Source organism: Indicator indicator, chromosome 24, assembly GCF_027791375.1.
Source record: "Indicator indicator isolate 239-I01 chromosome 24, UM_Iind_1.1, whole genome shotgun sequence".
Lineage (NCBI taxonomy): Eukaryota > Metazoa > Chordata > Aves > Piciformes > Indicatoridae > Indicator > Indicator indicator.
In genome coordinates, this window is record NC_072033.1 from 15758324 (window position 1) to 15825703 (window position 67380).

Sequence of the window (67380 nt, forward strand, 5' to 3'; positions counted from 1 at the left end):
GAATCCAGGTACTCAGACACCTGCTGAAATTCACAGGGGTTTAGCACCACAGCTGCTTTAGCACAGCACTGGGGTGTGGAACACCTGGGTCCCTTGGTGGTGCAGGTAGCAGCGGCCCAGTTTATCCATTAGACACCGCCAGCCAGGTTTATAATGCTCCTCTCCTGAAGGCCCAGAGGTTCCCAGAGGCAGAGGAAGGTCTCTTTGGTGAGCAGCTGATGGGATACTTACAGAAGTAGGGGTGTTCCATGGCTTCTCTGGCTGTGAGTCGTGACTGGTGGTCGTATCTCAGCAGCTTGTCTAAGAAATCCAGAGCCTCTGGACTCACCAGGTGCTGGTTCTCGCTGTGAACGAAGCGCTCCCATCGCTTACGGGAGTGTCTGCAGACAAAGACACCCAGGTCAGGCTGCCCACCTGGGGACACAGCAGGGCCAAAAGCCACTTTTTTTTTTTTTTTTTTGGTTGGTTGTTTTTTTTTTTTTTCCGTTAAATAAATTTTTAAGGGCAGGAACTGTGCCACAGCAGGGCTGAGCTGGGTCAGACCCCAAGTAGCAATATGTGATGTCTCCACACGGCGGCACGGATGCCACAGCCTGAGGACTTGGGTTTAGAGTGGATTTACAAGGCCTGAAATGCTAGCTGCTGCTCCTCTCCTATGCCCCCAACAGTCAGCTCCTGGGTGTTTGGGTAGAGCCACACAAAATAACTCCACGAGGAGAAAAACGTTCAAATGCCACCTTAAGCAGCACTTCATTTTCTCCATTGTAGTGCTGAGAAACAAGGGTTGGGTTCCCCTCGCCCCCCCACCTCAGAATATCGGAGTGAGTATTTGTCCTTCATGCTTTACGCTCCAGCAGTTCTTTTACTGCCTAGATGACATTTAAATGACCTTTTCTCAAGACCATTTACAGGTAAAGGACCGTGGGAAGCACTGGCAAAAGGGATCAAAGGCAGAGAGTGACAGTTCTCAAGAATCCTGGCTCTGATTTCTCACATCAACAAGTTTTTGTTTACTTCAAGGACAAAGCAGTAGCTGTTCTGGTCCACCAAGACAAGGAACAAGTGACAGGACAAGAGAAAATGGCCTCAAGCTGCCCCAGGGGAGGTTTAAGTTGGACATGAAGAACAATTTCTTCCCCTTGAGGGCTGTCAAGGCCTGACCCAGACTGCCCAGGGCAGTGGTGGAGTCCCCATCCCTGGGGAGGCGTTTCATTCGTGGGGATGTGGTGCTGAAGGACATGGTTTGGTGGTGCCCTGGCACTGCTGGGTTTGAGGGTTGGACTTGGATGATCTTAAAGGTCTCTTTTAACCAAAAGAATTCTAAGAGCTTCTGAGCTGCTCTGGCCTTTGGCTCACCTGCCCAAGATGTCATTGAAACGTGGATCCAGCTCAATGTTGTATTTGTCGATGTAGTCATAGAGATCTTCTGTCCCCAGCACCTTGGCTATCCTCACCAGCTGGGAGCAAACAGAAACCCAAGTCACTACTGTGGGGGGATAAAACAATGCCAGAACCAGCTTGAAGATACAGCACCTTGAGAGCTTGACCTTGATCTCAGTGGTCTGACCCAGCAGCCACAGGGTCATCCCATGGCTCTGACTTCCCTGGCCACATACAATCCCAGGCACCACAAACATGCCTCTGCTCAGGCAGAAGTTAATAACCCAAGAGACCCTAAAGTCACTAAAACTTGAGACCTTGCAGCACTAATTCCCTTGGTAGCACAAAAACAAAACCAGCTGAAGGGGAGGCAAGAAAAACTGTTCAGACAAGCAGAAACTCTGGGACTTGCACATGAAGGGTGAAGCATCACCCTGGCGGGCTCCAGAATGAAGGTCTGAGAACAGAAGGTCACTGTTCTTGAAGGAAGGACTACACCTTAGTTCAGATGCAGAGCACACGTTAAAGGATCCAAATTTGGCCTACAGACCAAAAGATTTCAGTCTCTCTATAAAACTGCACCAATTTCACAACCTCTCCACAGAGGGAAGGGAGGTTGGATGGTGGCAGGGGGTCTGCACTCAGCTCTATGTACCAAAACACACCAGAACTTCACAGAACTTCCAGATACCTACTGAGGAGCTCCAAAGTCCACACTACTCTAAATCTGCTTCAATGTATTGGGTCAGGTAATCTTACAAACTTGAGAAAAGGGAGGTGGCATCGAAGTGAGCATGAGAAATGCTTCCAATCTTCTTGGAATCACTCAACAAGAAGTGCAAGCAGGAAAGCTTCACTGTGCCAAGAGAAGAGAAGGTTGTACATGACCAGCTCTCACCTGATCATAGTTGTCATGGCCATGGAAAAATGGCTCCTTTCGGAATATCATACTAGCCAACATGCAACCCAAGCTCCACATATCCAGACTGTAATCATACATCTGTACAAAACCAGAAGGACAATTCAATTGCTAAGGAATTAAGCACAGCAGACTCCCAATACTGACAGGGTGTCCCCCACCCCGAGCTCCCTCCCTCCCTCTCCAGTGCTACAGACTGAAATATCTTTGGCACCATACTGCTGTTCAGCTCAATGTTCCAGTTACCCAAACTGGGATACAGTAATCAGCAGGCCAGCAGTTGTCCTCTTTCCATCCCTGTCCTGCTCTTTTCACTGCAGACTTCAGTGTTCTATCACTGAGGAACTTGTGCTGAGAAGAGGAAGCACCACAACAAGCCACAAAGAGCCAGTGGACCCCACAAGGTTCGTTGTCAGGTGAGGAAGTGCCTCCAGTCAGAACCAGCACCATCTGAATGGCACCAGTACCACTATTTCCAGCCCAAAGCATCTCCCTAACTGTCAGCAGATAGGGAATGTTTCTATAGCTTCAGTCAGAACTTGGTGGAGCCCCTCAAGGGCTTTGTTTCATTCCTCTATCTTACTGCAAATAAAATGCAGCCTTGACATAAAAACATTCAATGTTTGTATTCCATGATCCATCTTTAGAGTTCTGTGGCTCTTCCCTCAGCTCTTAAGGCTGCTCATTAAATGATTTTAATTCAGCAGCTTTACAGTCACTGCTCTTTGTGATGCACTTTGGAGTGGATTGTCTTTAGCTTCAGGCCTCTGGATACCTGAATTTCAGGCCTCTGGTTACCTGAATTTCTGGTTTGCTCCCTCAAAATGATAGAGAATTTCCCTACAAAAGGCAATGAGGAATGCTGGTAGTTCTTACCTGATAATCTACAAGGAGTTCAGGTCCTTTGAAATATCTGGAAGCCACTCTGACATTGTACTCTTGGCCAGGGTGATAGAATTCAGCCAGACCCCAGTCTATTAGTCTAAGCTAGAAATGGTAGAACACAAAGAAAACAAAAAAACAAACAACAAAACAAAGGCTCAAGTGGTGCTCCAGCTCTCCACTGCTGCAAATTTATATCCAAATCTTCTCTTTTCAATTAATTATTAATTATATATATTATATATTTTTATGTATTATATAATATACAGAAATAGGTATAATATATAGTATATATTAATTAATTATTAATTAAGTTGATTAGAGCACCAGTTTAATCTTCTCCCCAAGATCACATCCTCAACCAGTCTAAATAAGCCACCTCTCCTTACCAACCCCATTTATGGCTCACATTAACCCCCTACAAACTGAAGGGAAGCAGCCTGGAGAATTGCATTTCACACGGAGGTTGCAATCCCCTTGAGGCTGTCTGCTAGCACCACTACACAGGAGAACCCAGAATGGGCTTGCAGCTTGCCAAGAGCAAAGCAGGACCTCTCCTGCCCTCCCACTTGCACCCCCTGGTACCTTTCTGTGCTCGTGGTCGATCATGACATTGTGAGGTTTGACATCTCTGTGCATGATTCCCATGCTATGGCAGTAGTCTAGGGCCTGGAGGTGACAAAGAAACACTGCAGTCACAAGAAACTTTCCAGGAGGATTTCCACACCCTCCAACTTTAATTAGATGGCAAAACCTCACTCTGCCTGGTGTTATATCCCCAACTAGACTCACAGACCACAGGAAAACCCCTTCTAGAGCCTCTTCTCAGAGGGAGGTCCCAGCAACAGAGTGTTTTGACTTCACACCTCGTGAGCTTCCTCAGCAAAATGGAATTTCAGAGTCCGTAGGAGCACCAGCCACTACTGATCAAACAAACCTCTCCTTCCCCTGAGGAGCAAATATCTGTTTCAGCAGAATGGCCAAACCCCTTCTGATTTGTTAGGTTAGGGCACAAAAGTCAGCCAGGAAGCTTTGACGATTTTCTGCCTTCTGTTAAGATCCTAAATCAAAAGTATCTCAGTGTGCCCAAAGGCTCAATAATAAAAGGACATGAATTTGCTGCAGAAACAAAGCTGAACAACTGACATTGACTGGATGGGTATTTTTCTGCCCAGCTCCTCCATAGGTATTCCCCCTTTTCCCTTCTCACCGACATGACAATATCTCAATGGGATTAACTGTACAAATCCTAGAAATAACTCCCCAGAAAAAAGCAGCAAAACACCAACTTACCTTCAAAATCTCATACATGTAGAATCGAATATCATAGTCTGTTAATGTCTGGTATAATTGCTGTGGAACACAAACAGGTATCAGTGATCAACAGCCAAGCAAAATATCCCATCCCTGTCGATACAGAGCAGCCCAGACCTGTCCTTTGCTGCTCTGAATCTCTCCAGACCCTTCTGAAGGAACAGGAAGCTTCCCTTTGCTGCTCTGAATCTCTCCGGACCCTTCTGAAGGAACAGGAAGCTTCCCTTTGCTGCTCTGGCTCTCTCCAAACCCTTCTGAAGGAACAGGAAGCTTCCCTTTGCTGCTCTGAATCTCTCCAGACCCTTCTGAAGGAACAGAAAGCTTCCCTTTGCTGCTCTGGCTCTCTCCAAACCCTTCTGAAGAAACAGGATGCTTCCCAAGTTCCTCTGATCCCACAGGCTGTTCCCCTCCTCTTACAAATTCCACACATTGTCTGTTTATCATGGAATAAAAGAATGGTTTGGGTTGCAAAGGACCTCAAAGATCAGCTAGTTTCAACCCCATGACAGGGACACCTTCCACTAGACCAGGTTGCTCAAGGCCCTGTCCACCCTGGCTTTGAACACTTCCAGCCTGGGAGTCTCCTCAGCTTCCCTGGGCAACCTGTTCCAGTACCTACCCACCCTCACTGTAAAGAATTCCTTCCTAATCTCCAGTCTAAATCTCCCCTCTTCCAGCTTCAATCCATTCCCCCTCATCCTATCACTACAAGCCCTTGTATAAAGCTCCTCCCCAGCTTTCTTGTAGGCCCCCAGCTCTGCTCAGAACTCTCTGGTTCCTGTCACCAACTCACTCATGTTGCCCTCAGCCATCAGAACACCTGCAGACTGGGTCTCAAAAAGACCAAGGGTGCTCTGCAACATGCAACAGCTACTCCAGATGGCACACAGCCATTCTTCTCCTAAGGCAGGTCAATAGGGAAGGGACAAAGAAATATTTAAATCCCTTTACTCAGGAGTATGGAAAGCCATGGAAACAGCTGTCTGCATTTAGAGTTGTTCCAACCGAGAGTTGTACACTGAGCATGAAAGCAAAACGTCTCCAGAAGTAAAAAACTGATGAGCCACAAGGTAAGAGGTTGATTTGCTCTGAAGGTTACAATCTGGATTCTCATCTTGTAACTTTGGTGGCAAAATGGCACTAAAGGTCTAATGCTAAACTTCTGTCTTGAGTGTATTCACCTTTAAAGACAGTTCCCATGTTATCACAGAATGCTTTGGGTTGGAAGGGACCTCCAACCCCCCTGCACTCAGCAGGGACACCCTCCACCAGAGCAGCTTGCTCACAGCCTTTGTCAAGCCTGACATTGAATATCTCCAGGCACGGGGCCTCAACTCCCTCCCTGGGCAACCTTTTGCATTGTTCCAGCAGTCTCCTGGTGCAGAACTTGTTCCTCACATCCAATCTCAATCTGCTCTGCTCTCATTTCAAACCACTGCCCCTGGTCCTGTCACTCCAGGTTGGAAGGGAATGATTCAATAACCTGCCTGCCTCCCACATCCCTGCCTTTGTCCAGAAAAAGCACACATTACAAGTGGCTTTCTAATTTAAAACCTCACAAGTTCCCCACCCCACAGTGTACCTTAAAGTCTGTGTTGTTTACATGTTCAAAAACCAAAGCAGGTGTCCGAGACTGGAAGAGAGAGAAAATTGTTCAGCTGAGTTCAGTTGAATCTGTTTGCAGTCAAGATAATGATTTACATTTAATGATTCTGAACCCCCAACTCCTCCATCCCCTCTGCCTCAGCCAGGCCTGTGACTCCCCTCAGCTTCAGAGGAAGCTGCAGCCCCTGGCAGCACTGTTGGCAGTATGAATTAACTTGTCTCAGCTCTCTGCTATCTCACCCTCGCAGGACGTGGGCACTGAAGGGCCCCCGCTAAAAGACGTTAATCAGATTAAGAGCTGATCTGATTAACCAATTCAAAAGGAGGATTTAAGAGCAGGGGAAACTAAAAAGCCAGATCAGAGCTGCAGATAAATACAGCAACTTCACCCATTACAGCCCAGTGTAGCCTTGAAGTTCCTTCCACACTCACCACAGGATCTTTTACTATATCTGCCAGAGTGATGATGTTGGGGCCGCCTCGCAAGTTCTCTAAGATCTTGATCTCACGCTTGATTTTCTTCTTTTTAACAGGCTGAGGAAGGAAGAAAACCAAAGAGTGAAACAGAACACCCCATCAAAGTGAAGATAACAAATAACTCAACACCCAGTGGGCCAAAGGTAGGGGACTGAGAGTCAGCTAAGCACATTGGAGCCTTTAACAACTACATCTTCTCGTTACTCAGCTGCATCATTCCAGTAAGGGCTCAAACATAGAATCCCAGAATGGTTTGGGTTGGAAAGGACCTCCCAAAGGTCATCCAGTCCACCCCCCCTGCACTCAGCAGGGACATCTTCCACTAGAACAGCTTGCTCAGAGCCTCACCTTGAATATCTCCAGGCATGGGGCCTCAACTCCCTCCCTGGGCAACCTTTTGCATTGTTCCAGCAGTCTCCTGGTGCAGAAGTTGTTCCTCACATCCAATCTCAATCTGCTCTGCTCTCATTTCAAACCATTGCCCCTGCTCCTGTCCCTGCAGGCTTTTGCAAACAGTCCCTCTGCAGCCTTTTTGTTAGCCCCCTGCAGGTACTGGCAGGCTGCTCTGAGGTCTGCCTGGAGCCTTCTCTTCTCCAGGCTGAATGAAGGTGTTTCACCAGTCAAGGCTGTGCAATAACCAGCATCTAGGAGACCCTCACTCAGTCTAGCAGTGTGCAATGGAATATGCCAAGCACAAATGGAAACACTGAGGTTATCAGTCCCTATATTTAACCAGTGGCTTTAAGGGACAATGATCCCAGGAGCTGACAGGCCTGGATGCACATGACAGCAGGCCAGGGCACTGGTGGCTGGAGAAGGTGAGAATTCTCCAGCTAGCTGCTGGGAGTGTGGCTTAGCTCCAAGTCACATCAGGACTCCTCCAAGACAGAGGCCAATCCCTCACAGCCAGAGATCTGACTCAACAACCAAGTGCAGGACTCCATCAGGAGGCTCAAAATAATGAACAAAGCCAGGCAACACTCCAAAGCCAGGCTTTAAGAATCTGTGTCAGAACAGAAGGCTTTCTTAAGACAAATGTTGCCCTTTTTGGCCTCCTGATCACATCAGATGTCATCTCTTGCCCAATCCCCATCTCACCTTGAGAATTTTAACAACTACTTTTTCATTATTTGTGATGTTGATGGCTTCAAACACTTCACTGTATTTTCCTCGGCCTAATTTTCGCACTAGCTGGTAGTCATCTTGGTTTCTGTGGAGAGAAATAAAAAAGGAGTTCCAAAGTCAGTCATTGCCAGCAGGGTTGACAAACTGCTCCCTCAGACTAAATCCCTGCCTCACCTTCCACACAAAGGGGATTAACTGGGGTCTTACACCTCCTAAATGTGAGGATTGAGAATTAGGAGAAATTCGGAGCTTCTCTGTGCCCGTGTTAGATTCAATACAGGTTTGTTTTCCTCTGCAGCAAGCAGCAGAAGATGAATTTCAGCCTTGAGCTATCCCTTGCACTGCCCTGGGCAAAATTAGAAGCTGCATTTTAACTTGTGTAATGCTGTTAAAAAAAAAAAAAATCAACAAAGCCAGAAAAAAAAAACAATGAAGTGCCAGCCTGCTTAAAACCAGAGCAGGCACAGAGCAGACTCAGCAGAGTGTGGCCATGTCCAGATGGAGACAGGTGACAAGTGGTGTCCCTCAGGGGTCTGTACTGGGACCAGTGCTGTTCACTACCTTCTTCAAGAATATTGACAGTGAGACTGAGGATCCCAAGCTGAGTGCTGTGGTTGATAAGTCTGAAGAATAGGATGGGAGCTTTCCAGAGGGACCTGGACAGGCTGCAGAGGTGGCTGAGGAGAATCTTATGGGGTTCAATAAGGCAAAGCGTAATGCCTTGCACCTAGGTTGGGACAATCCTAGAGTTCAATCCAGGCTGGAGGATGCTGAGACTGAGGGAAGCCCTGCAGCGAAGGACTTGGGAGTACTGCTAGATGAGAAGCAGGACATGAGCCAACAATGGGCACTTGCAGTCCAGAAGGCCAAGGGCAGCCTGGGTGCAGCAAAAGCAGCATGGCCAGAAATGGAGAGAGGGGTTCCTGCCCCTCTGCTCTGCTGAGACCTCACCTGCAGGGCTGTGTCCAGCTCTGGAGCTCTCAACACAAGATAGACATGGACCTGATGGAGAGGGTCCAGGAGGCCACAAAAATGCTCAGGAAGATGGAGCAGCTCTGCCATGAGGACAGGCTGAGGGAGCTGGGGGTGTTCAGCCTGGAGAAGAGAAGGCTCCAGGCACACCTCAGAGCAGCCTGACAGTAGCTGAAGGGCTACAAGAAGGCTGCAGAGGGACTGTGTGCAAAGGCCTGCAGGGACAGGAGCAGGGGCAAGGGTTTGAAATGAGAGCAGAGCAGATCGAGATTGGATGTGAGGAACAAGTTGTGCAGCAGGAGGCTGCTGGAATACTGCCACAGGTTGTCCAGGGAGGGAGTTGAGGCCCCATCCCTGGAGATATTCAGGGTGAGGCTGGATAGGGCTCTGAGCAAGCTGCTCTGGTGGAGGATGTCACTGCTGACTGCAGCAGGGGTGGACTGGATGACCTTTGGAGGTCCCTTCCAACCCAAACCATTCTAGGATTCTATGATTTCAGAACCCAGGAGGTGCCACAAAGCTGAAAGCAGAACTTAGCCTGGGCCCTGCTCCATAACAACAGGGAGACAGAGATGAAGCTGGGGCTGCTGCTGTCCGATTCTCGGACGGTTTAGTCATGAGCTCAATTTAGCCACCTCCTTGCCTCAAAAAGCAGCAGATGAGTCTTTTTCAGGCACTGGCAGAGGCACAAAATAGCATGGACCTATTTAAATCTGCCCAGTCTCTTCACTTATCCAAGTCAGAAGCAACTTCAGATGTCTCCTCCTTTCTTTTCAGCCCCAGACTTTCTGCCCTCTCAAAGGACAATTTTCCTGACTCCCTGGAAAAAATTCCTCACAACAAACTCTAAGGGAGTTGCTAATAATGGTCTTAAACATCTGACAAGAAAGGTTTTTCCAAGGAAAAGTTGTGATCTTAACTCTTGCCATGCATGCCAGACACCTGCCAAAGGGCAGGGAAAAGCCTTACCCACCACAGCTGCCTCAATTGCTCCCATGCCAATCCTACAGGGCTCAATTCCAGTCCAGGGGAATAGAACCATAGAACTGTTGAGGTTGGAAGAGGTCTTTGAGATCATCAAGTCCAAGTGCTCACCTAGAGCTCACAATCCCACCATTGCTGCTAAGCAGTGCCACTAAACCATATCCCTCAGCACCACATCTCTGCCTCTTTTTAAATACCTCCAGGGGTGGGGACTCCACCACGTCCCTGAGTAGCCCAGGACAGTGCCTGAGAACTCCTTCTGGGTAGAAACTTTTCCCAATATCCAACCTAAACCTCCACCGGTGCAAATTGAGGCTGTTTCCTCTTGCCCTGTCACTTGTTCCTTAGCAGAGATGATCAACCCCCACCTGGCTCCAGCCTCCTTTCAGGGAGCTGCAGAGACCCAGAAGGTCTCCCTTCAGCCTCCTTTTCTCCAGGCTGAACACCCCCTCAGCTCCCTCAGCTGCTCCTCCTCAGCCCTGTCTCCAGACCCTTCCCCAGCTTTGTTGCCCTTCTCTGTACCCACTCCATCACCCCAACGTCCTTCTTGAAGTGAGGAATGCAAAACTGAACCTGAGGGGTGGCCTCACCAGGACCAAGCACAGGGAGATAATCACATCCCTAGAATCACAGAACTGTCTGGTTTGGAAAGTCCTTTAAGATCATAGAGCCTAACCATTGATCTAGCACCTCATGGCCTAATATTAAACCCTGTCTCCAGGTGCCACGGCCACAGGTTTCTTGAAGACCTCCAGCGATGGTGACTCCACCACCCCCCTGCGCAACCTATTCCAATCCCTGACCACTCTTGCAGGACAGAAATTTCTCCTAACATCCAACTTGCCCCTCCCCTGGGCCACTTTCAGGCCACTTCCTCTCCTCCTATCACCTGAGACTAGAGAGAAGCATCTCTCAAACTAGACAAGAGCAAGCTTCACACCTGGCAGCCACACTATGGCTGACCCAAGCCAGGATGCTGGTGGCCTTTTTGGCCAGCAGAGCACACAGAGAGCAGGCCAGAGACTCACCCCCACTCCACCACGTGTGACTCATAGTCCCAGTACTCGCGGGGTCTGTGTGTGTTCACGTCCGTGTAGACCCTGGCCCGGCTCGGCACGGGTCCAGACATGTCCGACAGCTTGGGGGGCAGCAAGGAGATGGCTCAAGTCCTGGAACCACCAAGCTGGACAGAGGAACAGAGGCCTCAGATTCTTCCACCTGCAGAGATAAAAAAAAAACAAAAACAAAAACGAGAGGTTAAAGCCCAATAAATATCTTGAGAAACTGTAAAAGTATCAGAGTTAATGACTAAAAGCTGCTCAGGAGGAGGGGCTGGAGCCCAGCCATGGGCCTGGGATCATTTGCCAGAGCTTGGAAATGGTTTCTCTGCTCTTCCTCACACAGGACAGGTCCACTTGGCCCTGCAAGCAAAAGTAACACCAACTCCCCCCCACCCCAGCCTTGCAGCTCTCAGAGTGTAGTTTCCAACTGATGGTTGCAAAAATAGCTTTCCAAAAGGGAAGAAAGGCAGCCTCCAGCCAGACTCCTTCCTTTCAGCTCCAGAGGGAATGCAGCAGCCATGGGCAGGGAGCTCTCTATCCTCCAGAAGTCTTCACAGAATGCCAGGTTGGAAGGGACCCCAAGGATCATCTGGTCCAACCTCTCTAGGTGATACTGGAGTTTAGCAGCCAAAACCCTTGTCCCGCTCCAGGCTGCCCAACCATCATCTCTTGCAATGCAACAGAATCATCACCACGGATTGCATCAGGTTGGAAGGGACCCTCAAGGGTCACCCTATCCAGCCCTCCTGCAGCCAAGCAGGGACACCTCCAACTAGAACAGGCTGTCCAGGGCCACATCAAGTCTGATCTTGAATGTCTCCAGGGATGGAGCCTCAACCACATCTCTGGGCAACCTGTTCCAGTGTCTCACCACCCTCACTATGCAGAACTTCCTCCTGATGTCCAACCTAAACCTCCCCTGCTCCAGTTTACAACCATTGCCCCTTGTCCTATCCCCACAGCCCTTCTCAACAGTTCCTCCCCAGCCTGCCTGCAGGATCCCTTCAGATATTGAAATGCTGCTGTAAGGTCTCTCTGGAGACTTCTCTTCTCCAGCCTGAAAAATCCGAGCTCCCTCAGCCAGTCCTCACAGCAGAGGTGCTCCAGCCCTCTGAGCATCTTTGTGTGGCCTTCTCTGAACCCTCCCCATCAGGTCCATGTCCTCCTTGTGTTGAGGGCTCCAGAGCTGGACACAGCACTGCAGGTGAGGTCTCAGCAGAGTAGAGGGGCAGAATCCACTCTCTCCATCTCTGGCCACACTGCTTTTGCTGCAGCCCAGGCTGCCCTTGGTCTTTTCATTGCTGGCTCATGTCCAGCTTCTCATCCAGCAGCACCCCCAATCAATCACCAAGACCTAGAAAGCTGCTCAGAGCACTTAGCTTAGGCTACCTCACACCAGAAGAAAATTCCAGAAGTAAATCTCTGCTCTATCAGCAGCACCCTATGGTTTAATGGAACCTGCTGCAAGGACCCCAAGGAGAACCTGGGTCTGAAGGTGGTGAAGGGCATAGGAGACACAGGGATGATGTCCTTCACACAGCTCAGTCCACACAGAAGCCTACATGAGGTCCTCAGCATGGTTTAAGCCTCCTCAGGTGGTGCAGCCCTTGACAGCATGGTTGGTTGTGACCTACTGACACACAAGCCATGCTGCTGGCAGCTCCAGGTAGTCAGGGCTGTGATAATCCAGCCCAAGGTTAATAAGGGACAAAACACCACTCCAAAGTCCACAAGAGAGGTGTGAGGCCACAGCCCAACAAAGGACAGCCAGGGCCCTTTGGGTGGCAGCTAATGGGAGAGTATCAAGCAGGACTGTAAAATAGCCTGTTCCTGGCCAAAACATCAATCCTCTACCAAAACCCTCACAGAAGATTAGGCAGCAATCACAGAAGACCTCAAACTATTTATGTGGCCTGATTCAGACACTTGGAAACTCAATGAATAGTCTAAAACTGTTCTGAGGCACCACCAGAGCTGCAAGTTCACCAGGACACACTCAGCACAGTGAAATTCAGGAGATTTCCAACTTGAATCCCTGTGTTTTTGTCTCTCCTGTATCTCCATCTGCATCTGACAGGACACACACTGGGTAATTTTTCTACCCAGTCCCAGAATCCCAGCATGGTTGGGGTTGGAAGGGTCCTCAGGAGCTCATCCAGTCCCAACCCCCTGCTCCAGCAGGGCACCCACAGCAGCTTGCCCAGGAGCACAATGCCCAGGGGGCGTTGGAAGCTCTCCAGAGAAGGAGACTCCACAACCTCTCTGGGCAGCCTGCTCCTGGGCTCTGAACCCTCACACCAAACAAGTTTCTCTCCTGTTCAGATGGAACCTCCTAGGTTCCAGTTTGTGCCCATTACAGAATCATTTAGGTTACAAAAGAGCTTTCAGATCATTGAGCCCTCCAGAGAGGATCCTGTAGAAGCTTTGAGCAGAGAGGAGAAGCTTTAGGGCAGGGTAAGTTTGGGTATGGATCTACCTTTGTTTGCTCTAAAAGCAAATGATCTGTGCAGACTCTCTCCTCTTCCTGTCCAAACAGCAGCCCATAATACCCACCTTCGGAAGCAGGCATTGTGTGCTGTTCTTAGAAGCTACAGCCAATGGTTTCCTGAAAAAAGGCCTTCTGTGAGCAGCCTGTCACAGCTCCAGCTCCTGCGAGGCCAGAGCTACGTGACAGAAAATCCTCCCTGTGAACCTGGACCAGTCTTAGGCTCCTGGCATTGATTTTGCTTTTCACTTGTTTGCTTTTGTTTTTCCTGCTGCAGCTGATCTTGTTGAGCTGATTGAGGTGGAGTGGCCCTGAGTTCTACTTAAAAATCCAAAATGCTAAATCATCTTGGAGACCTTGGTCCAGTTCATTCCTGCACAAGGAATATTTTGTAAGGAGCCTCTCTGTAAGGAAAAAAGACTGAGAGCCCTGGGGCTGAGAGCCTGGAGAAGAGGAACCACAAGAGGGGATCTGAGCAATGCTCAGCAAGAGCTAAAGGAGCTGTGGGGGACAAGAGGCTGGGGCCAGGCTCTGCTCAGTGATGCCCAGGGACAGGCCAAGGGGCAATGGGCACAAAGTGGAAGCCAGGAGGATCCATGAGGAGAAACTTGTTTGGTGTGAGGGTGCAGAGGCCTGGAGCAGGCTGCCCAGAGAGGTTGTGGAGTCTCCTTCTTTGAGGAGCTTCCAACCCCCCCTGGGCATTGTGCTCCTGGGCAAGCTGCTGTGGGTGCCCTGCTGGAGCAGGGGGTTGGACTGGGTGAGCTCCAGAGCTCCCTTCCAACCCCATCATGCTGGGGTTCTGCACAGCACCCAGACCCAGATAGTACAAGGACTTCCCACATCCTTTGTCCTTCCAGATGTGCCTAGTTAAAGCAAGCAGCAACACAACACAGCTCAGAAATCCATGCAAATGAGTTCCTGAGAAACACCTACTCAGCCTCGAGTAAAATTCACCTCATTTTTCAGTCAAGGATAACAGATCCTTGGATCTTTTTTCCCTTCCCCTCCTTTTGAATGGGGATGTTTTTGGCACAGAGCTTCTCTTGGGTACATGGTTACTCAGAACCTTCAAGCTAAGGAGTTGCACCAGTATGGCACAGTGCACTCCCAGCAAGCTGGAAGCCAAGAGCTTCCCAGCATACTGGTGTCCCAAGGAACCTGCCAGCACTCTCAAAATGATGACCTTTGTGGGTGAGGTTTGGAGTACAAATAATCATAGAATGGTTTAGGATGTCAGCAACAAGTTCTGCACTGTGAGGGTGGTGGAACACTGGAACTGAGAGCCCTGGGGCTATTGAGCCTGGAGAAGAGCAGACCTAGAGGAGATCTGATCAATGCTCATCAAGAGCTAAAGGAGCTGTGGAGGGCAAGAAGATGAGGCCAGGCTCTTGTCAGTGGTGCCCAGGGACAGGACAAGGGGCAGTGGGCACAAAGTGGAATCCATGGGGTTCCATTTGAACAGGAGGAGTAACTTGTTTGGTGTGAGGGTGCAGAGCCCTGGAGCAGGCTGCCCAGAGAGGTTGTGGAGTCTCCTTCTCTGGAGAGCTTCCAATCCCCCCCTGGCCATTGTGCTCCTGGGCAAGCTGCTGTGGGGGCCCTGCTGGAGTAGGGGTTGGACTGGATGAGCTCTAGGGGTCCCTTCCAACCCTACCATGCTAGGATTCAGGGATATAGAGCAACCTCTAAGTTCTGCTGTAAAAAGAAATGGAAGCAGCTTTGAGCAATTCCAAACAAGACACAACCAACCACCAGGAAAAGCAGTTGACAGGTTTAGTTTAACTGGAAAACACATCTTGGAGTAATTCTCTACCAGCAACACCCTACAACTGAGCCTGGGCCTTCATCACCTTCAAATCCTCCTTGCAGCTCCTGCCAAGGAAGAATTCATCCCTTGTACTGCGGGGCCACAATCCACAGGGAATTCACAGGCCTGACCACAGGGCAGTTTTACTGTAACTGGAATTTGTAACCTCCACTCTCAGGGAAAACTTCCCTCTCCCTCCTCAGGCAGGCAGAATGTGGCATCTGGCATGGCTGACACCCTGCAGGTTGCCCTGGCAGTGTCACTGGTGCCCACATGGTCTCCTAGCAGCTCTGTCACAGTTAGTTTTCATTTTTGTTCAGCCCTGTAACAGCTAAATTTTAACTGAGCTTACACAGATCCTCTCCAGGTCTCCAGCAGTTCAGCCTAGCTGGACAACTGACCTCTGCAGAACTCCAGAGTTGGCCACAGCAGGTGGGATCTTCTCCAGCAGCTCCTCACTCCACCTCCTAAGGGATTTGACACCCAAGTCAACTCTGAAAGCTCTTCCCTTCCCACTTCTCCCCCACAATCATGGACTCTCCCTCATATTTTCTGAGCTCAGCCAGTCCTCAGCACACAGAGCAAAGGAAAAGCTTTGTCCAACACAACATTTCCAAGACTCCTCTTGGATGAGGCTGTGTAGCTGCAAGTGGGCAGTGACACCACACAGTCAGCAGCCAAGTGCAGGCTCTGCTGCTCTCCCTCACTTGTGACTTCTCCTGCCACCACTCCCAGGCTCCCACAGACCATGGTGGACATCCTCACTGCCAGTGCTGGAGCCCCAATGACACCATCAAATAAAAATAGCTGCCAACATAACCAGGACTTGCCAGACTAACTCAACACCAACCCAGGACCTGATGACAGCACTCTGCTGGCATCTCCTCTCTTCCTCAACAGTCCAGGCCGAGCAGGCAGCACAGGGAAGGTGGTGGAGATTTTTTTTTGGAGGCACATCTCTTTAGGTTTGACCCAAAGCCAAAGCAAGAGCACTTGCAAGACTTCATCAGGAAACAATTCTTTTTCTTCTAAGAGAATTAACAAACTGAAGCTCTGAGCACTGGAGCTGGGGATGATATTTTCCAAGGAATCCATTACTAAACCTGTCCTTTCTGAGATCCCGGGGCCACCAAGTGACCTCCTGAAGGCTTACAAAGGAGAACACTTCAGCACCACACCAGGAACTTCACAGCCAACTGTTGGCATCCTCTGGAAAGTTCCACCTTCCTAATTACTGCTAAGTGGCACAGTTGTTTTCCTCATTAATCAGCAGGCACTGACAGGCCAAACCTTCAGCTGATTTGACTCTTACAGTTCAAGTACAGAGATTTAGGTAGAAGTCAAGACAACTGAACACCTGGAACAGTTGTTATTGATCTGATCATGCAATTCCTAGAAGTAGGAACAGTTGGGAGAGCTGAAGGATAAATCAGCAGACACAACATCTAACTATTTCTTCAGGGAAACTCCATCATCAGCCATTCCCAACCAGCAGGCAACACTCTGGCAACCATCTTCACCACTCAGGTGGCACCAAGAAGGCTCAGCAAGAGGCACCCAGTGCAAACCCCAGCCAGGAAGTACAATTCTAACAGAACTCTCTAAAAACTCAACTGTTAACTGTACCTGACTGTTACCCCTTGTCCTGTCACTGGGCACCACTGAACAAAGCCTGGTCCTATCCTCCTGCCATCCACCCTTGAAGTATTGATCAGCATTGATGAGATCCCCCCTCAGGCTGCTCTTCTCCAGACAAAAAAAGCCCAAATTCTCTCAGCCTTTCCTCATCATAGAGATGTTCCCTCAGAATCTGCTGAATGCTGAACCCACCCTCACCACACCAAACAAATCCACACCACTGCTGGCCACACACAAGGATGAGTTTGTCCCATCTCCATCCAATCGTTGCAATCACCCAGCAGAGCCTCTGTGCAGCACCAAGATGCAGATGTTGGACCTCTGCCTGGATGCCAGATGTTCTACACCACCAAAACTTGTAATTCCTCATTTGTAAACTCAGTTGGAATGAGTCTGGATGCTGAATGGTGTCCTCAGGGAGCAAAAAGCCTCCTTCTCCTTTGGGAATGCTCAGTCTGCATAAGGCTGGGATTTAACCCTGGTAACAGAGAGACATCTGTGACAGAACCTGTAGGAGAAAGAATGTTGCAGGAGCTCTTGGCTTTTACACACTGGGAATTCATCTGTGGTGCATGGCCATGCTCATCCCTTCTCAGAAGACTAAACCCAAAGATTTACTGACAATTCAAGCAACTCCTGAGCTGAGGAAGGTGTGCTGAGGAGCTGCCTTCTCTGAGGGCTGTGGGAGAGGCACCATTTCACCTCCCTGGACACACAGGAGGACCTCAGGGACACTTCTTCATAACATGGTGAGACCTCTCCCACTCAGCAAAATCAAGTTCCAGCATGTAAATCTGTGCTAACACTGCAGAACATGCTGGACTCTCCCTACACTTAGCTTAATTAAAAAAAAAAAGGCAAGTAATTTACCCTTTGGCTGCTGCAGGAGCAAGAGCTGAGGCCCATTCCTCTGCAAAACAGGGCAGAAAACCTTCATGCCATGAACACTGAAATACACAACTGTCCAACCGGCAATCTGCAGCCAAACTCCACCTCGGCCCCAAATGATTTTCTTTATCCAGCTCACACATTTTATTTGCCATCCCCTTCAAGTAAATTGGATGGTTTGGGTTGGAAGGGACCTCCAAAGGTCACCCAGTCCAACCCCCTGCACTCAGCAGGGACATCTTCCACCAGAGCAGCTTGCTCAGAGCCCTATCCAGCCTCCCCTTGAGTATCTCCAGGCATGGGGTCTCAGCTCCCTCCCTGGGCAACCTGTGGCAGTGTTCCAGCAGCCTCCTGCTGCACAACTTGTTCCTCACATCCAATCTCAATCTGCTCTGCTCTCATTTCAAACCATTGCCCCTGCTCCTGTCCCTGCAGGCCTTTGCACACAGTCCCTCTGCAGCCTTCTTGTAGCCCTTCAGCTACTGTCAGGCTGCTCTGAGGTGTGCCTGGAGCCTTCTCTTCTGCAGGCTGAACACCCCCAGCTCCCTCAGCCTGTCCTCATGGCAGAGCTGCTTCCAAACCCCTGAGCATTTTCCTGGCCTCCTCTGGACCCTCTCCATCAGGTCCATGTCTATCTTGTGTTGAGAGCTCCAGAGCTGGACACAGCACTGCAGTTGAGGTCTCAAGTGGAGCAGAGCAAGAGAAGATCTCCCTGAACCCCTGATCCTATGCCTACAGCCACTATCCGTTTTCTTATCAACCTTTGGATGATGGCTTTGGCACCTTGAAGGCAAATGGAGTCCAAAAACCAGCTTGTAAAACCACTCAGCTCTCAGACACAGCACTAATGCCTACTCAGGAAGCTGCAGCCTCCTCTTGAGAGTGGTGGTTTTTTGTTTTATTTGTTTTTTAGGTCCAAAGAATTCCTTTGCTCCAATAAGGTTATGTAAATTCCAGCAAAGACAGATCTTGGAAGCTCCTGGAAGGAAATATCCAAGCTCAGAAAAAGGATCCAAGAGTTTTCTTGCAATCAAAAGCAGGTATTGGAGCCTGACTGAGTCACAGCAGTCCTTCTGATCCTAAAATCTTTGGGGTTTATCCTCCCAGGACAAGAAAATCTAAGATGGCATCAACCTCATCCAGAGAGTTTATAAAGCAGCTACCTTCACATTATCCATTCCATAATGGAGGAACAGTGGAGGTGACAGGTCTGGTAACCCAGAAATACAGCCCTGCCTCTTCAGAAGTGTGACATGAAATTAATCACACCACCACAATGTCACCCATTTGCTTCTCCTCTCTTCCTTTCCCTGATTCCTCAGAGGCCGTGAGGGAAAGATAAAAAGAGAAAATTAGTTCTGTAAGGAGAAAATGCAGAGAAAGAATCTGAGTGGAAGGTGTAAGGACAGCCATCATTTAATGCCAGTGGGGAGAGTGACAGCCCTGTCCCTTTTGTCCCAGCACAGCTTCTTTCTCCACAGCTCCACAACCACGTTTTGGCATCATGTCTTCCCAATGTTCCAACCTCAAATCCATTCCATGTCTATGTACCTAACCTGAACTACTTGCCAATGGCCCAAAATCTCAAACACTGAGGTATTCCCATGCCTCACCTTTAGGAATTTGTAGTGACAGGATGAGGAGCAATGTATTGAAGCTCAAGGCGGGCAGATTGAGACTGTAGATTAGGAAGAAATTCTTTCCAGTGAGGGTGGGGAGACACTGGAACAGGTTGCCCAGGGAGGCTGTAGGTGCTCCCTCCCTGGAAGTATTCAAGGCCAGGCTGGATGAGGCCTTGAGCAACCTGGGCTGGTGGGAGATGGGGCTGGAACTGGATGATCTTTAAGGTCTCTTCCAACCCAACCCATTCTGCAAATCTCTGAATCTCACCAGTTTTTTCCTCAGTAATCCCCACTCACTGCTCTGCATCTTCATCCTCACCTTTCAGCCAGCTGTTGTCAGGCAAACGAGCACCACTTACTGCCCTGGCACCCAACTGAACTCTGCTTCATGTCAGGAAACGTTCCATGATCCGTTACCACTTGGACTCAACGACCTTAAAGACATATTCCAACCTAAATGATTCTATGATCCCATTTCCTCCACACTGCCTAGAACCTACTGCCAGTTTTACCATCCCCCTCTCAAAGAGCCATCTTCTCAACAGAATCCATTTCTCCTCTATCCATCAACTCTGCCAACGCCAGAGAACCAGCTGTGGATTTCCCACTTGGAAGCCTCTGCTTTCTCCAGAGGTATCTGAAGAGATGGGCTTCCAACCCAAGCCATGGGAGGATCTTCTGAGGGAGAAGAGCAGACTGCCCTGTAGACAAGACTGGACACACTTCTGCTCATGGAAGCCTCATCCCATTCCAGCTTTGTTCTTCCCTTTCCAGACACAATCTGTGTTTCCACAGAGGACATACCACTGGTGGTACATTCCACCCAGGCAGGGCTTTGTGCTGCAAGAACTGAAACCTAACTTTAGTCCTAGCTGTATTCCTAATTAAGGAGCTGATCAAGCTTCGCGCTTTCCCCAAATGCAGTCTAGAGTCTTCCCAAGCTCACTCTCCCCTTTCTTAACAGAAGCTTCACCTCTTTCTCCATCACACCAACATAAAAATGCAGAGGATGAGTGGTTTCTCTCCACCCAGAATCATCTGTGGTGGCAGAATCACATCCAACATCCAAGCTGGCAACTCAGCTCTGTTTAAGCCTCAATATTTTGAGCAACTCTTACGTTCTTGGAAAGATAGATCGTTCCAAGAGCAAATCACATTAACTGCTGCAACCCAAGCATGTTGCTGTCTCCATGTGCTGCTCCCTAAGAACACAGTGTTGCACCCAGACACCTCTGATGGGTCTCATCCTCAGAAACAGAACCAGCAGCTCTTCCCAAGCTGGTCAGAGCTTGCCTAAGCCAGGCTCATGGAGCACATGGCAGAGTCACCTCCAAAGAGACACACACAGAGCCCAATTTCACAGCCTGGTATCAAGGATCAGTGCAAGAGCAGCTCCCTAAGATCCCAACCGAGCAACAGGTTACGATCACGAACCCTGTTCCATCCCAGATCCCTCTCATGGGTACCAAGGTTCAGCATGGCCACAAAGGCCCCAAACTGAACTCCACAGGCTCAGGATGCAGACATTTAGCTTGCAGAAGACACACACATGTCCTTAGGTGTCCCTGCATAGATCAACCACTGCTGTCAGCAGAAAATATACCGATGGCTGAGTGTTCATCATCCAAACTTTATTGGTTGTACCCAGAGCTCTCAGTAAGAAAGAATAAAGTCATCTAACAAACAACACATACTGGGTTTCATAATCTTATCAGCCCTTTCCTTTACAATGCACATTCACCAACAGCCACACAGCCGAGTGCCCCAAGGCACAATTAACTCACTTACAGCAGGAGCGAGACTGATCATCGCTTCTTTTGGAAGACGAGAGCGACTGGTAGTAAAATCTCTGAAAACCACCTTCTCCACCCAGAAGGGCCCAGAACAGAGGCCCTGCGCGGCTGGGGGTGGGCGCAAGAAGAAACAGGCCTCTCCTTGCCCCTCCACACGCCTCGCAGCCCCCCGTTTTTCTGAGCAGGACGAAGTAAGAGGCAAGACGGAGCCTTTTAAGTAAATAACACCTACACGGCCTCAACGTGCGAACTCGGGGAACCAGGGGAGGGGGAGGGGAAGGCTACCCTTCCGTGGGGCCCTGCCCTTCCTGCGTGGCCGGGGGGCAGCGGGCGGCCCTAGGCCTGGTCCCAGGCCAGCCCGAGGGCAGGCGAGGCGGCCCCTCGGCCGCGCCCTGCCCCGCTTCTCTCCGCGGGGGCACGAAGACCCCCTCCATGGGCAGAACAAGGTGGGTCTTGCCCACCCCGCCGCGCCAGACTCGCCCGTTCCCCCTCACCGCCGTCTTTTCCCCCACAGCGTCACCAAACGGGCCCCCCGTCGCGACCCAGCTCTCCTGGGGGGCGGCCCCGGCTCCTCAACCCACACCGTGCCCGGAGCGGAGGGGATGGGGGGGCACAGGAGACACGGTAGCGCCTCCCTCCCGTCTCCTCTTCATCCCACCCTCGCCCTGGGGCTCCATGAGGGGCACCGGAGCCGCCGCGGTCCGCCGGTACCTGCCGCGGCCGCCCGCTCGCCGCCCGCCCGCCGGCCGCACACAGACAATATGGCGGAGGCACAAGGCTCGGCCGCCAGCCGCAGGGACCAGAGCGAGGCGCGCCGGAAGCGGAAACCCCGCCGCACGAGAGCGCACAGGCACAGGGACAGGGAGGCGCCGCAGGGGCTTATGGGGGATGTAGGCGATGGCGGGAATGGGGCGGTTCAGCCCGGTCCTGGGCCTTGTCCCTGCTCTGCGCTCCGGTGCCGGGCAGCTTGGGCTGCCCCAGGAGGTGAGATGGTGGGACTCAGCCTAGCGCGGCCCGCCCGTGTCGGTCTGCTTTTCCCCAGGGCTCCTGCGGGAGGAGACTTGGCCGTGCATGGAGGCTGCTCCACTCCCGGGCCTCCTACGTGAGACTGCCGCTGCCGGCCGCCCCTCGGCGGGGCTGTGCGTCGGGCCTGCCGCCAGGTGGCAACTGTGGCCCGCGGACCCCAGGCGGGTCCAAGGCCCTTCCCAGGCCTGCGCCCGGTCCTGTGAACCTGCAACTGCGTGGGTAGCGGGACCGGGTCAGAGATCATCTGCCTGTCCTTAGCACTGGTGAGGCCACACCTCCATGCCTGGGGTCAGGTTTGGGGCCCTCGCTCCAAGGGCATTGAGGGCTGAAGTAGGTTTAGAGAAGGGCAGCGAAGCTGGAGAAGAATCTGGAGAACAGGTCTGGTGGAGCAGCTGAAGGACCTGGGGTTGTTTAGTTTGGAGAAAGGGAGGCTGAGGGGAGCCCTTCTGGCTCTTTGCAACTCCCTGAAAGAAGGTTGGAGCAAGGTGGGGGTTGGTCTCTTCTCCCAAGGAACAAACGATAGGACAAAAGAAAATGGCCTCAAGTTGTCCCAGAGAGGGTTTAGATTGGACATGAGGAATGATTTTTTTCCTCCAGAGGGTTGTCATGACATGGCCCAGCTGCTCAGGGCAGTGGTGGAGTCCCCATCCCTGGAGGGGTTTCAAAGCTGTGGAGATGTGGTGCTGAGGGCCATTGTTTAGTGGTGACCTAGCAGTGCTGGGTTAATGGTTGGACTCCATGATTGTAAAGGTCTCCCAGCCACAATAATTCTGTGATCCTGTGATTCTCTTTCCCAGGCTGTGCAGGTGAAGAGGCTGCAGTAAAGTGGATGAAGAGATAATTCCTCAGGACTTGCAGAAGTACTGGATCTGAAGCTGGTCTAAGCCCTTACCTTTCCAGGGCCCCCTGACTTTCACTCGTGGTCTTTCATGTTTTTAGCCCCAGTGTCCTGTCACACAGCCTGGGAGACACAACTTGAGGCTGTTTCCTCTTGTCCTGTCACTTGTTCCTTGGGAGAAGAGCCAAACCCCCACCTGGCTCCAGTCTCCTTTCAGGAAGTTGCAGAGACCCAGAAGGTCTCCCTTCAGCCTCTCTTTCTCCAGGCTGAACACCCCCAGCTCCCTCAGGTGGTGCTCCCCAGCCCTGTTCTCCAGACCCTTCCCCAGCTTTGTTGCCCTTCTCTGGACTTGCTCCATCACCTCAATGCCCTTCTTGGAGTGAGGGCCCCAAAACTGACCCCAGAAATGGAGGTGTGGCGTCACCAGTGTGCAGGGGGACAACCCCAGGATTCAAGCCAGCCTCATCAGTGCCGAGTTCAGGGGCAAGATCACTCCTAGGTGTGTGGCACAAGCAGCAGGAGCCTAACCCTTCCCCAAGGCTCCCCTTACCCTCATGGACAACTGAAGGTGGCCACACTTCACCTCACTTCCCCCCCCTGCTCCCCAGCATGGGAGTCACCCCCAGGGGAGGCTGCTGGCCCCAATCCCACAGCCCCTCAGCCCGGGTCACTCCCATTAGGTAAAGGAGCAGCTCTTCTTGGCGGGGGTATCTCCCTCTTGTGCTTTCCTTGTATTGTACGGGCCTGGGTCATCGAGGAAATCTTCCAGGTCCTTCTGCTGCCGAGTGCTGGCGGGGGAAGCCCGGCCCCCTTCCCCCCATTGTCAGCGGCCCGGCCGTATCCTCGCTGCGAGCCCCGGCCCCTAAAAATAGCTCTTTGTCAGGCGATTGTTCCGACACCTTCTCGGCGGCATTGACGTGGGCCGGAGCGGGACAGCGCTGGGGTAGGTGGAGGGGAAGGGCTGGAGGTCCCCCCTGGGACCACTCCCGAGTATTCGCCGCTGATAACGGCTCCCGCTGGGGGGAAATGGGCTCCCGGTGAGCGGCTGCGTGCCGAAAGCCTTCCCGTGCCTGCTGCTGCTGCTGCCTCCCGCGGGCCACCTCTGCCCCACCTGCCCCAGCCCTTCGAAGTCCAGCTCTGCCCCACACCCCAGTCTTGGGGTCCATAAATTGGGGGACACCTCTGCTCAGAGCACATGGAGCCCTCCTGAGCCCCCTCAGTTCAAACCCCACAGGGTGGGGTTCAGCTCTGCACCTCCTAACCAGCACCCCGAGGTTTCCTGTGTGCCCCCTGCCCTGCTCACCTCAGTGGGGCCAGGGCAGGCAGGGTCTGCCCAGCGGGGAGCAGGTTTGTGGGCAAGTGGGAGGGGCCATGTCCCCTCCCTCCACCCCCGCTTTTGGACTCAGAGGGACCCCTCACACCACACAGCCCCAAAGACACCCTGAGAGACCCCCCTCACTTGTCACCCCCTGCCACCCCTGTCAGCTGGAAGTGACTGTCCCCCCAGGGTCCTCTCCTGCCCGGCCACCCCAGCTGCAGAAACAGGATTTTATTTCCCATGAGCAGGTCTGGATTAAAATAAACTCCTGGCCCAGATCCCTCCTCTGGTGTCACAGGAGATGCTGTGTTTGTGTGACTGCTGCCCATGGCCCCACTGAATACCCCAGCCTCAACCCTTTGGACCATGTCCCCACCATGAGGCCATGCCTGTCCCCTGCCAGGCCCTTGGGGCCTTCTGCCTATCCCCTCCGCTGGCTCCTGGGGCTGCTGACCCCTCTCAGCAGGCTGGGCTAAGCCCCCTGAAGCTGCTGGCAGTGGGGCAGGGCACGGGGCCAGCCTTTCTCTGATTACCCCCAGTGCTTTTTCCTTTTTCTTCCTTAATTTACTGAGTGCTAAATCCAAATATTACAACTTCCCCTCCGTGCCGCTGGTTACGCAGGCGGCTCCTGGCCGGGCATTGTCTTATTGTTTGCAGAGGGAAGCTCCAGTGGGAGATTAACCTGGGCTTCACCCCGTGCTGCGCCCTCACACCCTGTCCCTGCCTGGGGCCTGTGTCCCCTGGGATCGTCCCCACCACGGGGTCCTGCTGGGTGGGCAGCTCTGAGGGGTCTGGGCAGCCCTCGGGTGACAGCAGTGTGCTGGTGCCCCTCTGTGCCCGTGGGGTGTGTGAGACCTTGTGGCACTTGGGTTGTGAGTCCCTTGGGGATGGGATAAGGTGGGAATGGGATACTGCTGGCCCCAGCAGAGTGGTGAGGGGCTGGTGGGTGTTCTGGAGGGATCTCCAGAAGATCCTTTGCGCTGTTTATTCACCAGGGACTTTGGCAGGATGTTGTGGGTCAGTTCCCAGTCTGTCTCTGTCAGCATGGGGAGGCAGGGATTGCTCAGCACCTCGACCTGGGGGCCGCCACACTGAGCCCTGGTCTGCCCATCCCATCCCATCCCATCCCATCCCATCCCATCCCATCCCATCCCATCCATCAATCATCATGGTTTGTGGCCTATCCATCCTATCCCCATCCTGGGTTGCCAATCCCTCCCAGGTCCTTCCCTCCATCCTGTCCTGCCCCCTTATCCTCTATCCCCTTGTCTCCTGTCCCCACCTGCTGCCATCTAGCCCTTGCAGGTGTCTTCACAGCCTTTGTCCCCCTTTGCTCCAATGCAAAACATGTTGGGGTCTATCCTGAACTCCTGCTCTGGGAAGAGTCTGGGGAGGGCTGGGCAGCACCCGAAGGTGGTGCCAAAGGAGAAGACATGAGGAGGGCTGAATCCTGGGGATGAAACCTGCCTTCACGGTCCACATCACTGCCTGGCTCTGCTTGCTTGGCTGGCTCAGGATCAAGTGCAGGTTCAGATTTGGGCTCAGGCTCAGGATCAAGTTAAGTTCCTATTTGAGCTCAGGCTCAAGAGCAAGTTTAGGTTCAGATTAAGGCTGAAGCGCAGGCTCAAGTTTCGGTTCAGACTTGGGCTCAGGCTCAAGTTTAGGCTCAGACTTGGGCTCAGGCTCAGACACAGCTTGACCCCCCCCTTACCCCATCACAGACCCATGGGTTGGGAGGGCAGCGCTGCCCAGTGACGAAGGCTCTGCCTGACCCCTCTGCCCTCCACCCTCCCATGCCGCTGTACCCACCCTGACCCTCCCCAAGTCCCCACAAGGCCAAAGGTCCCTTTCCCCCCAGCCACAGTGCACTATGACCCTGGGGGCTGTGGGGTCCTGACCTCCCACCAGCGGAGACTGAGCCCTGCCCTTGCCTCTGGCAGCCTCTGCCCAGCCAGACCTGACTTTGTCCGCCCAGCGCCACAGCTCTCAGCCGCGGGTGCAGCTCTGCTGCATTCCAGCCTGGCTGGCCCAGCAAGGTTAAACTGAAATATTTGGGAGGGGAATGGAGAAAGGAAAGGGGATAAATTTAAAAAAAAAAAGAAAAAGAAGAAGAAAAGAAAAAATCTATAAAAAGAAAGTTTAAAAACACAAGTTAGAGAAAAAAATCAAAATCAAATAGCAGGCGCAGAGTGCAGCTGTGGTTCTGGTTCCAGTTCCCAGGTGATGTCAGACCTGGAGCCTCTCCAGCCATGGCCCCTCAGAGACGGTCTTGGTGGGTTCAGCACTGAGTGTTTTTCCTTCCTGAGACTCGGGGACACCTTCCTGTCTCAGAGCAAGCGGCCAAGAGCCTTTCCAAGGGTGTCCGAGCGCAGGAAGGGGAGAGGATGGGAGGGCAGCACAAGAGGCGGTGGGGCAGGGCTTGCTGTGGGGCCATGGCAGCACCCATGGGTGGTGGGGGTTGTGGCGGATCCCAGGGTTGTCCCATAGGAGGGCAAAGGGGCACTCGGCTCCCACCATCCCAGCAGGCTCCGGCACCTCTGAGTCACCGTTTTCCTCTCTTGGTGCTGGGAGGGGATGGAATGTACTGGGGCTTTGCAGGCTTGGCACTGGCACATGCTGGGACCCATAGGCTTGGCACTGGGACGTGCTGGGATCCAGTGCTGAGGCAGGCTGGGGACTGCAGTCCCAGCACTGGAACATGCTGGAATCCATAACTCCAGCACTGGAACAGACTGGGTGCACAGCTCCTGCACTAGGACATGCTGGGACCCATGTCCCCAGCACTGGGATGTGCTGGATTCCACAGTCCCAGCACTGGGATATACTGGGATCCATGACCTTCACATTGGAGTTTGCTGGGGCCCTAGTCCCTTGCACTGGAACATACTGGGTGCACAGCTCTGTGCTGGAACCTGCTGGGACTCTTGATATGCGAGCTTGCTGGAACTCCAGTCGCTGGCATGGAGGTACTGGGACTCTCATACCAAGCCCTGGGATGCACTGGAATCCACATCCCAGCAGCTGGGACACACTGTGACCAGTGCACTCAGCTCTGTGTCCCACTGTGCCCCCGGGGCTGGGACCACCAAGCCTTACTGGCCCCTCTGGGGGCTCCAAGGACACCACTTCAAGGTGTCGGTCCCCTTTCATGTGCTGGGTGTCTCCCCCTTGCTGCCCCTGCCCCCCAATAAACCCGGGGCAGGGCTCTGCGTCCTGGGCTGGCTGCAGAATCTCACGGCTGTTTCGGGGGGTCTGGGACACATTAGCCACGCTGAGAACAAACCTCCCCCTGCCGGGTCCCTGCCTGGGAGCAGCTCTCACAGCTGTGCTGAGCTGTCAGCTCCATAAATCAACCCCGGAGGGAGGGAGGGAGAGGGGGGCAGGCTTGCCTCGGCTGACCGGGGGGGGCTGAAAGGTGCTGGGAAGGTCCCACCTTCACCCTATCCCCAAGGCAGGCTGCTGTGGGACCTCCCCAGTGCTCCCCCTACTCCCTGCTGGTTCCAGCATCCTGGGGAGATGGGGCAGGTCTGGTCCCACAGCCCCTGAGAGGATCACCCCGGCAGCCCCTGGCCACAGCTGCCTCTGCTCCAGCCCCTGGGAGCAGTGGTGACTATCACAGCACCTTTCCCAGGCTTGCTGCTCCCCAATGCCCAGCTCAGCCCATTCTGGCCCCCCAGAGCAGGGTCCCGTCGGGAGGACCCAGCCTGGGAACCCCCTGTGTCCCTGCCTGACCCCATGCAGGTGCTGCTGGCTGCAGCCCCACCATGCAAGGGGCTCGTTGGCCAGCATGGTGATGTCAACAGTCCCCATGGTGGTGGCCATTGCAGCAGTAGGGCCTGTCATGGTGTTGGTGGCAATCATGGCGCTGGTGGCAGTCACAAGTGTGGTGGCATCTGGGTTCATGATGGCAGTCGCAGTGATGGCAGCAGTCGTGGTGGTGGTGGCAGTCACAATGCATCAGGCAGAGGGGAAGACACAAAAGCAGTGACACCAATCCCAACTCACCACCCAGGCACCTGTGGTGGTGCCTTCCCCATCCCATGGCACAGACCACATTAGTGCCAAAGCTGTTGGCAGGGCCCTGGGGACACAGGGACACTGTGTGTCCAAGGATCTTGTCCATGGGGAGAGCCAGGACGATCCCACTGGCTCCAGCAGCACAGAACAACGATGTGCTCAGGGTTGGGGGTCTGGGGCCGTCTCGCTGAGCCCACGTGCCCCCCACCTTGCCCCATGCCAGGGTGCCAGGCTCGGGCCATCACAAAAATAAGGTTTATTGTCCAAGCGGCCACACGTGCACACCCGGCGCCCGCGGGGCCACCACACCGTCCCCCCCGGGAGGCCTCGCTGCCGGCCGCACACCGACACCTGCCAGTCCAGCACCCAGGGCGCGGGGACCCTCCTCCCCGGTCCTGCCCGTGTGGGTGGCCTTGGCCCATGGGGAGCGTCCTCCCGCCCCACCGACGGCTCCGGGGCCGGTGTGGGTTCAGTGCCAGCCCGCGGTACTGGGCTCGGCCGCCGCCACCTCGTGCGGGCAGCTCCCTCCCTCCCCGCTGCGGGCTGTGGGGGGTGGCAAGCGCGGCGCCGCCTGCTGCTGGCCGCTGTCTCAGGTGGGTGCTGCTGGACCCCGGCTCATCTCCGTGACACTCGCAGCGGGGTCACTCCCCGAACCTTCAGGCAGTTGCCCCCGAGGTCCCTCCGGCCGCCCTGTGGAAAGAGGAGGGGAGAGATGTAGAGTGCTGGGTGGCACTGGGGGGTACTGGGCTCTCACCACCAGTTCCCACCACTGCTGGGGTTCCACCCTTATGCCAGCTCTGCATGAAGGAGTTGCTCCTAAATGGCTGGTGGCACGGATGGGCTGTCTGTCCATCTGCTGCCTGGCATGGACAGACAGAAAGAGTTGTGCCCATCAAGTGGCTGCATGGGCAGCTCTGGGGTGGCTGCTGCAAGAGGGCTGCTCATGACACTGTCACCCTGCAGGGATGTGGCCACCAAGGCTTCTCAGTGCCTCCATGGTCAGGCCTGTGGGTGAAGCTGGTGCCACCATGATCTCTGGACAGACCCACAGCCCCCAGACAGACCCATGGCCCTGCTGGAGATGAAGAGGTTAAACCCAACCTCCCAGCACAACTTTAGTCCAGTACAACCCAGCACAGCCCAGCATGGCCCACGTCTAGCCCAGGACAGCCCAGTGTAACTCAGCAGAGCCTAGGACAGCCCATTTCCAGCCTAGCACAGCCCAGCATGGTCCAGTACAGCCCATTTCCAGCCCAGCCCAACCCAATCTATTTCCAACTCAGTACAGCCCAGTACAGCTCAGCCCCAGGGTCGGGAAGTGCAGAGACAGCTCTCATCCCAGCTCTTGCCTTTATGCCAGTCATCCTGGGTGCCACAGGAGCTCCCAGCTCTGTGCCACCTCCTGGCTCCAGCCCTGGGGAGCAGCCCAGGGGCACAGCTCAGCCCTGGCTGGGGGGGTCCCTGCAGAGTCCAGCCAGCCATGGGGGGCCAGGAGCAATTAAAAAATGGAGCAGCAGAAACCAAAAGAACCCTGAGGTCTAGAGTGTGCCCCATGGCCACGCTGCTCAGGGTCACTTGGGGGGTCTCATAGGGGCTCCTGGGTGATGTTGGACCACAATCCCACAAGACCCCCACCTAGCCCATGTGTGACCAGACAGGTCATGGGAAGCTGCCAGCCACTTACCCTGAAACCTGCACAACCCACCCTGGAGCAGGGGCAGTCTGGACCCCACACTGGGCAGCAGGATGGGCGCACTATGGGCAAGGTGCCCTCCAGCCTTCAGGGTGCTGGGGTGGAGGAGTCAGCCAGGCAGACAGGGCAGGTCAAGTCCCTGGATGGGACCCTCTGTGTGGGGCCAGGGACGCCTGCCTGCTCCCCCTTTGCAGCGTGTCTGCAGTGCCTTGCCTGTCTCCATCATGCCAAGGTGCTGCTTTGGACAGTGCCTGGGCTGGAGGGTTGGGGACGGGTCAGGGACCGGGATGGGGCTAAACACCGGGATGAGGTCAGCCTTCAATCTCAGGATTCCGCCCCCGGGCCGGCTAAGTGCCCCCAGCACTGGGGTGATTGTTTAACCCCCCGAGACCTCCCCGGCCCGGGCGGACGTGGGGGAGCAGCCCGGCCCTCTGACGCCAGCGGGAGCTGTGGGCGTGCGGCTACCAGCAGGATTTGGCCGGGAACGACCAAAACTTCCAGTGGGGGCTAGAGCCGGAGCCTGTGGTTCTCACCGAGATGTGCCGAGCCTCCTGCCCTGCTCAGCAGGGACAGGGGCTGCTGTCCCACATCCCACGGGAATGCACCGAGCCTCCTGCCCTGCTCAGCCCAGACAGAGGCTGATATCCCCCATGCCATGGCGGCATTCTGAGCCTCTTGGCCCGCACGTCCCAGTCATGGGCTGCTGTCCCCCATCCTATGGGGACATTCTGAGCCTTCTGCCCCACTCAGCCCAGGACACCCCATCCCACCACCCCTGCTCACCCCTTTCCGCTGGTTGCTGAGGCAGAAGGTGCAGATGCTGCGGGGCTGTTTGCTGTCCAGTTCCCCCTTGGCTCCGTAGATGGCACTGAAGCAGGGCTGCCCGTCCTCGCAGCCCTCGCCCAGCAGCAGCACGTTGGCCAAGTGGGAGATGTAGCTGGAGGCCAGGCGGAGGGTCTCGATCTTGGACAGCTTGCGGTCCACGGGCTCGGTGGGGATGAGGGTGCGCAGGGCGGTGAAGGCTGTGTTGACGCTCTGGGTCCGGTCCCGCTCCCGAGCGTTGGCCGCCTGCCGCTGCTTCACCATCACCATGGGCCCCGGTTTGCGCGGCAGCTTGCGGCGAGTCTCGGCCCCCTCGCAGCAGCCGAACGACTGGTCCGACGTCTCGCTCTCGCTCCGGTTCTCCTCGTCCTCCGAGAGGATGCTGAGGTCAGGGTAGAGGACGCGGGCGGCCACGGGACGTAGCATGGTGAAGGCCATGGTTTGGTGCCCCACCAGTGCCCCCCGCCCTGCTGGGGGGACCCCCAGGGCTGCGGGGAGTCTTTCCCCCCCACCCCCCGCAACCAACGGCCGGCTCCGGACGCCTTCCCGCGGCTGCTCCGCTGCGGAGCGGGGCTGGGATGAGTGTCTGTGGGGGATATCGGGATTTATACAGCCGGGGAGGGGCTGGCGCTGGAGCCCACCCCCAGCCAGCCCCCCGAGCTACCGGCCAGAGTCCAGAGTCCTCGCCCCAGCCTAAGGGAGCCAGAGCTGGCTCCGGCCACTGGCCTGGCCCTTCTCCGGCATGCCGGCCTGGCTGCAGGCACCTTGCACCCGGGGCTGGGCTCCAGCTCATGCCCGTGGTAGTGGTACCAGACCCTGGCAGTGCCACAGCGCCAGTGCCACCACATGGTGAGAACTCCAAACCTCTGCCTGTGGCACCTGCTAAGTGATGTGACACACAGTGCCAACCCGTGGGCAGTGTGACCCCAGCCCCTGACCACCTGTGCCCTGCCAACCCTGGGTCCCATACAAATTGGCACAGAGCAAACATGGGGCACAGGAGCTGGGATGGGGTAAGTACCCAGGAGTGGGTGGTCCTGTGGTCCCTGGGATGTTCATTGGACGGGATGCCAGTGGGGGCACACTGCTCCCAACACCCTTCTATGCCCCACCGGGGCAGAATCTGTGCCCAGGAGGGTGCCCCGGGGTGGGAAGGGAACAGTGAGGGCACGATGCCCACAGGGATGCTCCATACCTGTTGCCCCTCTACCTCCAGGGCCTAACACCCTGCCTGCCCATCGTGGGAGGGCACGGGGTCCATGGGCAGGGGCATGTGCAGCGTGGCAGGCAGCACTGCCGGGCAGCAGTAGCGTTTCCTTTGCCGGGAGGGAGGAGGTGTGTGCCGGCAGTGGAAACACCGAGTCCTTTCCTGCCGGGGGAGAACGTCCTAGCGAGGGCTGGGGGGGCACACAGTTTGCTGGTCGATGGTCGCCTCCTGGGCACCCAATACCACAGGCACTGGCCACCCCCTGCTCCTCTTCACCAGGGAGATCTGTGGGCGTCCTGCTCTGCAGTCACTCCAAGGCTGGCACCCCCGATAGCAGGTTGGGGTGTGAGCAGGGGGGGGTGTGAGCAGGAGGTTTCCTGCCTGCCTTCCTCCCCAGCTGCCTCGGGCAGACTTTGATGGCTCAGGGATGCCCCGGGCATGGAAGGTCAAGCAGCCAAGGCAGATGGAAGGCAAGACCCAGATCCCAGCAGATGGCCACAGGGCTGCTGGGGACAAGGCCCTGGGGCCTTTCGGTAGCCACAGTGCCAGCTTGTGCCAGCTGTGCTCCACATCTGGCCACCAGCCCTTCAGCTGGAGTGGGATGACAGGGAAAATCTTCAGCTAGAGAGGCAAAAAGAGGCAGCTCAGGGGCTTGCTGGGGGCTGGGGTGGTTGCCAAAAGACACAGCAGGCACATTGCAAATGCCGGAGTGTGGTAGTCAACAGAGGGCTGGGGTCCATGGGATGGGTTGGCATCACATGCCAACGGCCCCATGGCCCCATGGCTGCAGGCGTGGAGCTCATGATGTGGCTCCTGGGCCAGTGGGCCCCCTCTAGGGTGTGGAGGTGTTGGTGTGTGCCAAGTTTTGTCTCTGCTAGGACCAAGACAGGGCTGGTTGTGCTTGTCAGCACTGGCACCAGTTCACTGTTCCCCATCCCACCGGCTGTGAGCAAACGGCCCTCTCCCCCCTGGCTGGCGGGACCCCCCTGCCCTGTTTTCCTTCCCCATTTGGCCGCCTTCGTAGTGCCTGTAAATCACACGGCAGGGGGCAGAGGGCCGCGGCGGGGGCCGGAGGTCCTGCTGGGGCTGGGGGCCTGCAGGGCTGCTCCGGGTGTCCGTGCTGCCATGGGAGACGTGTCCCTTGCCACCTCCCCTGCCAGAGCATCAGTCCCTGCCAGGGATCCCAACCCCCTCCTAGCCCTTGCAACAGCCCCCACCCGGGCACAGACTGGGGGCCGGTTCTGCCCCTGCAGAGATGCCCAGGGCAGAGCTGAGGTTTTGCAAACCCTTGGCACGGCAGGAGAGGAGCAGGCAGGTGCCTGTGCAGAGAGGGGAGCCCCCACTCTCACCCCACTCTCTCCCCTGCATCCTGCTGCGCTGGGGGGCCACAGCAGCCCCCTGACAGGAGGCAAGACGGATGGTAGGGGCTGTGTACTCAGCTGCAGCCACCCCACACATGGCCACCAGCTGACAGGGATGGGCTGGGGTGCAGAGGGAAGAGACCCCCCATCCTGAGGCCCAGTCAAGCTGCCCTGGGGAGTTTTTTGGGGGAGCACAGCCAGGCTTAGGGTGCTGGGAGGCTGTGCTGCTGGGGGGGGAGGATGGGACATGGGTAGGGGAGGAGCAGCAGGCTTTGGAAGGGTGAGATGTGGAGCAGTCATGCGTGTGCATGTGTGTGCATGTGTGTGCATGGCTGTTCATGGCTGTGCATGCATGTGCAAGGCTGTGCATGCGTGTGCATGCATGTACATGGGTGTGAATGGCTGTGCAGGTGTGTGCATGGCTGTGCAGGTGTGTGGGTATCCATCCATGTGTGATCACAGGGGTGTGGGTATCCCTGTGTGTGTGAACACGTATGTGTGTCCATGTGCACACCTGTGTGTGTGCTGGCACAGGCAGAACATCTCTGTGTGCCAGGCAGACCCCCAGCTGCCGCTGCCTTCCTGCTGCAGAGAGCTCCCCAGGATGGCACACGTGGGGGTGTGAACATCCCCCTGCAGTGCCTGGCACAGGGGGTGGGCAGAGGGGCAGAAAGAGCCATCACTCCCAGTCAGGAGAGCTGAGGGAGCCATGGGAAGCAGGGAATGCTGCCGGAACACTGCCGGCTCCCGCCTGGCCAGCTGCCTGCAGATGCTGCTGCCTGAGTGGCACCAGCTGGGTTTTCCTGTGCTGCCCGTCGATCATGGGGGACAGGATGAGTGTCCCCATGCCTGCATCCCCTGGCACAACACCCTGGCTCTGACTCAGCCAGGCGAGTGCCAGGGCAGAGTTGTGTTTGGCCTCAGGGCTTTCCCAACTGATCCAGCCAAACAAACTGGGCATGGGCTGAGAGATGGTGTCCTGGCACAGAGGGTCAGGCACTCGTGGTGGACATGGGGTGGATGAGACCCTGCGTGGGTCAGCCATGACCTCAGTTCAAGCCATCAGGCACCCCTGAAGAGCAGGCTGGCAGTTGTGGGGACATCTCTGGAATGGGGGTGCTGGACACCCCAAGGGCTGAGTCTTGTGTCTGCTGGCAGGGATATGTGCCGCCCCGTGCCCCCCGCTCCGGGGAGTGTTTATCTGCGAGGTGATACTTAAGTGTAAGAAAATAAACAGGGAGCAGATGGGCCGGGGGGCCAGGGCTGCCCCCAGCCCCCGGGGCCGCTCCAGCCCTGCTGGGAAAACATCGCTGCCGGCGAGGCAAATGGATTCCAGACCCACGGCAACGGCAGCACATGTGGTGGCCAGGACACCAGGGCTGACCCTGCTGAGCCCCACAGAGCAGTGCTGGATTGACCCAGCCCACCCCAGCCCACCCCAGCCATCCTCTCTCATCCTATCACGTGCCATCCTATCCCATCTCATCTCATCATACTCTGCCTCATCTCATTCTGTCAATCCCATCATGTCCCATCCCATCCCATCTCATCCTGTTCCATTCAATCCATCCCATCTACCCCATCCCATCATATCCCATCTCATCATATCCTGTCCCATCCCATTTCATCCATCCCATTGTATCCTATCCATCCTATCTTATCACATCCCACCTCATTGTACCCTGTCCCAACCCATCCCATGGATACCCCCGAGGGTGCTGCCTGGCCCTGCACCCGCACAGGGATGTCCCCAGGACTGGTCCATCTGCCCCCAGCTCCCCATTTTTGGGGCCACAGCCCTGTTGCAGATGAGCTGGGGGAGCCCTGCCCTGGCTGGTTGGACACTTGCAGCATCTGAACCCAGCTGCTTCCCACTGGGATGCGGTTGCATCCAAGGGGGGGGGGGGAGGGGGGGGAGGAGGGAGGAGAAGGCTGCCCCTGCTTTCCCACACAGAGACCAGCAAACCTGGGGGGACCCCCCAGAGCCCCACTGGGTAGGGAGGAACAGTGTGGTGAGCTCACAGGGACGTGGTGTTGTGGAACCTTTTGGGGGAGCGTCACAAAAGGTGGCTCTGGGAGAAGCCCCTGCCCATCCTCTCGGGGTGGGGGCTGTGCTGGGGTGTCCCAGTGGATCTCCAGAAGCATTGTGGGGAGCCCCAGGTCCCCTCCACCCTCCGGGCTGTACCTGCAGGCTGGGGCTGCTGGTCTGGAAGGCATTACACGCCTGTCACATGGGCAAGTCTGTCCCAGTTCCGGAGCTGGGACCCCCCCCAGTCAGCTTGGGCTGGGATCAGGGAGCCCACAAAGCGCCTTTGTTCCTGCCCCGGAACGAATGGATTGGAGGCAGCAGGGATCGGCTGTCAGCCGGTGACACCGAAGACCCCGCGGGTCAGGCAGAGGGAAGGGGGACAGGTGGAGGGACAGACGGACAGATGGAGCTGCCTCTGGTGAGACCCACTCCAGTGCCAGCCAGGGGCTTGTGGCACTGGTAGTGCCAGCTAGAAAGCAGCTCCTGCTGCCAGCACCGGGGATGTGCCCCCCCAGCACTTGAGAACCCCCTCTGGCTCAAACCCAGAGACCAGCCCCTTGGACACAGTGGCTTGCCCTGGCTCCTGGGTGGTGCCACCAACCCCTAGGAGCAGTGTCACAGGGCACTGGTAGGGCTGGCACAGGCATCCTGGCACAGTTTACAGGGAATGGGAAGCTGCAAGTGGTTTTCCCAGATGGAATAAGGTGCAGGGATGGGGGGGAAGCGGGGCACAGGATCCGGGCAGCTTTGGTCTATCCCCACTCATGGGGTCCCACCTCTGCTGAGCTGCCAACATCCAACTCCCTTTTTAAGAGACACAAACCCAGGGAAGATGGAAGGGGCAAGAAGATGCCCAGCACTGGGAGAACCACCCAAAACCTGATCAAACCCCAATCCCCTGCCCTGCCTCACCTGTTTGGGGGCACCTTGATGATGCCCCTCCCCCCTCCCCCTCCAACTGCCTCAGGAACTGCCACTTCCTCCCTTTCCCCTGCTCCCAGCTCTTTAACAAGAGGAAACTTTTTAGCACGCCACAATTCTTTGGAGAAATTTATGAGCCATCAGGGAGTGCTCTTCTCTCCATGAACACTTGCAGGGCTTCCTCCTGGTAGAAAGTGGCTTTGATATGGCACAAGAAGCTCTGCTGTGCTGGAGTCTCCCTCCGGCCCCTTCCCTCGCATCCCTTCCCTCGCATCCCCCCTCCCTCCCCTCGAGGGAAGGGGCCAGAGGGAGACTCCAGCACAGCAACTCTTTCACCATCCTATTTCTGCCCTGGGAGGTTGGGATCCATCCAGGGAGGAGCATAATTGAAAGGGTAAAGCAAGGGCAGAAGTGTCCAGCTGTGGTTCCTGTCCCAGTCCTGCTGCTGATTCAGAGTGTGGTTGGGTGAGTCAACGTCCATTCTCCTCCCTGGACTGAAATTCCCAGTCCAGTGGGATGCCTGAGGGATGCTCAGGGTGTTTTTTCCAGCCCACTCATAGGATGAAGATGTGGCAGGAATGATGGTATCCTGGTGTGGTGGGGCTGCATCAGCTCCCACAGCTGGTCCTGAGCTGGTCCTGGCTCCAGCTGTATGTTGGTGTGGTCTGGAAGAACATCTGAACCCAGCACAGCATAGAATCATAGAATCCCAGTCCAGCCCCCTGCAGTCCCCAAGGACATCTGCAACCAGAGCCCCATCCCCAAATAACCTGACCTGCAATGGGGCCAGGGATGGGGCAGCTCCCAGCTCCCAACCTGGGCCAGACTCTGCTCACCCTCAGTGTTGATCATTTCTCCCTTTTTTCCAGTCTCAATCTCTCTCTTTGAGTTCAAACCATCAGCCCTTGTTCTGTCCCAACAGGCCATACTGCTGCATAACCTGTTCCTGCCCCAGGTCCCAGAGCCATGAGGTTTCCATTGCCTTTATTCCAGAGGGATCTTATGTCCCCACTACACCATTTTGGAGACGTCCCTCCTGGAGGGGAATACCACAGGATCTGTCCAGGGGACAGACACAGCCCAGGGTCCTCCTGATCCAGGCACAGGGTGAACCTGGAGTTGCTGGGGGAGGTCTGGGGTTGGCTGTGATTCCTCCTGGTTCAGCTGTGTCCTGATTCGGCCGTGTCCCGGTTTGCCTGTTTCCCTTCCCGGTTCAGCTGTGCCCTGGATGGGCTGTGACCTGGCCCAGTTCCAGTCTACCCCAGTTCAGCCTGTCCCGGTTCAGCCACTCCCCGTTGAATTGTGCCCCGGTTCAGCCAGGTCTGTCCCGGTTCAGCCCATCGGGGTTGAGCTGTGCTCCGGTTCAGCTCGTCCCGGTTGAGTCGTGCCCCGGTTGAGCCCATCTCGTCCCGGTTCAGCCTGTCCCGGTTCAGTCATGCCCTGATTTAGCCCGTCCCGTCCCGTCCCTTCCGGGTCCAGCCATTCCCATTCGAGCCACTCTGTCCCAGTCCATCCCATCCTATCCTATCCCATCCCAGTCCCTCCCGGCCCATCCCGGGCCCTTCCGGTCTAACCCGGTCCTTCCCTGTCCATCCCCATAGTAGTCCTTCCTGGTTCGCCCCATCCCCGTCCGTCCCGGTCCCTCCCAGTTCTCTCCATCCCGGTCCCTCCTGGTGCCGCCGTTTCTGGGGGCTCAGCGCGGCACAATAGCGCCACCTGCTGGTCCCGCTCCGACACACCTTCCCGAAAGCTTCCCGGTGCCAGGGAGAGCGGGTCCCTGACCCCATCCCCACCGGAGGGACACGGGGAGACCCCAGCTCCCTCCCCAGGGCCAGGGCACCCTGATACCATCCCCACCGGGGGCTCACGGAAAGGGGGGAGGGGGCTGAAGGACGGAGGGGCGCTGTGCCACCTTCGGGACACCGGCTTAGCGCAGGGGAGGCGTGGAGGATCCCAGGTAGGTGCGGAGGTCGCTGAGGGTGGACGGGATGATCTTGGCCGGGATGGTCTCACAGTTGAGCGCCCGGTGGGCGGCGAAGCGGTGGCAGCCCCCGAAGGAGTAGAAATAATCGCCCCCCTGGCTGCCCTTCACCCACAGCACATCGATGGGGGGCACACGTTCAGGCTCCTCCTGCCAAGGGAAAGAGCCCCAGGAACAATGTACCCCCCGATATCCCCGAACCACAGCGCGGCGGGGCCTCGGTGCTGCGAGCTTCCCCAACAGTAGTTCCCCCAAGGCAGAATCAGTGGGTGCTGGGGTGGCACCAGTGAGTGATGGAGTGATGGGATTGGGTGCCAGGGTGTCACTGGTGGTGCTAGTGACAGGGGTGGATTCTGGGGTGCCACGGGTGGGTGCTGGGGTAATGAGAGTGGGTGCCATCATGCCAGGGGTGGGTGCTAGGTTGACATGGGTGGGTGTCAGAGTGCCAGGACTGGGTGCCAGGGTGGCACTGGTGGATGTCAAGGTAGTTTTGCCCCCCAACACCCCAGGAGGCAGCAGGGCTATGCTCACCTGGAGGGTCTGCATCAGGCTCTGCACTTTGCCCTCATCCAGTTCCGCGGGGATGGGCCGGATCAGGACGTCCATGGGCACGTTGTGCACAGCCCCGATGTGCTTCGTGTGGATGCTGGCATCTTCAGCCTCAGCCATGGTTGGCAGCTGGCCTCGTCCCTCCTCCCGCCCGGCTGGCTGAGCTCGTTTGGCCACCCCTAGCAGTGCCCAGCCCAGCCGAGCCCCTCTACTTCCTCCTGGCCCCGCCATCGTCATCGTCACTGCCACCGCCCCGCTGTTTTGCAGAGTCACTGTGAAGGGGCAGGACAGGCTGCCGGGACGGGTGCCAGCGCCGCCTGGCCTCCTGCCTGCTCCTCTCCTCCCCGGCGAGGCTGTGACCAAGGCTGCCCTCAGCTCCCCGTCCCAGCGGGACACCCCTCGGCATGCAGAGGCTGAAGTGTAATGGGAAGTGACCACCCTGCTGCCCCACCCTGGGGCTGCCCGCGGGCCTCTGATCCCACCTGGCTATGCTGGGCCATGAAGGATCTGCCTGTGGTATCTCAATGGGGTGCTGGCATGTGCTCCCAGGAGTGTGTCTCAATCCCGGAGTCTCCTCCTCCCTGCCAGGCTGACGTGATGGGGTCAGGAAGAGGTGGCATGAACCAGCCCTGGAGCTAAGCAGTGAAGCATCGATGTTCCATGGCTGGGCAGACATCACCATGCTCCAGCCCTGGATCTTTCTAGGTCACATCTTCAGACCAGTGCTCCAGATGGTGGAGAAGCTCGCAGACCCCAGTCTGAAATGGCAGAGAGGCTCCCAGTGACCAGTCCCAAATGGTGGAGAGGCTCCCAGCAAGAGTTTGGTCTCCCACCCCACCAGCTGCTACAACCAGGGCAGCCTGGCTCTGCAGTGGGGCTGTGATGCCAGTAGATGGCTGCTCCTATCCCATCACCCTAGCTCCTGGGGGGCATGGAGGGTCTCCAACCCTGACTTGGTAGCAGTGGGCACAGTGGGTGAGTCGTTGCCCAGTGCGAGGGCTGGTGCCAGTGCCAGTCAGGGATGGGTTTGTGAGGCTCCAGGATGAGGTTTTGGTGCCAGGTTGTTCTCACAGCCCTGAGCTATGCCATCATCCCGAGTGGGTGTGAACGTGCCATCAGCCCAAACAAAACCCTCTCACCCTGCCCTTCCCGTGGGACACAGTCATGAGGCTAGGGGTGCCTGGGCATCGCTGGGCACCTCTGAGGCTTCCTGCCAGCCTCCCTGCCCCACTGCTGGGATTTCACATGGTGCTTTACTTCCAGGTCAGCAATCTGCTGCCACTCGCAGCCTTCCTGGTGCTTGCACAAGCAAGGTGGCACTGCCAACCCACTGCTCAGCATGGCAGGAGGTCATCTGGCTGCTGCCCGCCGCCTGTTGGGGCTAACATAGCAAATGGGCAGCGCTGGACACTCCAGGTACATCGAGTGCCCCATTCCCAGCTGGCTCTTGGGGCATCTCCATTCCTTAGTGCAGAGGATTTTTCCACAATGCTCCCATTCCAAGTCCCTTGTCCCAGGTTGCTGCCCATCCCACCTCAGAATTGGCACACAGCCCCATGGCTGTCATGCCACCCCTCGCCCGTGCCAGCACAAATGCCCCAGGACACAGAGTTAGTGGCAGAAATCCCTTTTATATCCCTGAATCGCGTTACAAGTAATACTGCGGGCAGCCGGCTCCCCAGAGGACCTGTCTGGTCTCGCTGGGGGCTGGCGAGTACAAAACCTGGCAGAAAAAAATCTATCATGCACGGAAAATTATTGCTGTAGTATCTGCTATTTACAGTAGGGGCAAGGGCAGAGGCGTGGTGCCCGCTCTGTGCCCCCCCAGCCGAGGGATGCCGGCACGGCGGGGAGAGCCTCAGCTGCTGCGTCCTCGCTGGTGGGCACCTGCGTGGTGGTTGGGGTGATGCATTTTACCCTGCGTAGGATGTGGGTGTGTGGGCACCGTGCCATGGCAGAGAGGATTGTGACAGGGGTGCCGCCAGGAGGCGTCAAGCCTGTGAGCGGCGGTAATGTGGGCACCGAGGTGGTGGGAGGAAGGTGGTGCCAGGGGCATCCCTGGGAGGGATTGAACATGTAAGCCGTGGCAACGTCCGCACCAAAAGGAAGACAGTGCCAGGGATGTCCCCGCGAGAACATCAAGCCCACGAGACGTGGCAAGATGGGCGGCAAGGTGGTGGGAGGAAGATAGTGCCAAGGGCGTCCCCGGGAGGCATCAAGCCCATGGCTGTGGTGACACAAACATGGAGAGGAAGACAGTGCCATGAATGTCCCTGGGAAGTGTTGAGCCCACGAGCTGGGGGCATGGCAATGTAGGCACCAAGGTGGTGGGAGGAAGATGGTGCCAGGGATGACCTAGGAGGCGTCAAGCCCACAAGCCATGGCAAGATGGGCACTGAGAGGAAGACAGTGCTAGAGATGTCCCCAGGAGATGACAAGCCCATGAGCTGTGCCTGTGGCAACGCGGGCATCGAGGCAGCAGGAGGAAGATGGTGCCAGGGACGTTCCCGGGAGGCATCGAGACTGCAAGCCACGGCAACGTGGGCACCGAGGCGGCAGGAGGAAGACGGTGCAGGGAGGAAGACAGCACAGGAAGACGTGTGGGGTACGCGAGTGCGGCCCCTTGGGGTGCCAGGCTGAACCCCGAGGGTGTCAGGGACTGGCACGGGGTGATGGGGCCGTGGCAGCTGGTGGCCCGAGGTAGGAAGCGGAGGCGCGGGTCGGGCCCCGCTCCGGGAATGCCGCTCGCTCCGGGGCCGGTGCGGGGATGCTCCGCAGGGAGGTTGCATAGAACGGCTGGTTTGTCCCCACCGGGCTGGCACGGGGCGGGGGGCACAGCAGGAGCCTGCGGCAGCGAGGAAGACGGATGAGAAAAACTTTGCCTTTTGGGGAGGGCTTACAAAGGTGCCAGCTCATGCCCTCCTGCCTCCGTGCCCTTCACACGGTCCGCTCTCGGGGTCCTGTCCCCGTCCGTGTCACCGTGGCTGTGTCCCGGGCACGGCGGCTCTGCTGCGGCTCTGCCACCTCCTGCAAGCCAGCGCTGGCACGGCCCTGCCAGTCTTGGCAAATAAATAGTGAAAAGCAGAAGTTATAAATAATATAAATAAGAACATTTAAATAGACTCACCTAAACTTTACGGCTACGCTGACTCCCCCTCATCCTGAGCGCAGGCAGGGGGAGTGAGGGGTGATGGGGAGGGAGCTGGGGAGGGCTCTGGGCAGAGGCTGGGGCACATTTTGGGGTTCAGGTGCTGCCACGAGGCTGGGTCTCCAGCCCAGCTGCCAGCCTGGCCGTATGCACGGCGAAAGGGACTGCACTTGCCCCGGGGGGAGCTGTTTCCAGCCCATCGCCGTGGCGGAGACCAGGTGTGCCTGGCCAAGCTGGGTGCCACGGGGACACACGTGTCCTGCGGGTCTCAGCCGGGCACCCCTCGCTCTTTCCCTGACTCCGGGGCTGTAGAGATGCAGTGCCAGGATGAGCACGGTGCCATGGGGCTATGCCCCGTGGGACTGTGCTGGGTAAGGGGGCTTCAGTATGCCCCAGGGTGGTGGGCTGCGGGGAGCCCAGCCTCCGGGGGTGTCTGACAGCCTCCTGACAGCCGTCCCGTCCGTCAGTCCCGCCGAGCTGGCAAGAGCACTCAGCCCATCAGTGTCAAGGTCAAGGTGAGGTTTTGCTCCTGGGGGGGAGCAGAAAAGTGTCTTTTCTCCCTCGGGATCCCCCGTGGGGAGAAGCAGCAGCTCTAAATAAATAATAGCAATAAATTAAATAAATAGAGGAGGTGAAAGTCACGAGCTGGAGGAGGAAAGTCTCTCCTGGGTCTAGAAGAGGTCCCCGGGTGAGACCCCCGCAGAGAGACCCGCCTGGCTGCGAGGGGGTTCGGGGACCTATGGGCGAGGAGCTGGGTCCTGCTGCGGACCCGGCTGGATGCAGCCCTTCCCGAGGAGAGCTGGGGCGTGAGTCTGGGGGGTTGTGACCTCTGGCTACGGCATAGCCACAACGCACGGCTGGCTGCAGCTGCGGGAGTGCTGGCACGGGGACTGGGACCGACTGGAGACTGGAACTGGGCTAGGGATGGGAATGAGGAAGGGATGGGGACAGGGATGGGGTTGAAGATGGGGATAGGGATGACGATGGGGTTGGAGATGGGGTGGGAATGGGGGCAGGGATGTAGATCGGGGATAGAAGTAGGAATGGGGCTGGGGATGGAGCTGGGGAAGGAGGTGGGGATGGAGATGTGGATAGGAATGGGAACGGAAGCGGGTTTGGGGGATGGGAATGGGGATGAGGACAAGGGCGGGAGGAGGGGAGGGGGCTAGTTCCCTATTGCACAGCTGTGTTCGGAGCCCTTGAAGCAGGCGGACTCGTAGTGCTTGTTGAGGTACGACTTGAGGGCGAAGGTCTTCTCGCACTGCTTGCACTTGTAGTGCTTGAAGGCGGAGTGGGTCTGCATGTGGGCGCGCAGGTTGGAGCGGTCGGCAAAGGCTTTCCCGCAGTGGGAGCAGCCGAAGGGCTTCTCCCCGGTGTGCGACCGCATGTGGCCCTGAAGCAGCCAGGGCCGGCTGAAGGCTTTGCCGCACACGTCGCACTTGTGCTTGAGGTTGTGGGTGAGGACGTGCATGGCCAGGGCGGGCATGGAGACGTAAGCCTTGCCGCACGTGGGGCATTTCCGTGCCATCTTGCTGTCCAGGCTGCGGTGGGTCTGCTTGTGCCGGCTGAGGTTGGAAGAGGTGGCATAGGTCTTGCCGCACTCGGGGCAGGAGTGGCGGTGGCTGCCGCCGCGGCGCTGGCTCTCGCTGCGCCGGCGCGACCGCCCGTCCGTGATGAAGAAGGCATCCATGGAGTAGCTGTCCGTCACCGCCGCCTCCCCGTTGAAGTAGCGGGCGGAAAAGCTGGACTGGGGGCTCTCGGGGTCACTGTACTCCTCGTGACCGGGTGCGTAGGCCGGGTCCGGTGGTGGCGGTGGCAGACCCTGCTTCTTGTCCGTGTCGTAGCCGGCGGGTGCCAGGCAGTGCTGGAGGTACCCTACAGGAATGGCACGGTGGGGTTACTGTCCCTCCGGGCTAAGCCCATCGCAGACAGGGGCAAGGCACCAGCCAAAAATACCAATCGTGGGTGCAGAACTCGGGCTGTCCCCCTGGCACAGTCCCCGTCCCCACTCGGACTGGTCCCGATCAATGGAGCTGCCTTGTCTGCCCCGGGTCCTCTCCTCATCTGCTGGCAGGATAGATGCCATCCCACGGGGCAGCCCTGGGTGTGAGCTGGGGACGGGGTTGTGGGACATTCAGCTGTGCGCACCCTGTGCCGGTCCCGCTGCCCCGGCTGCGGGCAGCCCCCGGGGTCCATTTGCCGCCAGGCAGCTGTCGGTGCCTCATTGTTCACCGGGGCAGCATCGGTAAAGAGCTCTGCTCCGGCACCTCCTGCCTCACCCAGCCCGGACCAGCTGGGGCAAGGGGGAAGGAGGCTGCCCCAGGCTTCCCTTCTTCAGAAAAGGGGCTGGGAAGGGCCCCCCACTTCCCCCAACAGGGGCTATTCCCTAGGGATGGAGAAGCCAGCAGCACCGGGATCCTGGGCTCCTGCCCAGAAGAGGGACCCACAACCCCCTCAGGCGTGGAACAGGGCTCAGGTGCTGTTCTAGCAGTGTCACCCCTGTGTGACATTGATCTGCTCACGGCCCTGCTCAGAATAAGGGACCCCTGACCCGTGACAGAGTGGTCCCTTTGTGGGCATCCCCATGGGCATCCCTGTCTCTCTATGCTGGTACATGAAGGTCACCTCAAGAGTAGCAGCTCAGCTTTCTCCCTGCCAGGCCAGTGACCCTGTGGGACATTCTGCCACCCCCAGGACCCCCAAACTAGTCCCAGTGGTCTCCTGCGTGCTGTCCCTTCAGAGACCATGTCTCAGCTGTTGGTGACACCGGGGGCTGTCAGGGGTCTGAGTCGGTGCCCAGGCCAGTCTCACCCACTTGCACCACTGAAGCAGCATGGAAACCCCAACCTCGCTGCAGCCGAGCATCCCTAAAGCCATTCCCCCGCCCCCCACTCATGGGACCCCCTTGCCCAGGGCGAGGGGGTGCTGCCGTTTGTCCCGTGAAGGCCTGGGGTGCCTGTGGTGGGGAGGGGGCTGCCTGGCAGGGGTGGAGCTGGGTCCCCCCCCGCCCCCCCCGCTCGGTGCTGACAGCGCGGGCTGTGCAGAAAGCGCCCTGCTCAGCAATTTCTCACGCTGCCTCCGAGCATGCAGCAAGGTTATTTCCAGGAGAGCAGCGTCGGCAGCTTCTGCCCAGCTGCAGCACATCCCTCCCCCACTGGCTCTGTGCTCCTGATGTCGTGGGGGGGAGGAAACAGAGGATCCCCTCCCTCCCCCGCCCTCACAGCCCTGCTCCCAGCACAGAAAGGCCACCAAGGGCTGGGGAGAGGTAGAAAAGGGGGGACGAGACCACAGCGGTGGGACAATGTTGGCTTGTGCATAGCTGGATCAGGCCCATTCCTGCATTCAGCTCAACCTCCCGCTCCCCGAGCAGTCAGGACCAGAATAGACCCCCCCCATCTCCCGACCCCCTCTTCCAGGCTGTCCCTGGGCCCATTAGGGGGGGCTCTGACGAAGCTGGGGGACCCCCAGAGTCCTCCCCAGTATCCCTTTGCAGGACGGAGCTACGGGGACCCTTCAGCCCAGCTCTTCGCACCTCTCCCGGTGTTGCGGGGAGGGGGCTGCCCCCTCCTCTCCCCCGCCTGCTCCCGGGGGGGCTCGGGGCACCGCTGCGAACAATGAAACCCGCAGGCACGGCGAGGCTCTGTCTTCCCCCGCCTGCACCCCAGACCGCCTGCTTCGTACGCCCCCCAAAAAGAACTCAACTTGTCGTAGGAAGGAGCTGGCCCCGCTGCCCCCCGGGAGGCGGGGTGGCGGTGGGGACGACGACCAGAGGGGTGCCCACAGGGGCTGCCGCTGTCACGCAGTGGATGTTTCCCCAAGGACCAACTTCGGCCGCTGGCCCCGGAGCGGGGGACAAGGCGAAGACGAGTGACCCCCTGCCTCCTGCTTCCCACCGCCTCACTGCACCCCCCAGCTGCAGGACACAACGCGGGGACCCCTACCTCGTCCTGCCCCGCATCTCCCCGCCCCCTTCCCTGGGCTGCCCCAGTGAGGCTCACACACAATAGCGAGGGGGTCCCCCCGTTCCCGGAGCCCTCATCCCAGCACTCACCATCGCCGGTGGCGGGGCCGGGCAGCGCGTAGGGGGGTTCCAGGGGGGTGTAAGGGGGTGCGGGGGCCCCGGTAGCCGGGAACGCCTCCGCCTTCAGCTTCTTCACCAGGAAGGAACGGGGCATGGCGGGGCCGGGCCGGCGCCCTCAGCACTGGACAGCTCCGGTACCGGCACTGCCACCGGCCCCGGCCCCGGCCCCGGCCCCCGCCCCGCCCCGGCGCTCCGGCCCCGGCTGTGCGGGCGGCGAGGAGCGGGGAGCCGAGTGCGAGGGGCGGGGAGGCGAGGAGGAGGAGGAGGAGAAGAAGGAGGAGGAGGAGGAGGGGAGGAGGAGGAGGGGAGGAAGGCAGGATGCTGGGGGGGAGGGGGTCGCTCCACCCGGCCGCACCCGGAGACCCCCGAGCCGCCGGTGGAGCCGGGTGCTCCGGGCATGGCGACAGTGCGGGGTCCCCGGTCCCTCCCACCCTGTTCCCCTCCACCCCCGGGGCATGGACAATGGGGATACGTGGGGGGGAGGGGGGGGGCGGGGGGGAGAACGGTGACGGGGGGGCGGTGGGACACAGCCCTGCCTCCCACCTCCTTTGTCTCCCCGCCGCCAGCCCCCGGGGCCTGCGAAGGACAGGGCTGCGGGGGCGGGGGTCCCCATCCCTGTCCCTGGTCTCCGTCCTTATCCCTGTGCCTTGTCTCCATCCCCATCCCTGTCCCTTGTCTCCACCCCTGTTCCCTGTCCCTTTTTTCTTGCCTCTTTCTCCTGTCCTTGCTTCCTGTTCCTATTCTTATTCCATATTCCCATTCCTGTCTGTTTTCCCTATCCTCATCTCCGTCCTCTGCCCCTTTCTGCTGACCTCTTCCCCTTGTCCCTTTCCTTGTCCCTTGTTCTCTGTCCCCATTCTTGCTCCCTTTTCCTTGTCCTCATCCCTGTCCCACCTCTGCCCTGTCCTCATCCCTGCCCACTGCCCCTTTCCTCTTCCCTATTCCTCTTCCCTGTCCCTTTTCCCACCTTCTCTCCCTTTCCTATATCCCCTGTCCCCATCCCTGTCCCCAGGGAATCTCAGTGACCTTCGCAGCCCACAACAATAGCAGGGCTGGCAGTGGTGCATTGTTCCTTCCCTGGAGCCCTCGGTCGCCCCCTCCTCTTGCTCTCACTCTGCTGCCGCGCCCCCAGCAGCAGGATGAGGCCCCGGTCCTGTGGGCACTCAGTGGTCCCAGAGCTGGCTCTGTGACAGGCAGGAGCTGGAGAGTGACACCAGGACCTGGCTGGCAGCAGGCCCTGTGCTCCCTGCGCTGTGCTGAGAGCGATGCAGCATTTAAGTAAGGACAGTTCGTCATCTGTCACTACAGGCAGAGTGCTGGCATGGCTGGCACAGGGCAGCCCTGGGCGCCACCGGTCTTGGGAGGCATCATCACCTTTGGCCCTGGGCATGTGGCATCTGGTCTGGGGGCTGAAAGCAGCTCCCCTGCATCTGGCACCCTGGGTCTGCCTGCTCACAGTCGTGTCTGTTCCTTCAGTCAGGGCTGGAGCCAGCCTGGCATCACATTGTGCCCCTGCTCACTGCTTTGGATGGCATCCCATAGCCCAGGGCATCCTACAGCATCCCACAGCCAAGGACATCCCATAACACATACGATCCCACAGTCCACAGCATCCCACTGTAACACACAGCATCCTACATCCCAGACCATCCCACAGCCCACAGAATCTCACAGCCCTGAGCAGCCCACAGCTTACAGCATCCCACATCCCACAGGATCCTAGACCTCACAACATCCCACAGGGTCCCAGAGCCCACAGCATCCCACAGGATCCCACAGGATCCTAGACCCCATGACACCCCACAACCCACAGGATCCCACAGCATCTTGGACCCCAGTGCGTCCCACAGCATCTCACAGCATCCCAGAGCATCCCCACAGCCCAGGGGCACTTCACATCTCCCCCTTAGGCCTGCTCCGGAGTCTGGGGGTCCCAGGGCTGCCCCCCAACACGTGCTAGGGGATCTCACCCTCCCTCCCGCAGCGCTCTGCCGGGGCTCGCAGGCAGCGCCACGGCTCCCATCTGGCCCCGCAGCGCTGCCCTGACGTCAGGGCTCTGCCAAGTTCAAGGTCACCTCTCCCGGAGGACCGCCGGTACTCGGCCGTGGTAAGGGGAGCACAGGGACACCGGCCTGCCGGGCTGCTCCCGCACGCCCCCCCCGCAGGCCCCTTCTCCATGCACCGGGCTCTGCTCCCCGTTCCCTGATTTATTTATCCGTGTCTGTGCTGCTTTTCTCCTTGAAGGCACGTTCGCAGAGCAGGCATTACTTACGCCCTAGTTGGGCCTGCCTGCTGCCTGCCCGCTGTCCACTGCCCACCCACTGCCTGCCTGCCTGCTCCCTGCCCACTGCCTGCCCCACTGATTGCTGCCTGCCCAACTATATGCCCACTGCCCACTGACTGGCCACCTACTGCCTGCCTTTTGCCTGCCAGCTGCCTGCCCACCACCTGCTCAATGCCCACTGCCAGTCTGCAGCCTTCTTCTCTGTGTGCCCCTTGCCCACTTGCTGCCTGCCTCCCTGACTGCACCGTTGTCTACCCTCTGCCCACTTCCTGCCCACTACTTGACTGTTGCCTGCCCACTGCCTGCTCCCCACTGCCTCACCACATCCTGCTCTCTACTTTCCTCCCTGCCTGCACCAATCCCTGCTCGCTGCCCACTTTTTGCCTGCTGCCTGCCCACCCACTGCCCATCCACTGCCCACCCACTGTCCGCTCGCTGCCCGCTGCCCTGGGCTCTGCCTCTCGGCAGGCTGTGGTGTAATAAGGGAGGTAATTAAGTGTAAAAGACGGGGGGGTGGGGTGAGGGGGGAGGAAGAGGAACCCGGCTGCTTTCAGAGGCAGGGGACTGAGATAATTATGTTAATAACCCGCAATCAGCCCCGCCGAGCTCTGCTCATATCGCTGACTGCAGCCCCTGCCCCCCCCCCCGCAAAAAACCTGGGAGGGAGGAGGTGAGTGCCAGAAGAAAGGCTCAACCCGGGCCCTGCCGTCCCCAGCAGCTGTATGGAAATAATTCCCATGGGAAGCGATTGTTTCCTCGGCGAGAGGGGCAGAGGGGGGGTGTACGGTGGGTGAGGGTCTTTGGAGGGCTCCTAAGGGCAGCAGCATCCTCGCAGGGGGTAAGGGGAGAAGGTCCCTGCTTCAGCGGGGGGATGAGACAAACCCCCACACGCTGGTCCCCCTCATGTCCCCCGGAGCTGGATCCTGGACGTGGAGTGCTGTGGGCTGCTGGCTGTGGGGTCAGCCTGGAGGTGCGCAGGGGGGATGCCCAGTGGTGCCCGGAGGGGGTCGGGGGGGACAGACCCTGCCGAAGTGGTGCCAGCGGCTCGGGGGGCTGCTGCCCATTAGCGATTCCAACCGCGTCCTTCCCAGAGGCATCCGGACCACAGCCGGAGCCCCGAAATGGTTCCAATGGCTGCGAGGCTCCGGGAGCAGATTGCCAGACAAAGGGCCAGGGACAAAGGCCCGGCTGCCTCCTGCCCCGGGGAAGGGGCGCAGGCGCACGTGGGGCACGGGTGCCAGCCCAGTTTAGGGAGTGCGACTGTCCCCCAACCCCCTTGTGCCTGCCATGCTCCAGTGCCCACCTTGGCTGACATGGCTGGGGTGCAGTTGGGGTACCAGATGGCAGGGCGCTGGCATCATCCCATGCCACCCCCTTATCCGGCGCTGTGCCCGGGCACAGGATTCTGCTGTGGTCTCTCTCCAGCTCTGCAGCCCCAGTGCTGCCTTTCTCGGGGTGCAGTGGGGCTGGGCTGGGGCACAGTGGGGTACAGAGCTGTGGGGAGGGGGCAGAAAACACGGATGGGGGCAGAACAGAGGATGGCAAATGCCAGGCAGGTCCCTGCAGTCCCATTGTGCCTCAGTTTTCCCAGCTGCTCTTGGGGGACCTTGTGAAAGCTCCATGTGTCCCCCCACAGTCCTTGTCCCCAAGCTGCCTTTGTCCCCTCTCCCTGCAGCTGGCTGCAAACCTACCGACCCAGAAGCAGCTGCCACCTCTACCATGGCACGGGGCTGGGAACGCCTCTCAGTGCAGCTGGGTCTGTGCCCACCCATGGGGTCCCAGGGAGGTTTGGGGGCATGATGCCAAATGACACCAGACTCCTTAGGGAAAGGAGTGAGATGTGGCCTCAGCTGAGCAGTACCCAGGTAGGGGGAAGACGACACTGGCACAATGCCCTCTGGCACAGGGGGCATGGGCAGCAGCAAGGCCAAGGGTTGTGTAAACACCGTCTATTGATTCAAATGTAATGGGCACACCCTGTTCCCAGACTGGGGACAAAGCCATGGAGCTGCTCCTGCCCAGGGAGCTTAGCACAGCCTGGTGGGGAGGTGTGCCTGCAACCACCCTGCTCCCAGTGCTGCTTGCCAGCCCTCGCTGGTTTTGGGGGGAGGGTTCAGTCACGATGGCAAGAGGGAGCTGCCCAGGGGGTGCCCACCCTGCTGATGCTCAGCACTGAAGGTTGCAATAGTCAGCAGACTGGAAGAAGTGATAGATGTTGACGAGGGGGAACATGATGAGGGCCCCCAGGAGGGACCCCAGCTGCTCCAGGGCCCCGTACCACACCAGGGCGCTGTGGCTGAGGCTCCGCAAGATCACTCCGGCCATAACCTTGACGTAGGTGAGCATCCCGGTGAACAGCACCCAGAAGAGGACCTGGTGGGGCAGGGAGGGGAGAGAGGTCAGCAGGGCCACCATGGGGATTCAGAAGGTTGTGGTGAAGCCAGAGCCAGGGGTGAGAGGCACTCTGACTTACAATGGTGACATCGCCCCATGGGGACTGCTGGAGGATTGGGCAAGGACTCATCACCGCCATGGCCATGTTGTAGGCACCACAACCTGTCCCTACCACGGTGAGGATGCCCAGCAGGGCTAGGGACCTGCAAAGGACATGTGAGTGACACCAGAGAACACTGCCAACCTCTCCCCAACATTATAGGGATGCCCAGCAGGGGCAGGAACCCACAAAGATCATATGAGTGATGCCAGGGAATGCTGCCACATCCCCGGTGAGGGGCACAGACCTGTGGCACAGGCTGAGCAGCTACATCCTCCTTCCTGAGGGTGTTTCTGCTGCGAGGGGACAGACACCCTACATGCCACTCACCCAGTGCCTTCTCCCTCGATCCCATCACAGGGCAAGAGCCCCAGGGGCACACCCCAGTGCCCTCTTACCCACCTTCTGGGCAGGATCATGGCCACCATGCAGGCAAGGGGGTTGGCCACAGAGCTGAGTGTGGCTGTCAAGTGGTAGGCAGTGTTGCCATAGGGCAGGCAGGAGTAGGACTGCACGGAGGGCAGGACCCCGTTGGTCAGGGAGGACACCCAGGCGATGAGGAAGTAGATGAAGGTGAACTCAGCCACAGAGTAGGAGACCTTCTCTGGCAGGATGTCCCCAGGCCCCTTGGCATCCTTTGGGCACGGGCAGACGCTGCTCAGCCCTGAGCCAGCTCCCTCTTCTGGGATCTGGTCAAAGGAGCTCAGCATGACGTTGCTGGAAAAGAGCTGCTGCTGGGAGAGGACCCACACCTTGGGCTGCTTGGTGAGGAAGAAGAAGGCCAGCAAGCAGGCCACCATCATTACAGTCATGAGGAGGAAGAAGAGGAATGGAGAGAAGTTGGGTGGGAAGTAGCGGGTCTCCAGCTGGGAGGTGAGGCTCTCCATGGTGACATTATCAATGGTGATGTTGACCTCAAACGTGTGGTTGAAGCAGCTGGAGATGCCAGAGCCCTGGCCCAGGGCAATGACAGCTGGGATCAGCCCGCTGAGCCCTTCCCCCACGAAGAAGGTGGTCAGGTACTGGGGCTGCAGCTGCATCATGAAGGGCAGGAAGGTGACAGAGGAGGTGCAGTCCACCAGGGACAGGAAGAAGGTGAGGAGCAGGAAGGCGGTGCTGTGTGTGCCTCCGCCAAGGGGGGACGTGTAGTCCCAGAGGAAGGCCAGCAGCAAGCAGGACAGGACACCCACGGACACCACCACGTAGATGACCACCACCTCCTTCAGCCATCCAGGCCGGAAGTGGTGCATGAGGGCGACGAAGAGCGGCCCCACATTGGCCATCTGGATGATGATGGTGATGTAGGAGGGCAGGTCCCACTGCTCCGGCAGCACTGTCACCAGCAGCGGCAGCTCGACCCACAGCCCGTTGATGGCCACCCAGGAGCCCATGCCAAAGGCACAGGCCAGGAGGTGGGTGAGCAGCGCCATGGCTCGGGGCTGGCAGCCTGGGCTGCAAGGGAGAGGCTTCCATCAGTGGTGGGGTGAGGCCTGACCTCCCCCCAGACTCCTCCTCCAGCCCCCTGCGACTGCTGCCTGCATTCCCACGGCAGCTCCTCCCCACATGAGAGCAACACACCCCCCCCATGGCATGGCACAGCCCCCTCTGCCCCTTGCCAACCTTGGGGAACCCCTTCTCCCTGTGGGGATGACCCTTGTCCCCCCCTGCACTGGGTGTGGGACCTGCTCAGCTCTGCCTGGGGCTCGATCGCGGGGTTCATGAGGACAAGGTACAATGCTGGGGTGGCACTTGGAAGGACACTGAACCTGCCCCACCTGAAGGCATGGCACAGCCTGGCACAGGGTGAAGATGGCTCTCTATTTGGGGGGAGGGGCTTCGGGGGGTGGCAGAGTTCTGGGCAGCTGCTCTGTTGGGAACGGAGCCTCCTAGGTCCCAAACCTCTCCCCACATCCGTCCTGAACCTCCCACCACAGCCGAGCAGGTCTCATCTCCTCCCAGCAGCGTCCCGTGTGATCCCAGCAGGCTCCGGGCAGAAGGGCCCCGGCAGCACCACCTGCAAACCAGCTCCGGCTCCTACCGGTGAGCTGAGCCAGCTGGCACCTGGCTGCACCCTATGGCCACCCTGGGCACCTGCTCCCAGGCACTGAGACCCCCGCGGTCAGTGCCCCCGTGTCCCCACGTCCCTTCAGCCCGGCAGGGGGAAGCTCACGTCTCCCAGGGCTGATCCTGGCAGGAGCCGGCAGGGAGCTGAGGGGCTCCGGCACGGAGCAGGAAGCGGGCAGGAAGCAGGCTGCTGGTTTAACTGGTCCCACCACAACTTCCCGAAGAGGAACTCACTGCGCTTCGGGGAACCGGCAGCGGCACTGGGGCCAGCCCTGCCCGCCGGCACCGTGACGTCGGGCGGTCACGTCACCACCTCCGGATGCCGACGTGTGGAGGCCTGGCCCCCTTTTCTCCTTCTCCCATTTGGCAGAATCCCGGGGTGTCCAGGGCAAGTCCATATCCTCCTCCTGCCAAGTGCTCCGTGGTGCCACCCAAAGCTGCTGTTTTCAGGGCTGCTGCCCTGGGAGGGTGTGTGTAGGGTGCCAGCAGTGCTGGGGTGACAGAGGAGCTGCGGGGTTCGTTGAGCTGCCGTGCAGCGTGTGATGAGATGAAAGCTGAAGGCTGTTAAGGAAAAGCTCTGAAGTCCTCGGAGGGATGAGCAGGAAGTGCCACTCCTGAGGGGACCCTGGTGGTCAGAGGGGGCAAGTGCCCAGGAGACAGTGGGACTGGATCTGGGGACTGCTGACCCCCACCATGGGGCAGGGGCTAGGGTCAGCCTGGGCACAGGGCTGCAGGGGACAGGGATTCAGGACCCCCTTCTCCTGCTTCCCCTCTCAGTGGGCCCCTGATTTTCATTGGGTGGGCACAGGGGTGGGCACAGGGTCCCCTCTCCCCACCACCGAGCCCCTCTCATCCCGCACAGACCAACCCTGGGTACCTTTTAGCTCAAAACCTCTTCCTGGTGGCTGAAGTCCAACTGTGCCACCTCCAACCACCTCCTGCCCTCAAACTGCCCTGCCCTGGGGGCCACTACTACCCTGTGTCCCCCACGTACCGGTGGTGCCAGGGCCAGCCTCATGCCTGCTGTCTGCCTGGCCATGGCACCGGGAGCTTGCTGCAGCGTCATCACTGGCCAGCTGCCAGGGATTATTCCTGGTGGTGTCCTGGACTTTGCTCTTGTCCCCGGATGAACTGCATCCCACCTATTTCAGGCTGCTTCTTGAAGGTGTCAGTGTCACCCAGGGATGGTGCCCATCCCCGCTGGGCATCTTTGCAGGGTCACAGGCTGGGATGGGGACCTCCAAACCCAGTGGCTGTCTCACCTCGGGTACACTGCAGGGCTGGACACCTCTGACCCCACATCCAGCGAGATGGGACCAGGTGACCAGCCCAGCCGTGAGCCCCACGGGCCAGCCTGGAGGTGACACAGGTGAAGGGACAAGGGCCAAGTGACCCCCAGCAGCACGATCATCTCCCACACCACCCTGAGCATGCCTCATGGTGGCTCTTCCCCCAGCACCCACCGGGTGTCGCTGGGAGAGCAACCTGCAGCCCTGGGAAACCTGGAGATGCCTTCTCCAGGGGCCTGCCTGCACTGCCCTGCCTGCCCTATTTGTGCCCTGTCCCTCCAGGGGGTTTGCATTGCACCCTGCTCCTTGCTCCATCCCTGCCTCAATCATGGGGTTGCCACCCCACACCTGGGGGGTGTGAGGACAAGGGTGTCCTGGTGTCCCTGTGCCCCTGGGGGTTGTGAGGACCAAGGTGTTCTGGTATCCCTGTGCCCCTGGGGCTGCAGGAAGGTTGCTGGGTGCCCTTGGCAAAGGGCAGGTTTTAAGGTGCTGCCAGGTTTAACCCTAGCAAGCAACTCAGCAACCCCCAGTTGCTTGCTCACCCCCACTTCAGTGGGATGGGGGAGAGAGTGGAAAGGCTGAAAGGGAGAGAACTGGTGGGCTGAGATAAAGACCAGTTAGCAGGGGAAGCAATTTATCAGGCATTGTGTCACTGCTGGCCATGGCAGGTGGGTGTTTGGCCACTCTGTGGTTGCCAACCAGTGACTTGGGAAGGCAAATGCCATCCCTCTGAGTGTCCCCCTTTCCTCCATCCCCAGCTTTAAATGCTGAGCAGGACACTCCATGGATAGGACATCCCTTGGTCAGTGGAGTCCCATCTGTGTCCCCTCCTAGCTATTTGTGCACCCCACCTACTGGCTGGTGGGGTGGTGTGAAGAGCAGAAAAGGCCTGGGCGCTGGGCAAGCTCTGCTCAGTGCTAACCGAACCACCCCTGCTGATCAGTGTTGTCCTCTGCACAGCCCCCACACAGCCCCACACCAGCTTCAGCAGAGCAAATTAACTCTGACCCAGTCAGAACCAGTATAGGTGCCCTGGGGGACCTGAGAGGAGGGCAGAAAGTCCAAGGTGCTGGGAGAAAACAGGGTCCTGGGTAGGTCCCTGGGTAACTGAGGTCCCTGTGTGTCCGTGGGGATGGGAACAGGAATAGGAACTGGGCCTGGGGACAGGGATGGGAATGGGTTTGGGGACAGGGAGGGCACAACAATTGTCCTGCTTAATTTGGCAGCACAAAGGAGCAGCTTGGCTGGCGGTGAGACCCTTCCCAGGGGGCATGGCCACATTGGGGGGTGCTGGGTGTTGGACCCCCATGCCCTCACTTCACGCTCCTCCCCCAAATGCCCCTGACACGTGCTGTCTGCCCTGCCTGCCCTGCCTCCTCCACCCCCTCCCTGTGCTGCAGCTGACCCCTCAGCCCCCCAGCCCTTCTGGCAGATGTGAGCAAAGGCCCCTGGGCAGATGGTGACATTTGGTAGCCGAGACATCCTTGGCCACGGGACTTTGCTGGGCTGCAGTGCCTGGGGAAGCCTCCTCCTCACCCAGCCAGGGTTGGGGACCTGTCCCCAAAGCAGCCAGCACATGGCAGGGTGAGCAGTGGGGCTCCTGAGGTGGGCACAGTGCCTGTGCCATGGGGATGACTGGATGGTGGGAAGGCACTTGGGGGGTCAGGAGAGGGGGGTGTGAAGCTCTAAACCATCAAAAGTCATCCCCTAATATCTGCTTTCAGCTGAGTGTGGTGGGGATGCTCTTCCTGGATGGGGAAAAGGGGACACCCCCCCACCAGCCCAGAGACCCCCAACAAGCCCCAGGTGATGGGACATGACCCCCACCCGCCCCCAGACTTGGGTGCAGGGACCCACTGGCAGGTCACAGCCGCTGGCCCATGGCAGCCCCCACAGCCGATTTGCATTCCATTTCCATGTGAAAGAAGCAGGTCAAGTTGAAAGTTGAGGAGCGGCTGGTGGGGGGCAGCCGGGAAGGGGCCGCTGCCGGAGGTGAGACCCCCACAAAAGGGCCGGATCCCCAGGGCCCGGTGCTCGTCTGCCCACGGGCTGCAGCCGCCATCTGCGGGTCTGTGTCACCGCAGCCACGGCACAGACAAAGGCCTCACGCCCGGTGTGTCCCCATCTGTCACCTCCCCAGCTCCTGCCCCCGAGCTGCTGCCTGTGAGGACAGCAGGGTGCGGGCTGCATCCTTGCCTCTGCCCAGGGAGGGCAAAGTGATGCTGTGCCCAGCAAGAGCTTCCCCACTGAGTCCCCAGGTCCCTCAAAAAATTGTCCCTACCCTGCAGAGTGGCTCTGCAGAGCATACAGATAGGGAAACTGAGGTAGGAGCAGAGCAGAGGCTCACTCAGGGCATGTGGCTCAGAGGGCAGTTCCTCCACTGCAAGTTTGGCACAGCCTTGGCATGGCAAGAGGCTGTGGTTAAACACCTACCAAATTAGCATCCACCAAGACGAGGAGGCCTGGCTCTGGAGGTGCCTCTGCCTGGGGGTGCCAAAGCTGTGCCAAGCCCCAGCCTTGCTGCTCCATGGGTGCTGCCGGGCACCTGCATCTGCCTCCACCCAGCACCCAGGGAGGATTTGGCCTCTGAGAACATTTTTTGCTCCTTGCAGCTACTTTTAGCTCCTGGAAGTTCCTTGCAGTGGCATGAAGAGGGCTCTGAGTGTCTGTGGGAGGTGAGTGCAGAGCCAGTACCGGCACCCACCTGTGTCTCTGACCCCCAAATGCCATTCCCCCATCCCTGCCCTGTCCCCATGCCCCAGGAACAGCAGCCAAGGTGCTGAGGAGGGTGCTGGGGGACCAGGCTGCCCTCCCAAAACCCATCCTGGGGTGCTTCCAGGGAGGGTGGGGCTGTGGGGTGCTGCCTGGCTCCCAAAGCAGCCAGACGTGCCCAGACAGCTGCCGGCAGCCAGCTGCCTGCCTCGGTGTGACTGCAACCAGGGACGTGCCAGGTGCCGGTTCAGCCTGCGGTGCCTGGTGGTGCAGGTGCCCGCAGGCTCTGCCCTCGCCCTCCATGCCAGGCAGTGTTTTTCCAGCTGAGCTTGTGTGGATCCACTTCTGACACTGCCCAAGCACAGGGCAACCCTGTGGCACCCAGAAAGCTGCTTCCTGTGGGCTTCGCTTGGCTCTGCTCCTCCACCAGCTCCATGGAACCACAGAGCTGTTTTGGTTGGAAAAGACCTTGGAGATCATCCAGTCCCACCACCTTAGACCATCCAGTCCAACCACCTTAGACCTCCAGTCCAACCACCTTAGCTCCTCCAGTCCAACCACCTTAGACCATCCATTCCAGCTATGTAAGATCACCCATTCCAGCCCTCAGAGATCATCCAGTCCTTGTCCTGCTTCCAAGAGCAGTTTGAAACCTGCACGTGATCGAGCTCCATGCTGCATGGGCTCAATGTTTGGCCCCCACCACTCAGAGCTGTGCCACAGGAGGTGCCCGTACCAGGGGGCAGGCAGCCATGTCAAGGCTGGCTCCAGGCCAGCAGGTCCATGTGGCTGTGGGCTTGGTGATCCTGCCCCTGTCTGTCACCTCCTTTTGTGTTATTTGTCTGTATCTTGAGGTTTCTTGCAAGGGGGTTGTTGCTGGTGCATGGGGAAAGAGGGCGAACCCATGCCAGCGGCACATAGGGAGCTGGGTGGCAACTCCCTGCCCATGGCAGGGATGGGAATTGTCACCTCTCCATGAAGCTCTGGTTGCACATCAAGATCCTCTGCCTGCAGCAAGCAGGGGGTGCCCAGAAGTGCTTTGGCGTTGGCAGTGTGAGCACCTCAGGCCATGCATCCACACGTCCTGACTGGCACCAGGGCCTGAACCCACAGCCAGGATGTCACCCGCGACAGTCACGCTGTGTGATGCAGCCTGGCATGGAGGAATGCCCGGTGTGTTTAGTGCCATGTGAGAGCTGAGCTGCTTGGAGAATGTCCTCACCTGGCTCTGAGTCAGCAGGAGCTGCTCCGTCACCCCACCAGCTGCTGTCCCATGGGGAGAAGGGGAAGAGGTGGCCGAGGACACAGGGACACTGCTGGGACGAGCTCCAGGAGAAGCAGTGTGCCAGCTGAGACGTGCCAAGGAGGTTCCCACATCTCAGAGCTGACCCAGGTAGGTGGTGGAGGTGGTGCCAATCCTGTGCCAGTAATGTGGGACTGGGTGAACCAGTGAGGGGGAGGCAGAAGCAGACGCCTCCCAGCACAGCTTTCTGGGCATGAGGTGATCTGGTGTGCCAAGTGTGCTCAGCTGGGCTGTCCACACCAGGAGAGAGAGGAGCCAGGGCCACAGCTGGGCATTGCCTGGCATGAGTGGGGCTGCCATCTTGGCACTGGGGCTCCCATGCTCTGGCAGGGCTTGGGACATGGGCTAATGCTGCTGTGGGTTTGTGGTTGTTTGGAGGGCAGCTCAGCCTGGCTCAGCCTGGCCATGCCAGAGCAGGCTGCTCTGTGCCACAGGAATGCAGAGCAGCAGGTTGTGCCTGTCTGTCCGTCTGTCTGCCCTTGCTGGCCAGGGAAGGGAAGCCCACACTGGCCACAAATGGCTGTGCTGAGGGGCCCTGTTTCCTTGTCCCTGTGCCCCAACAGTCACCCTCTCCATGGTGTGCCGCTGGGGGTTGAGCCTCTGGCACTGAGCTGAACTGTGGTGCCCAACATTGGAAATGTTCCAGGGTGAGGGGGGTTCATTCCCTCATTCATTCCCTGTGCCAACCTGGGAAGCCCTCTCTAAGCCTGCCACAAGGTATGAGGGCAGCGGGACTGGCTGTTGGCAGGGTGCTGCTGAGGGGTGTGGGGTTTGGGCAGTGCTGGACCCAATGAGTGCTGCCACAGGGGCACTTGTCTGGCAGCCAGTGGGGCCCACCAGTCCAGGTCTTACTCTGTCCCTGCACTGCCTCCCATGGGGGCTGTAAGCATGGCTTTGAGGTGAGCCTTGACAGCCCTGTCTGTCCCTGTCCTTGCCCAGCAAGGGCATTGGTGCCCTTCACTGCTGGCTCTGTCCCCAGGGCAGCTCAGCACTGGGCTTCCCTCAGAGGGGTGCCTCCCTTCCTTCCCCAGGAAGGAGGATCTGCAATGGCGCTGGGATCATCCCCAGCTGTGCCCGTGCCTGGCCAGACCCCCCACAGACACTTTCCAGGTCAGAAGGCAGCTTGTCCCTCCGGGGCAGGGGACAGGGACAGGCAGTCTCCACCGGGCCACTTGCCCATCACAGTGCATCAGGCCAATGCACCATGTGTCTTGGGCGGCTGCTCTGCAGGGACTCCGTTAGGGCACAGATTCCAGGGGGCTGGGGACCCTGTTGTGTACAAATGGGGGGGCTGGGGGACCTCTTTGGTACAGGTTTTGAGGGGCTGGGGACCCTGTTTGGTACAGGTTTTGGGGGACTAGGACCCGCAGGCTGGCACATGTGGGCTTTCAGGCAGTGCAGCTGTGGCTCCGCATGGTGCTGTGGGTGCCAAGTCTGGCTCCTGCCGCCCAGTGGGCTGGGCCCTGGGTGGCACCCAGGAAGTTGTGCAGGCAGGTGAGTGGCTGACGGTGCCGTGGGAAGGGAGTGGGACCACAGCACGCTGACCCCTGCCGTGCCCACCACAGTACCTGGTGAGTCCCAGGGCTTGTTCTTAGCTCCCCAGGGCTCCCCTGTGCCCAGACCCAGGGAACCCCAGGGGGGTTCTCAGAGCAGATTGGGAAAGAGGACTGGGGGGAGGGGGGTAAGTCCAACCCTGTGTCCCACCATGCACCCCACCACTGCTTGAGCCCATCAGTGTGTTGGAGACCCTCTGGCTGTGGCCACTCCTGGCAGGAGCACTGGGAGCAGCCCGGGCAGGGGGCTGCAGAGGGGGGGCAGGGCTGGCTTGGGCACCCCCCCACCCCACTGTGGGCGGGCCAGGGTTGCCTGCGACCGTTGGGGCGGGAGGTTGTTCTTGTTGGGGTTGGCAGGGAACCAAGGACATGGGGTGCACAGCTCCTGGCACATCTCAGCCAGGGAGGAACTGGTGGAAAACCCCAGCAGGGCTTCCCAGCAGGCTCCAGAGTGGGAGTAATGAGCCTGGGAGCAGCCCCAGATCCTGCAAGGGGGCTAGAAGCTGAGGGAGGGCTGGGAAAGGAACCCCAAATATCCCAGCCTGGTGGTGCAGTGCATGAGTGGGGCAGGGGTGTGCCCGGGGGGCATGGGGATTGCACCCCTTGTGTGGGTAATGCAGTTGTGGGTCTGGGCAATGCATCCCTGGGAGTGAGTGATGCACCCCTTGATGAGGGTCCTGCAGCCGTGGGAGGGGTTGATGCACCTCTGAATGGAGACAATGCACCCCCATGTCTAGGTGCTGCACTCCTGAGCCCAAGCAATGCATCCCCAGGGCCAGGCCTTGGTGCGAGCCATGCTTCCAGGCAAGTGCGAGCAATGCTTCAGTGGGCAGGGGTGATGTTGGCATACAGCCGGGGGGGTGGGGGAGGGGTGTGAGGGTTGCCAGGCCACCTCCACCACTCTCCACTCACAGCGGGCTCCCCGAGGTGCCCCTCGCCGAAGCCGGGGTGCCCTTCCCGGCAGCCCGATTGGCCGGGGCGCAGTTTGAAGCAGGCTGGCTGCGCGGATTGGCGGGGGGAAGGTTTGGCGGAGGCCCCGGCGGCGGGCGGAGGCGTGGTCCCTGCCTTCAAATAAGAATCGCGGCGCAGCCGGTGCGGCTCCGCACACCCCCGGGCAAGCCTTTGTCTGCTCGGCGAGGCCGTGGCGCGGGCAGGGGGTCGGGCAAGCGGGCAGCCATCGGCGGCACCCGTCACTCTGACCCCCCACCTCTTTGCAGCCAACAGCGGCCCCTGAGTCCCTCGCCACCCGTGCCGCCTTGCCCACGCCGTGCCCCGCTGCTGGCGCGGAGGATGCCGGTCGAGGCGCTGCAAGCTGGCGATGCCATGAAGGGGGTGGCGGTGACGGTGCCCTTCACCTCGGCCATGCCCGTCCGCATCCTCCGCAAGGGCCCCGCGTACTTCCGCCGCTGCGCCCAGCCGGGTGCCGGCAAGCCCAGCGCGGTGGAGAGGCTGGAGGCTGACAAGGCCAAGTACGTGAAGAGCCAGCGGGTCGCCAGCACCAAGCAGGAGCCGGTGAAGCCACCACTGCTCAAGCAGCCCCTCTTCGCCCCGGGGGTACGCCGGGCAGCGCTCACCCCCAGCCGCAGGGCACCCTCGGGGCCGCGCCGCGCCGAGGCCGGTGGCCCGAAGACCTCCCTTGACCTGGAGATCCTCAACAACCTCATCAACCTGTGTGACAGCCCCTTCCCCAAAGCAGAGAGCCCGCTGGGCCGGGAGCACAAGTGGAGGGCGGAGGTGCCCGCGACACCGGGCGACAGGGCAGAGGGTGCCGGCAAGCTGCCGGAGAGCCCTGCTGCCACCAAACCCCCCGGCAGCGTGGCCGTGCGCAGGGTGGACGTTCATCCCTGCGGGATTCCGCAGGGACCGGTGACGCCGGTGCCCACATCCCCCGTGTCGGGCAGGTTGGCAGCGACCCCGACACGGAGCTCGCCCGCCTGCCCCGACAGTGCCCGCCGGCAGCCGCTGCTGCACCGCTCCAAGTCGGACCTGAGCGACCGCCTTTCGCGGGCCACCGCCGACCTCGAACGCTTCTTCAACTACTGCGGCCTCGACCCCGAGGAGCTGCAGGACGTGGGCGCCGAGCGCTTCGCCCGTGCTAGCTCCGACATCGTGTCCCTCAAGTTCCACAGCGTCAGCACCGCTAGCTCGGAGTGCGGCCGCTCGCCGCGCAGCGCCGCCACGCCGGAGGGGCGCCCGGCCGAGCGGGTCCCCTACGGCATCTCCGTCATCGAGCGCAACGCCCGCGTCATCAAGTGGCTGTACGGGCTGCGCCAGGCCAGGCAGTGCCAGCAGGTCTCTGACGTGTAGCGGTGACCCGGTGGCACCAGGCATGGGTTGTTTTGGGAGCAGGGTGATGATGGACGGGGCAGGGACCTCTGGGTGGTGGCAGGATCTCAAACTCAGCCACCTGTTTGCTTCCTCGTGCCGTGGTGACGCTGGCAGAGCCCTGGTGTGGTGGCCGGGCGTCTTTCTTGATGATGGCTCCAGGTCCATCAGGTCCCTGTGCTGGCCCTGGAGAGCCAGGTCAGCGCAAGAGGACAGAGGACACGCGTGTCCCTGGGTGTGTGGCTGGTCCCCAACACCCTTGCCTGTCCCCATGTGTGGTCTTCCTCCTGTTCCTTGACCACACACATAGGTGGGGGTCAAGGGGCTGGTTCCCCTCTGCATGGAGCCCCTGGGAAGGAGCTGCCCCACTGAGGTGGCCACAATGCCCAGGGTGGAGACAATGTCCTGGTGGCCTCTATCTTAACACTGAAAGTCTGGGGGAACCTGTCTGCATTGTGAGGTGTGTGGAAGGGACAAACTGAACCCCTTCTTTGAGCATCCCAGGACTGTGTGTGTGTCTGTGACACTTGTGTCCCCTCCTGGGTGCCAGCACAGCCCCGGGCATGCTGGGCCCTGCTATTTATGAAGATGATGGTTTTTGGTCTTTTTCTCATTTCTACTGCTTTTCTGGTTGTTTGAACTGTAAATAATAATAATAATTAGGATAATTAATGCTAATGATGATAACACAGCTGGGTTTATTAAATCTCTGTGCTCCAGGGGCTGTGGGCTTTGATGGTGGAGGTGGGGATGGGGCAAGGACCCTCAGGGTGATCAGCAGCATCTGGTGGTGCCAAGCAGCCGGGTGCTGGTGGGAGCGATGGGTGCTGTGCCAGCGCGGGATCCAGCAGGCATGGCAAGGATGGTGGTTGGGTCTGGCGGGTCCTGGCAGAGCCCTGGGCAGTAGGATTCCCCCTCTGTGGTGCAAACAGCACCTTGCCCACCCTGCAGCCTTCTCCTCCTGCTCTGGCAAAGCACTGCCGAGCTTGGCCAAATCCTGACTCCTTTGGGATTCTGAGCTGGGGGCGGTGATAGCAGGGACCTCCCAGGAGGTTAAGGATGAAAGCTGGAGCAGAGAAGGCTTTGAAGATGAAAAGCATCTGTCTGGTATCCTCAGGCAGCCTCACACAGCACCACAGCCCCCCTGGCACTGCCGGTGATGCCTGCATGGGTGAGGTCCTGCAGCTCCTTGCCCTGCTGCTGTGTCCCACGCCAGCAGGTGGCTGCTGGGGGAGGTGACATCAAAGCCACCAGCGTCTGCACCAAGGGGTCCTGCCTCAACACCCCTCCTGCCGCTGCCTCACTCCAGCTTCAGCTTCGCTGCTGGTGCTGTGGCACAAACGACTTCATGTGTGCCAGGAGCCAGCTTGGCTGGCACAGGCATCACACAGCAGATGCCACATGTGTGGCAGTGGTGATAGGCTGGTGACAAGGCTCAGCTGACCACCCCAGGGCTGCAGTTTTCATTTTCCAAGGGGTCAAAGCCGCTGCTGCCCAATCCCAGCTCACCCAGTTCTTGCCCCCAGTTCAGCACTGGTTGGGCAGCTGTTGGCTGAGGCAACACTGGGGCTTCCCTTGACCAGGGCTTCCACCCACCATTGGAGGACCCCAAAAAAGCCATCATGGGGATGAAACATTCCCTCCTGCACTGTGAGTGTCCCCCCAGAGCTGCTGCCCAGGGTGCAGCACCCATCTGGATCCCCGAGGGGTCTGTCTTGCCCAGGCTGTGGTGGGCAGGACGTGGTGAGCAGATCGTGGTGGACAGGCTGTGGTGAGCACATCCTGGTGAGCAGATTGTGGTGGACAGGATGCGGTGAGCAGACTGTGGTGAGCAGATCGTGGTGGACAGGACGTGGGGCTGATGTCTGGCCCATGAGTCAGGCTGACAAACTGGGCTGGGGAGGAAGCACACACCCAAGGGATCCCTAATGCCAGTATCTGGGGTGCTGCTGGGTGGTTCCTCAAAGTGTCAGAATCCAGGGGTTGACTGGCACCCACTCAGAGACAGGCTTCACCCTCAGGGAAAGCTCTGTGGGAGCTGGACTTCAGCAGCTGTGCCCTGCTGTGCTGCCAGATTCCTCAGTCTGGCACAGCCAGGGCTTGGTCTGAACCTGCTGCTATTGCCAAGGGGAGGGGGCAGCACCAGCACTCCCCTATCCTGGCACACGCCTGGCAGCTGCCATGTCCCTTGGCTTTGTCCTGGTGTGCCATGGCCTGTGTGGCCATCCAGGGCACCCTGGGCTCGTGTGTGCATGGGCACCTGCATGTGTGGCCCAGCATGCATGGCCATGTGCACACGTGTGTGTGTGCATGCATGACACAAATGTGCCTGTGCACCCCCAGCCCTCCCTCTCACTTGCCCTGGCAGCTGCCAGCTGATGGCTCTCATGTTGGTTGGAGCATTTGAGTGTGCCCATTTCCCTCTCCCCTCCCATGGATGCCCCATGTGCAGGCAGGAGCTGCAGGCAGGCAGGCAGCTGGGAGAGGGAGCAAACCAGTATCACCCCAGTCTGAGGAGCCAGGCCCAGCACCCTAGGGTGGGGGCCACCCACCCACCTGGCACACAGCCCCCAATCCAGGTACAGGCAGGGTGTGGGGTGCTGGGGGGTGTCAGAGGCACTGGGTGGGGCGGGTGGGGTGTTGGAGGTGCTGGGGAGTGCTGGAAGTGCTGGGATGGTTGCTGCCTGTGCTGGCCTCGCTAGGGTGGGGGAGGCTCCCGGGCAGCCCCCCCCAGCCTGTGTTTTCCGTTTTTCAACTCCGATGAGCATCTCCTGGCAGTGCCAACCACCTCGGGGCTTTAATCAGCATTAAACAGCGAATGCCCCGGGCCAGCGCTGAGGGCAGGGTGCCAGAAGCCTCCTCGCTGCCCTGTGCCCAGGTGGTGCTGGTGCCAGAACCCTGCCAGCGGGTCCCACTGTCCTCACGGGGAAGACAACGTGTCCTGATGTCCCTCACCCCTCTCCAGGGTACTGCTCACAGTCCCCCAGTGCCTTCCCTTACCTGCCAGTGCAGCCTCGTCCCAGTGTGGGGCTCCCAGCCATGCCAGCCCAGGGGGTCCCCTCAGGGTCCCCAAAGACACCTCCTGCTCCTCACACCCTCAGCCCTGGGGCAAGAAACCTGAGGCCCACCAGCAGCATGGGGTGAGAAGCTGAGGTGGGTTTGGCTGGGTGGCAGTGCTGCAGTGGGGTTGGCACTGATTGAAGGCCACCAGGGCACCCTGCCACTGCCCGTGGGCCCCTCTGGCACAGTCACTGTGCCACAGCCCTGAGGGGTGACGTGCAGGCTCCCAGCAGAAGGGATAAATAAGAACGAAAATAAACATGGGGTGGGAAGACTTTCCTGGGAGGGCTCAGCCTCCTCCAACAGTCCTTTCCTTCTCCTGGACCCCTCCTTCCACGGCAGGCTGGCAGGCTAGAAGCTGGCAGGCCGTATCAGCATGCGGGTACCCTTCAGGGAGTAGCTGGGCCCCTGGAAGTGGTGCCAGCGGATGCCATTCAGCTTGCGGATGTTGTGCCGGGCAGGGTAGTAGATCCCGTTCAGGTTGGAGAGCCCACAGGCATCGAACCACCAGCCTGCCAAGGAGAGAGCAGGGTGAGAGGGGGGCATCCTGGGTGGGCACCCATGCCCCCCCTCTGCTCACCTCCCGACAGCATCTGGGCACACTTGCAGAGGCAGTTGTCGTTGTCAGCGTCGCGGGTACTGAAGCGGGTGCCCTGCAGTGCCATGCCACTCTGCTGCCCAGCTGTGCCACTGTAGTCCTGTAGTAACAGCCTGCCACCCATGTGGCATGGCCATGGTCACTGTCAGTGCCACCCAGCTCAGCATGGCCACCAGGAGTGCCTCTCAGCACTGATTCCATGATTCTGCCCCTCCTCAGCCATCAGCATAGCAGCCTGGGGGATGCCCAGCCCCCTAGCAGTGCCTGGTGGCTGTGGCACTGTGTCCAGCTGGGCTGGTGAATCCCACTGCCTTGATGGAATTTCATCCATCAAAAATCAACTTCCAGGGGGGGAAGAAAAAGCAGGCAGCACAGTGACATCCCCTGGCACTTGGCTGAGCCATAATCCCCCAGGAATCCCAGTGAAGCTCCTTCTGATCCTACACCTCCCTGGGGCACCATGGCCAACCCTTGCCCATGGCCACCACTGCCCAGGTGGCTCGGGGACAGCTGGGTATGAGAAGGTCTGAGGCCACCCCCAAGGTTCTCCTCTCCTACCTGTAAAGCTGCTTCTCGCTTCCCAGCTGGAATTTCCCATAATGGGCATAGACCTGGGTGCCCTCCCAGTCCTGCAGCTCGACTCGCAGGGCATAGGGTGCCCGGCTGGTCAGGAGGTGCACAGCCTCATTGCCCAGCCAGTGCTCCCCAGCTGCATCCCCAAAGCCCTGGCAAAGCAATGAGACTGGTGAATGGGAGGGGAGGAGGGGGGAACCCAAGGGTGCCCTAAGGGTGCCCGGGGTGGGTGCAGACCTGCTTGTACTCCCTCCAGCCCCGCTGGAAGCTGAGGCTGCCGTTGGCACGCAGCTGGATGACCGTCCAGCCCCCGCGCTCCGTCTCCATCTCACAGTATGCCTGCAGCAGGGACACCTGCAGTCACCAGGGCTGGCACCACCTTGGCAACTGGGTGAGTCCCCCCCCAGGGCTGGCACCACCTCAGCAACTGGGTGAATCCCCCCCCAGGGCTGGCACCACCTCAGCAACTGGGTGAGTCCCCCCCCAGGGCTGGCACCACCTCAGCAACTGGGTGAGTTTCCCCCCTCAGAGTGGCACTGGCTGGGCAACTAGGTGAGTCCACCCCCAGGGCTGGCAACACCTTGACAATTGGGTGCATTCCCCCCTCAGAGGTGGCACTGGCTGGGCAACTGGGTGTGTGTGTCCCCAGGCCTGGGCAGCTCAGCATGGGTGCTAGAAGAGCTAGTGAGCATGTGGTGTGCCCAGTGCCAGACTGAAAGGGGTGGGTATTCTCCCTCCATAGGCATGGGCAAGGGATGGGGCATGGTGCTCAGAGGTGGGGGTGCCTCTAAAATCAATTTAACACACACCCCCCTCCCACTTTCAGCTGCCATGGTCAGGTGGGATGGCAACAATTGCACCAGGAGAGGGGTTGGCATGTGCCCATCCCATAGGGATGCCCACTGTGGGCACTGGGTGGCACTGGGTGGTGCTGGGGTTGACAGCAGCCTGGGGTGCTGAGGTGGAAGCCCTGTCTGGGTTGTGCTCACCCTCTTGGGCTCACTGAGGTTTGCAATGTGGAGGGTGTAGACCCCGCTGGTATGGATGCCTGCCCGGAGAACCTCAGCACAGTCCTGGAAGAGCTGCTCCTGCCTGGGCAGCTGGGCTGTGGCAGAGGGCATCATGAGATGGAAGAAAGCCCCACCAGCCCCACAGCCCTGCCAGCTTCTGCTGCCCTTCCCCTCT

At 58.6% G+C, this 67380-nt stretch overlaps 6 protein-coding genes across 8 annotated transcripts in view; 1 reads left to right on the top strand and 5 right to left on the bottom strand.

Annotated features, from left to right (window-relative positions):
- CSNK2A1 (casein kinase 2 alpha 1) overlaps positions 1 to 10860 on the bottom strand; it is a 12249-nt gene extending 1389 nt beyond the window's left edge. For 2 of the 3 annotated variants that reach the window (XM_054391761.1, XM_054391760.1), the window contains exons 1-10: positions 10687 to 10860; positions 7676 to 7787; positions 6533 to 6634; positions 6078 to 6128; positions 4475 to 4534; positions 3767 to 3850; positions 3176 to 3286; positions 2279 to 2380; positions 1357 to 1457; positions 232 to 380 (exon numbers count right to left, since the gene is read on the bottom strand). In XM_054391761.1, the coding sequence (XP_054247736.1) occupies positions 232 to 380; positions 1357 to 1457; positions 2279 to 2380; positions 3176 to 3286; positions 3767 to 3850; positions 4475 to 4534; positions 6078 to 6128; positions 6533 to 6634; positions 7676 to 7787; positions 10687 to 10787 (973 nt within the window). In that variant the 5' untranslated portion in view covers positions 10788 to 10860. The remainder of the gene's footprint in view (positions 1 to 231; positions 381 to 1356; positions 1458 to 2278; positions 2381 to 3175; positions 3287 to 3766; positions 3851 to 4474; positions 4535 to 6077; positions 6129 to 6532; positions 6635 to 7675; positions 7788 to 10686) is intronic. The other variant, XM_054391762.1, reaches the window with a different exon arrangement.
- Positions 10861 to 28736: 17876 nt separating this feature from the next.
- On the bottom strand, positions 28737 to 31101 carry TCF15 (transcription factor 15). Its single transcript, XM_054391971.1, has 2 exons — positions 30625 to 31101; positions 28737 to 28838 (listed from the first exon to the last, which is right to left on the bottom strand). Exons 1-2 carry the CDS (start codon positions 31099 to 31101, stop codon positions 28764 to 28766), a joined length of 552 nt encoding a protein of 183 aa, XP_054247946.1. The 3' UTR covers positions 28737 to 28763.
- Positions 31102 to 43024: 11923 nt separating this feature from the next.
- On the bottom strand, positions 43025 to 46034 carry SCRT2 (scratch family transcriptional repressor 2). The gene is made up of 2 exons (XM_054392064.1): positions 45911 to 46034; positions 43025 to 43734 (listed from the first exon to the last, which is right to left on the bottom strand). The coding sequence occupies exons 1-2, from the start codon at positions 46032 to 46034 to the stop codon at positions 43025 to 43027; spliced, it is 834 nt and encodes a 277-aa protein (XP_054248039.1).
- A 4356-nt stretch (positions 46035 to 50390) lies between these two features.
- Positions 50391 to 52148, bottom strand: SLC52A3 (solute carrier family 52 member 3). Its single transcript, XM_054391986.1, has 3 exons — positions 51121 to 52148; positions 50698 to 50821; positions 50391 to 50597 (listed from the first exon to the last, which is right to left on the bottom strand). The coding sequence occupies exons 1-3, from the start codon at positions 52146 to 52148 to the stop codon at positions 50391 to 50393; spliced, it is 1359 nt and encodes a 452-aa protein (XP_054247961.1).
- Positions 52149 to 60929: 8781 nt separating this feature from the next.
- FAM110A (family with sequence similarity 110 member A) lies at positions 60930 to 61946 on the top strand. Its single transcript, XM_054392034.1, has one exon. The coding sequence runs from the start codon at positions 60930 to 60932 to the stop codon at positions 61944 to 61946; it is 1017 nt and encodes a 338-aa protein (XP_054248009.1).
- A 3429-nt stretch (positions 61947 to 65375) lies between these two features.
- ANGPT4 (angiopoietin 4) overlaps positions 65376 to 67380 on the bottom strand; it is a 9660-nt gene continuing 7655 nt past the window's right edge. The window contains exons 5-9 of the mRNA XM_054391819.1: positions 67185 to 67300; positions 66433 to 66534; positions 66181 to 66347; positions 65605 to 65735; positions 65376 to 65536 (exon numbers count right to left, since the gene is read on the bottom strand). Of these exons, the coding sequence (XP_054247794.1) occupies positions 65376 to 65536; positions 65605 to 65735; positions 66181 to 66347; positions 66433 to 66534; positions 67185 to 67300 (677 nt within the window). The remainder of the gene's footprint in view (positions 65537 to 65604; positions 65736 to 66180; positions 66348 to 66432; positions 66535 to 67184; positions 67301 to 67380) is intronic.

What these genes read in the sequence shown, in the direction of transcription:
- TCF15 (XM_054391971.1), bottom strand. Translation starts at nt 31,101, where the DNA reads ATGGCCTTCACCATGCTACGTCCCGTGGCCGCCCGCGTCCTCTACCCT. An exon ending in TCAGCAACCAGCGGAAAGGG is followed by an intron (nt 28,839 to 30,624) that starts GTGAGCAGGGGT and finishes CTCTTTCCACAG; the next exon opens with GGCGGCCGGAGGGACCTCGG.
- SCRT2 (XM_054392064.1), bottom strand. Translation starts at nt 46,034, where the DNA reads ATGCCCCGTTCCTTCCTGGTGAAGAAGCTGAAGGCGGAGGCGTTCCCG. An exon ending in CGGCCCCGCCACCGGCGATG is followed by an intron (nt 43,735 to 45,910) that starts GTGAGTGCTGGG and finishes CCATTCCTGTAG; the next exon opens with GGTACCTCCAGCACTGCCTG.
- SLC52A3 (XM_054391986.1), bottom strand. Translation starts at nt 52,148, where the DNA reads ATGGCGCTGCTCACCCACCTCCTGGCCTGTGCCTTTGGCATGGGCTCC. An exon ending in GCCATGATCCTGCCCAGAAG is followed by an intron (nt 50,822 to 51,120) that starts GTGGGTAAGAGG and finishes TGTCCTTTGCAG; the next exon opens with GTCCCTAGCCCTGCTGGGCA. An exon ending in CATGGGGCGATGTCACCATT is followed by an intron (nt 50,598 to 50,697) that starts GTAAGTCAGAGT and finishes CTGCCCCACCAG; the next exon opens with GTCCTCTTCTGGGTGCTGTT.
- FAM110A (XM_054392034.1), top strand. Translation starts at nt 60,930, where the DNA reads ATGCCGGTCGAGGCGCTGCAAGCTGGCGATGCCATGAAGGGGGTGGCG.